A 67,772-nucleotide genomic window follows, 5' to 3' on the forward strand; every position below is an offset into this window, starting at 1 on the left:
GGCTGCCAGCTGGGGCGCTCGCTCCTGCCTCACATAACGAGCGCCCATGAGCTCGACTCAGAACCCCAGAACAGGGAGGGAAGGACTCAGCCACCTGCCCCCCACGACCCCGCCAGCACCGCCCTCAGGTCTCCTTGTGGGCACACGGGTGCCTGCAGGCCGCTCCTTCCGTTCCGCCTGCTTCTCCTGAGCCACGTCCGTGCTCCCTGGGTGCTGCTCGTGCTCCCGCTGCCGGGCCCGCCTCCGCTTCCCCGGTGAGCCGGCTCCTGGGCTGCCCGCCGCTTCTCCCCATTGTGAGCGGTGCTGCCGGGCCGCCGCGGTCAGCTCTCCCAGTGCCCAGCTGGGTGTTGCCAGATGCACCTTTATGACTTCATGCCAGATTGTTCTCCACAGTTGGGCCGCGTCCCTGTGTGTAAAAGAGGTCGTTCTCTCCGAGGTCTTACGGCCAGTCTTCGGTTTTGCCGGCTGGATGGATGTGAACTGTGACCTCACCGGTTTTCCCTTCATTTCCCTGCTTATTTGTGACACCGCGTGTCGTGTCTTTGTGTCTCCTGTGAAATGTCTCCTCCTGTCTGCTTCCTATTTTACACTTGGTTTATGCTTTTTCTTACGCATTGCCTCTCGAACCCTGAAATCATTTCGAGTGGATTTTTGTGTGTGGGGTGAGCTGGGTGTGGTAGGAAGCATAGTAGCCTCAAAGATGCCGGGAACACAGTGTCCTGTGTAGCCAAAGGGACTGTACGATGTGGTTGAGGCTGCAGACCCTGCTCTGGGCTACCCGGGAGGGGCCTCATTGGATCACGTGGGTCCTTAGGCACTGAGGCCCTTTCTCTGCTGACTCCAGACACGTGAGGGGCAGGAGAGGGGCAGGCCTCGCTGCTGGCTGGAAATGGAAGGAGGGCCCTGGGCCAGCGCTGCGGTGCCTCTTGGGAGCCGGGACTGCCCTCGGCTGACAGCCATGGGAAGTGGGGACCCCAGGCCTACCGCCACAAGGGGCGGGGAACGGACCCTCCCTGGCAGGCTGCAGCCTGTTCTCCATTCGAAACATCCACATATCCAGAGATTACCACCCTGCCTTCAGCCCTTTGGCTGTGAACTTTCTTGCTTTTCCGCATATTTGGGCAGCAGAAGTGGAGTGTCCAGCCCTTCCCTCAGGGCCGGTGGAGCTCTGGCCTCTTCGGCGCCCTCTCCTTGACCTCGTGTGTGCGCCTGGCTTTGGAGACCCTGCTCCCCCCGTGAGCTCGAGGGGATGCCTGGCCTTCCCAATATGGACTTGAATTCACGCGAAGCAGGTTTAATGAGCTGTCTCTAGAAGGAAAGTGGACTTAACAAGGATTTTTATTGCTTCTCAGCCTTTTGGCTAAGATCAATTGTAGCATCTGTTCTTATCAGTTTAACATGTGACACGTCCTCTATCGGAGGACAACATATTAAATGGAGTTTTGGAGCCGGAGATATAGAATAGGAACTTGCTCTGTCCACTCCGCACATCGACCTGGGATTGCAGAACCTCGGGCGGATTGGGGGGGGGGGGGCAGACGGCAGCGTGGGAGGTCTCGTGCAGGGGCATAGCATTCCTGGTGTGAGCGCCTAGGGACTACCCTCCACGTGGGACCGCACGTTTCTCCCGTCCTGGGCCCACAGGCCTGTGTGCCTGCACCGTCAGGATCAGCCACACCACACTCCATCCACCACAGGAAAGCCCCCCCTGCCACACCCTCGTACCTCTGTCTTTTCTCTGTGTCATATGCCTGCCCCCCAAAAAAGAAGAGAAATAAATTTTATTACTTAAACAATTTTTTAAATGTTTATTTATTTTTGAGAGAGAGAGAGAGAGAGAGAGAGAGAGAGAGAATGAGCGGGGGAGGGGCAGAGAGAGAGGGAGACACAGAATCGGAAGCAGGCTCCAGGCTCTGAGCTGTCTGCACAGAGCCTGACCCAGGGCTCGAACCCACAAACTGCAAGATCATGACCTAAGCTAAATAAAGCCAGCCGCTCAACCGACTGAGGCACCCAGGCACCCCCTATGTGTCCTTTCAAGAGAGAGGAATCCATTCCTCGAAGCCCCCTGCAGATTCCCCCTCGGGTCTCATTCCTAAGCCAGTCCTGGGAAGGTACAGCCACCCGCACTGGCCCCTTGAACTGAGCACAACTGGGGCCTCTTACTAAGAAGAAATGTGGGATAGGGTCAGGTCCTACTCCTGGTTCAGCCAGGAAAAGACAGAGAGAGGGGCTAAGCAGCCCCCTGGCAGGACCTGGTGGGAGAGCCCCCATGGGGAGGGGCAGACCTGTTGGGAATGGAACGTGGACCCCGAGAATGTGAATGCGGGCGGGCCATTCTCCTGTTGCCCGGTGACCGCGACCACAGACACACTTGGGTGTTGGGGAGCAAGGCTGCAGGACTGGGGAGGACCCAGTACATGGGGGACCGCCGGCGAAGTCTGTCCCACAGCCACCACAGCTCGGAGGCCGAAGGTGGGCCCGACTGGGGACGGGACGATGATGCCCTCGGCGTGCAGGGCACAGTGTTCAGGAGTCCAGGGACCAAGGACACCACGTGCCTGGATGACGAGGAGCTGAGTTTTGAAGACCGAGAAGCGGAGACCCTCCCAGAGGAGGTGACTGGGGGAGAACCGCCTGGCCCCCGGGCCCCCGAGGAGGCCCTCGAGCCGCTGGAGAGGGTTCTGGAGAAAGATGCCGAGGGCATACCTGAGATGAGGTGGGCACCACGGAGTGGGGCTTGTGGCAGGGGCAGGGGCAGTGGGGGGAGGGCAGCAGCCCCAGCGAGGCCCCAGGTGCCCCCGCTGTGGGCGGGAGGACTGGGGGACAGCCGCTCACTGGCCTCTGAGGCAGGAGCCAGCGAACACAGCCCTGTCCAGGTGGAGGGTGGGTTGGGGTTGGAGACCTTCCCCGAGTTGAGGAGTCAGGGGTGGAGACTCCGTCAGAGAGGAAGGCAAGTGGGAGGGTCTCCCCGCGCAGCTCAGAAGCTGAAACCATTCCAAGTCCCCGCCAGCTCCGGTACAGCGGTAACTGGTGGCCTGCGAACCTGCGGGGGCTGCTTTCTGGCAAGTGGTGTGTCCTGGAAAGAAGCGGGTGCTCCCTCGCACGTGCGGGGGGCTCTGCGCTGTGGGCCTCCCGCCTGCCCTCCACCGGCCCTGGCCAGCCTCAGACGGTTCCAGCGGGAGCGCCTGTGGGCCAGCACTGGTGGACTCCATGTGCGCTCCCCGTGGCCCCCCTGGAACCCTGCACAGCCCCCACGCCCCCCATGTAGCTCACACACCCAGACCTGTGGTGTGGCGGGCGGTGGCCGGGGACACCTGCCGTGGGAAAAAAGGCGCAGGCCGGTGGGATGGGCCTCGGTGGGGCTTCCGGCCAGGGGCAGCACCCAGCGAAGGGACAGGCGGGCGTCTGAGCCCCCAACATCCTATTCCTCCCGCTCCCTGGGTTTCCAGGGGTCTGGCACACAGTAGGCACTTAATGCATGCTCACGAGATTTAGGGAGCCGGGAGCAGGTCTCCTGCCGTTTCACAGAGACGGTGACCTGGCCGGGGTTGCACACCTGGCTGGGGGGAGCTAGGACTTCACCCAGGTGTCTGCGATGCCAGACGCGCCCCTAGACAGGCCAGGAGCCTCACTGGGCACAGCCCCCGACCCGCTCACCACGCCCCTCTCCCCAAGCCGGCTGTCCATCAGCCAGAGGCTCCCCAGTGCTGCCTCAGCCAGAGGGATGAGGAGGAGGAGGAAGCGGGTCTTTGAGCTGGCAAAGCCCAAGACCAACTGGCAAGTCCTAAAAGACAGGTGAGGCCTGTGGGAAGCCTCACTGGAGGCAGGGGTGGGGGTCCACGAGGAGGAGGGCAGCTCCTGGCGGCCCCCCCCCCCCCCCACCGCCCCCGTGTTCACCCCCTGGGCTGCCCTTCCCGACTGCTCTCTGTCACTCACATGGTGACCTGGGGGCAGGTGCAGAGGGAGGTGAGAAGTCAGGGTTCCAGAGGGTTAGGACTGGGGTGGCCTCTGGGAACTGCCTGAGGACAGTGAGGCCTTTGAGCGAATGGAGCCGCAGAGCAAAGGCAGGGGCTTGGGCCGTCTCATCACAGGATGGGGTGCTGCTGTAAGGGCTATGCCTGGGTGTCCCCGTGCAAGAGGAACTGACAGTTCTGTGTCTACTGGTGAGTCTCAGGGAGCCTCTCCATCTCCTGCCACGGGGGGATCTGCCCTCCCCTCCAGGGGCAAGAACTGGGGGAGAGGGCCCTCCGATGGGGGGCTTCCTCACCCCAAGGGCCGTTCCCAACCACCCTGGCGCTCTGGACGCCAGCCCACCCAGCCGAGGAGTGGGTCTGCTGCTGTGATAGGGCCCCTGGGCTCCGCCCTTTTCTTTTCCCGCCTCCCCTTTCTCTGAACACCAGCCCTGCTCAAAATAAACCACATTTCCCACGGGCCTCTCTGACCTGCCCCTTTCCACATCCTCTCAACTTGTCCTCCTCCAACTTCCTTCCTCCTCCAACCACCCTGCCTGTGCCCCATTGTCTGTGTCCTGTGCCCTGGCTTGCTTCGCTCTGAGCCACGCCTCGGTGTATTCCAGGCCTTCTGTGTACTGGACAGAGAGGTTTCTTGAAGACACCACCCTCACTGTCACGGTGCCAGGTAGGCTGAGCCCACCCACCACCCCCACTTCTCCATCAGGGGTCACCTAGCTCAGGGGTTGGCCAGAGGTAGCCCTTGTCCCAGCTCTGGTGCTTGGCCACCCTGTCTGACATGCTGCCCCTGGTCTCCTGGGGCTGGGTCACCCCCATTCCACTCCAACCCATGCCTCGTTCCAACTGAGGAGATCTTGGGGCTTCCCTAGCCCTAACCTCAGGACAGAACTCCCTGCTGCTCCTCCCTCGTCGGCCATCCCCCTTCCCCCAGGTGTGTCATCTCTGGCCTCAGTCCCCTGAGGAGCCAGAGCCTCAGGAGGCTGGTCCTGGGGTGAGGGAGTGTGGGGCAGACTCTTTAGGGGGCATCCAAATTTGCACTACAGCCAAAATGGGGATTAATACTAAATTTATTAAAAGACTCTTTGCCTTCCCTTCCGCAATGGTCTCTATAGTTTTTGAGAGAAATGGATTCCTTCAAATAAAATATTTCAAGAAATCTCTTCCTGGAGAGAATAAGGCAAGTTCTCTCTTGGGGGTTTAGAATCTTTCTCGCAGTGAACACGAAGCCCCTGTAAACCCTACGCTTGTACTAAGTGCAGACCAAAATCCACTTTCCCAGCCAGTGGGTTGTTGGAGCCACACTGAGTTCTGTTGAGGAACTGATGATGGGTCTGAGCTCCCATTCCAGCCCTGTGGCTCCCATCCTGTGTGTCCTGAGTTAAGGGGCTTCAGGCCCTGAGACCATTGTCCCCAGGATGGGGGCAGCAAAAGTCACTCCTCTGCAAGGTAACTGGTGCTCAGCTCTCTAGGCGCTCAGTGCCGTACATTGTGCCCTTTGCCGTAGCCAGTGGAACGCTGGATTCAGCAAGAAGGAAACCCCTGAGGGTGGCAGGTTTTTAAGTTGGGGCTGTTTCTCCTATTTTGCATAGCGGTGACGCGCCGAGTGGAGGAGCTAGCTCGACCTAAAAGGTTCTACTCGGAGTATTTCAACAACAACAGGTAAGGGAAGGAAGGCAGAGTGGGGCAGAAAACCTCCCCTTTTCCTCGACAAGCCATAGTATGGGGAGAGTCCAGGTCCTAGGAGTAGCTGACCTGACTTCAAACAGGGCTGGGCTATCCCCAGCTGGAGGCCCATGGCAGGTTCTCGACCCCTGAGGCACAGCTATGCACCTGTGGGATGGGTGGAGGTGGGGAGCATCCACAAAAGGTACTTGGTGCAGTGTCAGACCTAGCAAGTGGTCAGTGAATGTTACTCATCGCCATTATGGATTTTTTTGGCCCCCCAAAGCTAGGAGTCCTAAGACATTATTTTATGTGCAACTTTTAACACAACTCCTTCTTATCACTCAGAACTTTAATTTTGTTCAAAGTGATCTTTAGAGTTATTTAGATACAGATTTTTAATTACCTACTTTTATGCACGTTAAAGGGAAAATAATAATGGAAATAAATTAGCTGAAATGCGTCTGAATGTTTTGAATCACTTTTTGACTCAGATGTTGACAAGTTCCACACACTATTTTTTTTAACATTTATTTATTTTTGAGAGAGAGAGAGAGAGAGAGAGAGAGAGAGAGAGAGAGAAGCAGGGAGACGAAGACACAGAATCTGAAGCAGGCTCCAGGCTCTGAGCTGTTGGCACAGAACCCGACGCGGGGCTCAAACTCATGAACCATGAGATCATGACCTGAGCCGAAGCTGGACGCTTAACCGACTGAGCCACCCAGGCATCCCCCACACACTGTCTTTATGCCTGTCTTTGTGACAGTAACTTTTCACTTTAATGCTGACTCACCGTGTACTCTGAAGATAATGTAAAGTGCGATTAGACTTGATATCTGTACGTGGAGGGATGCTTGTAACTCGGTGGAGGCCATTTCTGTGCCAACAACTATGCAGAGCACATGCGGGCAGGGGCACCCGTGGAGCTTCTGACGTTTGGCTGACAGCATTTATCAGCTGCATTCCAACCTCAGAGATGAGAAAAGATGAAACATGGCCTTATTTCGGGGACACAGGCAGAGCTGACGTCTGAGTTAAGGAGATGCGAGCCCCTCAAGCTCAGTCCAAGTGCACTTTCCCCAGCTTCCTGTGGCAAGAACAGGACACGCCCTTTTATCCCTTCTATCCTGACCCCAGCCCCGATGACAGGTGTGTGCGCAAGAGGCCCCGGGAGGTGCTGTCACCACAGACGGGGACATGGGAGTGCTGAGTGGGGAGGCGGCCATTGCACACAGAGCTGGGATGACCTCGGGAGAGGGTAGCTCTATCCTTTTTTTTTTTTTTTTTTTAATTTTTTTTTAACGTTTATTTATTTTTGAGACGGAGAGAGACAGAGCATGAACAGGGGAGGGGCAGAGAGAGAGGGAGACACAGAATCGGAAGCAGGCTCCAGGCTCTGAGCCATTAGGCCAGAGCCCGACGCGGGGCTCGAACTCACGGACCGCGAGATCGTGACCTGAGCTGAAGTCGGACGCTTAACCGACTGAGCCACCCAGGCGCCCCAGGGTAGCTCTATCCTTGAGAACACTCGGGCCTTCTTTTGGGGATTGTTTAATGAATCCCCTCCTGGAGGTGTTTTCAAAACCCTCCGCGGCCCCCGGGGGCTGTCCCTTATTCCCCAAGTCAGAGATGGGCTGAGAAGAGGTGACAGAAGCACAGACATGCCCCTGGTCGGGCTGCTGTCTCAAACGTGGATGTCCCTTAGGAGCACCTCCGTCTGGCCCGTTCCTCGCCCTACTCTGGAATACCAAGCTTCTAGTCGCCTGAGGGAACTGGCCACCCCGAGGGTCCGGAATAACATTTGGAACATAAACATGTCTGAGGTAGGTGCCTTGCTATCCTCTGGAGCGCCCCCCTCAACCGGGGGCCGGAGGTCCGCGGCAGAAGGGACACACAGACTCCAGAGCGGCCTGCGTGTCACCGCGCTGGTGAACACGCAGGATTCACAGGTGTCTGCTCAGGACAGAGCTTCGTTTCGCTTGAAGCCTGCGCGGGGACACCTTCCCTGCCCACGCGGGCCCGAGGTGGGGCCCAGGCCTCCGGCTCACACGCGGGCATCTCAGAGGGCCTGGAACCGTTCGGTCCATTCCGAACCAGACACTGGTCTGCTGCCCGCTCAGGCCGGACACGTGACCCCCATTCCCCCGCCTCCCCTTCTCCCCGGTGCCGGGAATGGGCCGCAGGCTCGTGGCCGCCCTCGCGGCTCAGCTAACGTCTCCGAGATCCTCGCGCCTGCTAGCAGTTCATGCCTTCTTAGTTGCCGAGTCCTGTTTCGTCCCACGGATGGCCACAACTTTATTCCCTCGCCCACTGAAGAGGTCTGGGCTGTCTCCTGGTTGGGGCTGTCGCCAATAAAGCTGCCTTGGAGCTGGTATCTCACTGTGGTTTTAACGTGCGTCAAAGAACGTGTTGATGGATTTTTTTCCCGTGGTTATTTTCTGGACAGCCCCCCGCCCTTCAAAAATATTTAAAAGTAAATCCAGACGTCATACCATTGTAAGCACTCCAGGATGTACTTCTAACTGACAACCATAATAACAATGATCACACTAAAAAGTTTAACAATAATACTTTAATATCAGAATACTCAGTCTGTGTTCACTTTTTCAGTGGTCCCCCAAAAGGCCTTTTATGGTCAATTTGGTTGAACCAGGATCCGAAGGAGGGCACTGTCCTCTTGACTGGTCCCACCCACCTCCTACCCAGAGACGCATCTGCTGTTTTCTGGGCTCCTGCCCTGACACCTCCTCCCTTCTGTGCACCTGACCCTGGGGCACGGTCCGGTCCCTGGGAGAGTCCACATCCCCGGGCCGAGGAGTGAAGGCTCAACAAGCCTTGGTGCTCCCTGACCTCCCTCCCTCACGCTCCTGCCTTGCCGGGCTCCATTGCAGGGTCCCTCAACAACCCTCTGGGCCTGTACCCACTCGGGTTCCGCTACTTGGAACACCTCTGCCGTCTACGTGTGGCCCCTGTGTACTCAATGAACTCAATGAACTCTCCTCCTCCAACCCTCCCGTTTCCGACCAGTCTGGTGGGAACCCCACCTTCAGCCTGCTTCCCAGCCCCTAGCATAGTCTCTGGATGGACCCTTGATCCTTCCACCAGACTGTGAGCAGCCTGAGGACAGAGACTGCACCTTTCTTGCTTATTGTGGCAGCATTCCTGAGCCTGTCTTACCCTGTGCGGGGCACAGGGTGGTAATCAGTGTTCGCTGAAGGCATGGATAGGTGAAAGTTTACCTGCCTGCCCACCTCTCCAGGCAGGACTGCCATTGGGCCCGTGTCTACTTCAGCAGTCAGGCCTGGGCTATGTCAGTTGTGGGGGAAGAATGGAGGCAGGGAGAGCCAGGGAGTGGGGAGGAGGGAGGCAATAGAGGGTTGAATGGGACATAACATTGTAAACACCAAGATGTCTTTGATAGGAGTAGCATCTGTGATTTTCAAGGAAGACAATTTTAAGAGGAGAGGGACTCAAATTTCAGACTGACCCCTGGAGGTCATTTCAGCCAACCCCTGCTTCCAAGCAGGTTCCTGCTAAAACTGTACTGTGCAGAGAGCTTTCGTATGACACGAGACATTAAAACACAGCGCCACCGATCACAAGCATTCCTGGACCTACTCCAACACTTCGACAGGTTTATTTCAGACCTATGCCTCCTCTATAAGGAGTAAAACATCCCAACAACTACCTTTGCTTCCTCCTCCCTCTCCAGAGGTGGCAGGAGTGGCCAGCTCATCTTCCCCTTTTGTCACAGCCAGACACATTCAGAATGTTATTTTTCCCACCCTTTGATTCATTTGCGGGCAGACTGTTTGCACATGTGCAGGAGCCAGCTGGTGGGCTAGTGGTAAGGAAAGGGGGGGGCGGAGCAGGACATGTACTAAAGAGAGCGCAGCCTGGGAAGAGCGTGTCTTGTATGCACTTTTTTGGGGGTGGGGGCAGACAATGATTAGCCTTGAGATGACAGAGCTCAGTCTAGGCACTGCGTTTGTGTAGGCTGATGCACAGTAGCCAAGCCGACAATTGTGATTGTGTCTGGATTCTCTGGAAAACACTAAGAAGTTATCTATGGAGGAAGTGGGTCAAGTTTCTCAGTGAAACGTCTGCCAGGGTTTCCCCCTCCATCATCCCCACTCTTTCCAGCTCTGCCTCATACCCATAATTTTAAACTTTATTATTATAGACCCATAAACTATAATCGTAGCCATATACATACACAGCATCTTAACTTTCTTGCTTTCCTCTCAATATTTGTTTTCTAGAACACTGCATGTGATTCATATAGAAACACTACTTAACATGCTGGATTGCACACTACCATACGAGTATAGAATAATCGATTTACCCAGTCCCCTACTGGTAGACAACCTGGCTGCTTCCAACTGTTTGCCATGATATTCAAGCTGCGGTGAATATCACTCATTCCCTTGTGCTTCGGTGTAGGGCTTCTCTATGTGGTGGTCTTCAACAGTGCACATGTTCAACCTGAGAAGGACAAATGCTCTCCAAAGTGTTTGTACTAATTTACTGTCCTACCAGCCATGCATGAGGATTTCTCTCCTCCCATATTCTTGCCAGGGCATGATGATTTTTTAGACTTTTTAATTTTTTCCGAGTCTGCTTGCATAAAGTAATATTTTGTGGTTTTAATTAATATTTCCCTGGTCAAGGAGATGATTATTCACCATTTAGGGTTACTCTCCTACATGATTAGCCCAGTCATATAAATCATAAAAACCCATAGTGATTTTTGGGTTATTGATTTGAGGAACTCTTTATATATGATAGCTACTAATCCTTTGCTGAACTTCCCAATCTTTTTTTTTTTTTTTTTTTTTTTAGAACACTAAAGGGGTCTTTCTGATCCAGGGGCCTATGAGGAATCATGGGCTGTTTTACTCTTCCCTTGTAATTGTTTCCAGGTGTCCCAAGTATCCAAGGCAGCCCAGATGGCCATCCCCAGCACAAGGATCCTACGGCTGGCAAAGCCCAGGGCCCCAGCCACCCTGTTGGAAGAGTGGGACCCCATGCCAAAACCCAAGCCGCATGTGTCAGACTACAATCGCCTCCTTCACTTGGCCAGTAAGTAGTTCCGCTGGGGCTTGCCTCCTTGTCAGGCTCTTGTGTCCTTCCCCACTGGCCACAGGCCATGGGGTGGGGGTGGGGGGGGGTCAGTCAGTGGACCTGGGCTACAGGCCTGCTTCTTCTAGATTTGCCCTTCCCCCTTTGCTTCATCTTCTCCCCAGACTGCGCACACCAGTTGTCCAGACACCTGTAGACCATTCACAGTGTGACCCATACAGGCTCCCCTGGGGGCTGGCAGAGGGGACCACTCCCCAGGAGCAGAACTGAGAGGGCTTGTGGCCTGACTGGGTCTCCTGGCAAGGGCAAGTGGGTGCAGGAGAGCAAGGTGGGGTGCAAGGCCAGACGCCAACCCAAGAGCCAGGCTGAGGTCCAAGGGAAGCTTTAAGGTGGCACCTACCCGATTCTTCCCCTTTCCTCTAAAACACACGAGGTACCTGGGCCCCCAACCACACAGGAGCGGTAGAGAACTGGACCCCACACCAAAGATAATCCAGTTTGGTGTGTTTCTGGGTGTGCACACACACATCCGCAAAGTTGTGTGGCCACATGTATGTGCATGCCTGCGTGCACCCTTCCAGATGCTCTCCCTGCCCGGCGTTTCTATGACACCGTCCACGTCCAAGGCAAGGAGGACTCCTGTGGGCTCTGCCTTCTGAGCTATGGAGGCCCCTAGCTGCCTCCACCCCCACAACCCTTGTGGGCCCACCGTGCATCCCTGGACCAGACCAGGACTGCCCTGATCCTGGGCGCCACCCCTGCCTGTTTCAGATTCTGTCCTTCTCTGCTCATGACCCACTCAGGGGACCTTGCGATCTGTGCCCTGGCTTCCTCCACCTGACTCCATTCTGCTTGCGCCTCCCCAGTGGCCCTTCCCACAGCCTGGCAGGCGCTCCCCAGGCTCCCACAGGGCTTGGCGAGGGCCCTCACTGCCCTGTCTCAGTCCACAAGCTAGCCCACCTCTGGGGACCACTTGTTCAGCACCCGTCACCTTCTAACATTTTTTATTTTTATTTTTTTATTTTTGGGACAGAGAGAGACAGAGCATGAACGGGGAGGGGCAGAGAGAGAGGGAGACACAGGATCGGAAGCAGGCTCCGGGCTCCGAGCCGTCGGCCCAGAGCCTGACGCGGGGCTCGAACTCACGGACCGCGAGATCGTGACCTCAGCTGAAGTCGGACGCTCAACCGACTGCGCCACCCAGGCGCCCCTAACGTTTATTTATTTTTGAGACAGAGAGAGACAGAGCATGAACGGGGGAGGGGCAGAGAGAGAGGGAGACACAGAATCGGAAACAGGCTCCGGGCTCCGAGCCGTCAGCCCAGAGCCCGACGCGGGGCTCGAACTCACGGACCGCGACATCGTGACCTGGCTGAAGTCGGCCGCTTAACCGGCTGCGCCACCCAGGCGCCCCTTTTCAACGTTTTTTACTTATTTTTGGGACAGAGAGAGACAGAGCATGAACGGGGAGGGGCAGAGAGAGAGGGAGACACAGAAGCGGAAACAGGCTCCAGGCTCCGAGCCATCGGCCCAGAGCCCGACGCGGGGCTCGAACTCACGGACCGCGAGATCGTGACCCGGCTGAAGTCGGACGCTCAACCGACTGCGCCACCCAGGCGCCCCAGCACCCGTCACCTTCTAACAGACCTTCCAGTATATTTCTGCATCTGTTATGTGCCAGGCCAACAGTGTCAGAGGCACTTAGTCACCAGAGAGCCCGATTGGCCACTTTGGTTCACTCTGTTCTATCATTTTCCTGGTTTTCTAGTTCCCTTTTTTTTGTTATTGATTTAGAGCAGCTCTCTTTATATAAGATAATCACCAACCCTTTGTTGAGTATATGGCAACATAACCTTTTCCTGGTCTCTCTTCTTTTAACTGTGCTTATGGGATCTTTTGTTTGCCCATCCATTTATCCATTCTCTTAATATTCATGAAAAGACCAGTTAAGTGAATGTACACGTGAGAACACGTACCACTGTGTCAGGCCACATTGTCTTTCTGTCCCTGTCACACACCCGCATCTGGGATATAAACATACATGTGTGTGTTGTGTGTTTGCAAGGAGGGTATAAGGCTGAGTTTTTCACGCTGCAGACTCGCGTCCACTAATGGCTGTGACCAGCAGTTGAAGGGGTGCACGTGAAGCTAGACAGGTGTGGGCACAGTCCATGGCCGCTTTGCTTCTCCGTGTGTGTCCGTGGTGTATTGTATGGAAGCACACTCTGTCACCACTGTTAAGTTGTCCCGGGCAGAGTCGGAAAGTCTAGATGTCACGATGGTGGTCGTGCTCCTAGATTCTCAGAGGAGTTCAAAGAAGCCTGGGTCTGGGCATGGTCCTCTTAGCCCTGAGGGGCGCTGAGGCCCTTCTGCTCGGCCCCTTCCCTTTGGACAGGTCGCTTCTTGGGTCACCTGCCCGGCACATCTGTGTCCAACCCTGGTGACCTTGCCCCGCCAGGCCCCCCGTGGACTTGTGCCTGCCTGGTGGGAGGGACCCCACTGAGCTGGGGTTGCTCCGCCGAGAGGGTGGACGGCCCGTTTCCATTCTCACGGAGGCTCTGGGCCAAGCGGGTGTGGAAAGGAGGCAACCCCAGGGTCCTGAAGCTCGCACAGACCGAAGGCTAAGACCACCGGTGACCACTTCTCTTCTAGTCCCCAGACAGCCCACGTGCTGCAGGAAGGGGTGGTGGGGAGGAGGTGAGGAGGGGCAGACCAGCAGGAGGGGTTTCCGCGGCCGCCGGGGGTGAGAAGAAGGAGCCTGGCTGAGCCACAGGCCTCCGCGCGTGAGAGCCGTGAGTCCTCAACTGCAGCCGCTGGCCGTGTGTGGCTACTTCGATGAAATTTAAATCAACCTATCAGTTGATCTAAATTAGTTGATTGACGGGGCGCCTGGGTGGCGCAGTCGGTTAAGCGTCCGACTTCAGCCAGGTCACGATCTCGCGGTCCGTGAGTTCGAGCCCCGCGTCGGGCTCTGGGCCGATGGCTCGGAGCCTGGAGCCTGTTTCCGATTCTGTGTCTCCCTCTCTCTCTGCCCCTCCCCCGTTCATGCTCTGTCTCTCTCTGTCCCAAAAATAAATTAAAAAAAAAAAAAAAAAACGTTGATAAATTAGTTGATTGATTTCATTAAAACTGAATCAACTAAAGCTGCAGCCCAAATCAGGCATTCTGTACTCACACGTGGCTGGTGGGAGCCACGTTGCCCAGTGCAGAAAGCTGTGTTTCTTGAGAGGGCCCGGCAGGAGCCCAGAGGATCAGGGCAGTCTCAGCCAGGAGGCTGGTGCCGAGTCCCCAGGGGGCCCTGTCCTGGGGAGCTGCCCTCCATCCCCCCACCAGGCGTGCAGCACCAGCCAGGGAGAGGAGATGCCTCTCACACCCGTCTGCTTCAGAGGCTGAGGCATCAGAGCAGGGAGGGGAGGAGGTGAAGGGGCCGGCCAGGCACCCCCCTCACCCTCGGCTGCTAGCCTCCCTCCTTTGGCTGGCCCCTCTGTGTGCCCCTGTCTGGGACCTGTGGCCACTTGAAATATTTTTTCTCTTTTCAATTCACCCTTTTGAAGCGTACAATTCAACATACCTCAGTAAAAAAATAAAATAAAGCATACATTTAAATAATTTTTAGTACATTCACAGGGTTGTGCATCAATTACCACAATCTATTTTAGAATTTTCATCTCCCTAAAGAGAAACCCCGTCCCTATGAGAGGTTACACCCCCTCCTCAGCCCCCGGCCCCCACGAGCCCCCTTCCCGTCGGTGGATGAGCCTGTTCTGGATGTTTCACACATGTGGACTCACACCCCGTGTGGCCTCTCGTGTCTGGTTCCCTCCCTGAGTGTCGTGTGTCCAGGGTCTGTCCGCAGGGCGGCGGGGGTGGGCGCCTCGCTCCGCTCTGGCTGAGTGGTGGTCCAGCAGGCGGATGGGCCATGTCGTACGTATCCGTTTTGAACTTGGGAGCTCTGACCTCCACATGTCTGAAGTCTCAGTGCCTGACTCGGTCCCTCTCTCCTGCCCTCTCCAGTGCCCAAGGCCCAGTCGGACCAGTGTGTTCCTGACCGAGATCCACGCTGGGAGGTGTTGGACGTCACCAAGAAGGCAGTGGCCAGTCCTCGGATCATCTCCCTGGCCAAGCCCAAAGTGCGCAAAGACCTCAATGAGGGCTATGACCCCTACCACATTTCCCCCGCGTCTCTGGTGGCTCAGGCATCCCCTCGCTTGTACGAGCTGGCCACCCCCAAGAGCATCACCAAAAGAGTGTGAGCGACCCAGGCCTGGCCTCTGAGATCCCATTCCCAGTAAACACCCAACTGCACCCTAACCTTGTGTGTCGTCGGCTCTGAGTGTTTTGGCCCGAAGGCGGGAGGGCAGGCTGGTGGCCACATCGAGGACAAGGAGGAAAATGATAATGTTCATGCTTACATTCAGCCTGGGATTTGTACGGCCCTGTTATCTTCCAGATCGCGCTCTCCTGCCCTCTGCGCTTCTCAGGTGCCCACTTCCTTCCCTCGTTCCCTCTGAGTCTCCTGGGTGTCCCCATGCACCTCAAACTCAGTGACCCTATAATAAAATCAGCTGAGGCCTATTGCATGACTTACTGATCTTTCCAGTGACCCAGTGAAGGGGGGCTGTACTTGTGCACATTTTACAGAAGTGGACACTGAGGCTCTCAGAAGTTGGGAAAGACTCACAGCCCCTATCCGAGCCTCCAGGGTGGGGGCGCTGCTCTAACAATTCACCACACACACTGGTTCTGACGGCTCTGGCCTCAGAAGTCCTAACACCCAAGCGTGGGCAGGGCCGGTTCCCCCGGGGCCCCAGGGAGCCCTGTGTCCCCCTTTTCCGGCTGCCAGAGACGCCGCATCCTGGGCCCGCGGCCCCTCCTCATCCTCACGGCCAGCAGCATGGGGTCTGCCCGGCTCTCTGCCTCCCTCTTGTGAGGACCTCGTGAGGATGCTGGGCCCCCGGGAACCCAGGGTCACTCTTGCCTCAGGGGTCTTGACAAGGTCCCCCTTTGAGGTGACAAATCCCAGGTCCCGGGACAATGACATTGGCAACTTTGAGAGCTGTTATTCAGCTGACCACAGCCGGAGAGATATCTTTTCTCTTTCTGAAACTCTAAACAAAGGCTCATATTTTGCTGATTCTGGTCAGGCTACTTCTGGGCTATTTGCTGGGTCCTGACAGTGTGCTGTGATGACCCCCTTAGGCCAGCCCTCCACAAGGGTTCTCCTAGCGCCTGCCAAGTGTTGGGTCCTGAGCCATGAGTCTGAGAATACAAAGTTGCTAACAGGCTCTAAGTCACTTAAAGACATTAATTCATTCACTAACAAAGGATATTTGTTGAATACTTGCAGGTGCTCGAGACAGGTGCTCAGAAGTAAAAAGTTAACAGCAAAAATCTACCCTCACCCTCTTGCATGATATGATGACATAAACCAGCAAATAACTGACATTCCAGGAGGCTGGGACCCTAGCTCAGAGCCTGTGGCAATTGTTGCTTAAATATGTACACATTTTAACTTTAATTTAATTTAATTTTAGTAATCTCTACACCCCGCATGGGGCTTGAGCTCACAAACCTGAAATCCTTGGACCCAGCCAGCCAGGCGCCCCTGCTCTAATGGGTGGACCCGCTGACTTTCTATGCTGCTCTGGGGGGCACAGTTGGGACCACTGAAGACCTTCCGAGGACGTATTTGGGAGGAAGAGCACGAGCGAACAAGCAAGACTCAAACCCCTGTGATGTCGTGAGGTCCCATCCTGAATCTGCCACAGTGGTTCCCTGAAGAATGCCCCAAAGATGTCCCGAAACCTGTGAATCTTATTTTATTTGTCAAAAGGGAGTTTGTAGATGAGATTAAAGATTTTGAGGTAAAGAGATTATCCTGTGCGATACAGTCACACATCCTTAGAGAGGCAAAGGGAGATTTGGCCTCAGAAAAAGAAGGTACTTTTTCTGCCACCAAAACAAGATGATGTCAAGCCCCGGCTTTGATGGAGGAACGCAGCTGTGGATGGAAACACATTCTCCCCTTAGGGCTTCAGGTTGGAGCAAGCCCCTGCTGGCCCCTTCATTTCTGTCCCCCGAATCACACGTGCGTGTGGATTTTATTGGCTGATTTTGCAGTAATCTGTTACAGCAGCGAGAGGAAGCTAGTACAGATTAGCGACCCTAAAGACGGACTCCTAACAGGAGGCGGAGGGTGAGGACCGTCCTTGGTTGCTGCGCAGCTGGCGGCCCCGCAGGCAGTTCAGGCACACTTCCACCAAGAAAGGGAAGGCGACCCGGCATTTTCAACCTCAGGGGCCTTCAAAACAAGACAAAACAGAAGCTTTAAACCAACTCAGTGTCCGAAATGGCATGTATGATCTCTGTTCAAAGACCATCTCGTGTTTTAATGTTCTTATACAAGTTGAGAAAAAACAAACTTCACACTGACGTATCTTTATAAAATAAAATTTAACCAGCCGAAGTTTAAATTATTATCTTTTTTAAAATGAGAATTGCTGGTCTTTATTGACTTGTAGAAAGTCTTTAGATACAGAATTATGGAAATTAGCCTTTGTAACATGAGCAGCCAGGTATTTTTCTAGGGTTAGGGTCTATTTATTTATTTTTTAACGTACATCCAAGTTACTTAGCATGTTGTGCAGTAGCGATTTCAGGAGTCGAACCCAGTGATTCATCCCCTACGTATAACACTGAGTGCTCATCCCGACAAGTGTCCTCCTTAATGCCCCTCGCCCACTTAGCGCATCCCCCACCCGCAACCCCCCCAGCAGCCCTCAGTTTGTTTTCTATATTTAAGAGTCTCTTGGGGCGCCTGAGTGGCTCAGTTGGTTAAGCGTCTGACTTCGGCTCAGGTCACGATCTCGCGGTTCTTGAGTTCAAGCCCCACGTCAGGCTCTGTGCACACAGCTCAGAGCCTGGAGCCTGCTTCAGATCCTATGTGTGTCTCTCTCTGCCCCACCCCGCTTCCACTCTGTCTCTGTCTCTCTCAAGAATAAACATTAAAAGGGGCGCCTGGGTGGCGCAGTCGGTTAAGCGTCCGACTTCAGCCAGGTCACGATCTCGCGGTCCGTGAGTTCGAGCCCCGCGTCAGGCTCTGGGCTGATGGCTCGGAGCCTGGAGCCTGTTTCCGATTCTGTGTCTCCCTCTCTCTCTGCCCCTCCCCCGTTCATGCTCTGTCTCTCTCTGTCCCAAAAAATAAATAAAAAACATTAAAAATAAAAAAAAAATTTTAAAAAAGAATAAACATTAAAAAAAGTCTCTTATATTTTGCCCCCCTCCCCGTTTTTATATTATTTTTCCTTCCCTTCCCCTATGTTCATCTGTTAAGTTTTTAAAATTCCACCTATGGGTGAAGTCATAGGATACTTGTCTTTCTCTGACTAATTTCACTTAGCATAATACCCCCCAGTTCCATCCACATAGTTGCAAATGGCAAGATTTCGTTCTTTTTGATGGCCGAGTAATACTCTATTTGTGTGTGTGTGTGTGTGTGTGTGTGTGTGTGTGTGTGTATACCACATCTTCTTTATCCATTCATCAGTCGATGGACATTTGGGCTCCTTCCATACTTTGGCTATTGTGGATAGTGCTGTTTAAATTATTCTCTTGTGGGGCGCCTGGGTGGCTTGGTCGGTTAAGCGTCCGACTTCGGCTCAGGTCATGATCTCACGTTCCGTGAGTTCGAGCCCCGCATCGGGCTCTGTGCTGACCGCTCAGAGCCTGGAGCCTGTTTCGGATTCTGTGTCTCCCTCTCTCTCTGCCCCTCCCCTGTTCATGCTCTGTCTCTCTCTGTCTCAAAAATAAATAAACGTTAAAAAATTAAAAAAAAATAAATAAATTATTCTCTTGTGATTTAAGGCATGAATGAAGAATCATATATGTTGCATGTCACAACTGTGTTTTGTGGTCAGCTTTATCGAGATGTACGGACTGTTGTGGATACAGTTTGATGAGCACTGACTCAGGCAGCTGTATAACTGCCACCACTATTGACAGAGACGGGTTTTGTCCCCCTTTGAACTTCCCTCACGCTGCTCTGCTGTCCTCCGTTCCCTCCGACCCCAGAGCCCTGGCAACCACTCATCTGTTCTCTGTCCCCACGGTTTGGAATTTTCTAGAACATGGTAAACTGGTGGAAGAGTGTGACTAGCTTTGTCTCCATGCAGCTTGTCCTTACTATACAGCATGTAGAGCACGTGGCTGGGATTTGCCCTGTCACCTGTCCTGAGAGTCCTTCTGAGTTTGGCCTATTACATCTCCTGACTGGACATTTGGTCTTAGTTCTTCCTCAGTTTTATGCTACTTTTTAAAATTGTATAACTCCTTTTGTTTGTTCTTTAAATCTTTCAGAATAGGACTCAGAGGTTATGCCCTCGGGAAACAGACTTCGAGACAGGGATCACGGACAGGGGGGTTCCTGGGGACCGCCCTTGTGGTTGGAGCGTGCCAGGCAGTGAAGGAAGCAGGGCTGGACAGAGGGACAGGGGGCTGAGAAGATGGTCTCAGCTGACCCTACGGGGGCCTCTGGAGCTACACAGTTGTCCCCTGGTAGCCACAGGTGCTGGCCTTTATGCGTTTGCATGGAGAAGTCCTGGTGTGGGCAGCCTCTGTGAAGGAGGGGGGACCTGGGAGACACTCAGCTTCGAGCCACCAGCCACTGGCACCCCTAGCAGCTGAGAGAAATGCTGCTTCTGTATGTTTGGGGGGTTTGCATGGTGCACACAGCATCCACTACAGTCCACCCAGAACTGCTCAGCTCGATGTATGTTCTGGAAACACCTCACCCAGGACCTCGTTAGGCTTCTTTTTCTGCAGGGAAACTTGTAAGAAAAAGATTAGTGTGGTGTGCTACAGCCCCCAGCGCCACCCTGGGCTGGACTCATCATCCCCCACCTGCAGCCACACCCTCCTCCCTCTGTCCCTGTCTCCGAGGCTGAGTTGCTGGGGCAGCCCAGCCCAGACCCCAGTCCCTGAGGGGCCCGAGTGCTTTGTCAGCAACCGTCAGACTAAGGGTGCCGTGCACTCCCTGTCTGCACCAGGAGGGCCTGCGCACTTGCGGTGCCCAATCATCAGCTCTCCAGGCCTCTGTCTTCACGGTCCCTACTGGGAGGACACCCTCCCAGCCTCTTCTTCCTCCTTTAAGACTCAGCTAAAGACACCGCTTTTTATTTTCTTAGCTTTATTACTTTTACTTTTATTTGAAAACCATTCAGGTATACAGAACAATTGCAAGAAGAAGCATAGGAAAATATCTTCACATACCCTCTCCCAGGTTCCGCTCTTAGCATTTTGCTCCGTTTGCTTTATCATTTGTTCCGAACCACCTAAGTTGCTGGTGTCATGGCACCTTACTCCTGTCTAGTCCCTTTGGGCTGTTCTAACAGAAACATCATAGACCAGGTGCCTTATAAACAGCAGGAAAGTATTTTCCATAGTTCTAGAGGCTGGAAAGTCCAAGATCAAAGTGCCAGCAGGTTTGGTCACTGGTGAGGACCTGCTTCCTGGTTCAGAGGCTGTCTTTCCACCACCTGCTCATGGGGACAGAAGGGGCAAGGGTGCTCCCTGGTGTCTCTGCCATAAGGGCACTGATCCCAGGGCACCTGGGTGGCTCAGTTGGTTGAGTGTCCATCCAACTCCTGGTTTCGGCTCAGGTCACGATCTCGAGGTTTGTGAGTTCGAGCCCCACATTGGGCTCTGTGCCAATAGCACGGGGCCTGCTTGGGAGGCTCTCTCTCTTTCTTTCTCTGACCCTCCCCTCCCCTCTGTCTCTCTCTGAAAAATAGATAAACAAACATAAAAATTTTTGAGAAAAATAAGGCACGCATCCCATTCACGTAGGTTCCATCCTCATTACGTCCCAAAGTCTCCACCATCAAATACCATCATATCGGGGATTCAGTTTCAACATATGAATTCTGGGGGGACACGGACATTCAGTCTATGTTAACCTCTAAACATTTCAGTGTAAATTTTTTGAGAATAAGAATATTCTCTTACAGAACCACAGGACTGTTATCAATTTCCCCGAACTTAACATTGATGTAACACGTTTATCTAATCCACGTCTGAATTCCAGTTTTGTCATTCTTGTTCCAGTTATGTTTCCAATAATGGTCCTTATAGTCTTTCCATCTGCACTGGCAGATCCAGTAGGATCAGATATTGCATTTAGTTGTCCTGTCGGAAAAAGTGGTCTTTTATGGCAGTAACATTTCTGAAGAATACAGTCCTTCTCTGTTTGTTTAACAGCATGTTCCTCATTCCGGATTTATCTGCAGTTTTCTCAAATATATGCAGGATATGGATTCCTGGCCAGATTAAGTGATGTAGTGTCCTTCTAAGGGCATCACATTGGAAGGTACATGGTGTTCGTCTGCCCCTCACTACCATGTTAATTTTTTATCAGCCGGCCAATGTTGCCTCATTTCTACACTGTAACTGTAATAATCAGCCTGTGGAGAGAGGCTTTCAGACCTTAAAAACTTTCTTCCCTTCATCTGGATCCCCTGCTGCCCCTTCGCATCTCTCTGATGATTCTTGTCCAAGCCGTTTCTAAGAAGTCTTCTCTGGTTTCTCAGCCTGACTCAAACCCTTTGCCTTGGTTTCTGCACGTGTTATAAACACAGACACCCCCCTCTCGTTGTATCTATTGGCCGTCTCCCTGCCTCACTGGATCCCTGCAAGCCCAGCACCTAGTTGAGGGCTGTAGGGGCCATGCGCTTAGTTCATCGATTAACTGAATGAATAAATGGATGAATGAATGGATGATCAACTGCTCTAGGTATCAGTGAGGACTCTCAGACACAAGCGCCTGAACCTCCAATCTGAATGAGGTGTATCTAACACAAGGAGTAGGGAGCCCACTGACTCATATAACTGTGAAGGGCAGGGTAGACTTTTTTTTTTAACGTTTTTATTTATTTTTGAGAGAGCAAGAGAGAGTGGGGTAGGGGCGGGGGGGGGGGGGGACAGAGGATCCGAAGAGGGCTCTGTGCTGACAGTAGAAAGCCCGATGCGGGGCTCAAACTCACCAATGGTGAGGTCACGACCTGAGCTAAAGTCAGCTGCCCAACTAACTGAGGTGCCCCAGGGTACACCTTTCAAAAGTGGTTCTTCTGTCTCCTGGCTGGTAGACTCTCAGAGCGCTGGGGATAATGCTTTTTATCAAGCATCATGCCTGGTGGATCTCAACTTCTCAGTACCCCACTGGCTGATGGCTGGGAAAGGAACTAGGCTTTTGAATTCCCCACCTCCTCAGTCTTGGAATCACCACCCGCTCATTTGTGCCAGCCAGAAATCTGGGAGCCATCGTCACATTCTCGCCACCTTCACTGCATCCGGGGGTCTTGTGGGTCTACTTTTCCAAGCTGTCCACCTCTGTCCCCACCCCTCCATCCTAGTCAGCAGCTGACGTCTCTGCAGGCTGAGGGCCTTGCCACTGGCCTGCCTCCGTCCTCTCTTGCTTTTGATTACAACACTCTTGGTACATCGTGCTCAGAGCCCTCGTCAGTCCGAAATTTAAAATGTTGGGGCTGTCACGTTCAAACTCTGCCCCCGTGCCTAGCAAAGGTTCGGGAAGTGCATTAGGTCCACAGACATTTAATCAGTAAACTAAACACAACAACTACGACTTCGGAGCCAAATGGCCCTGCGTTGGGATCCTCCCCTCTTGCCCACCCCGCCAGGACTGGCTCCCAGCACAGGGAGCCGCCTTCTCAAAGCTCGTCTTCAGGCACATTTTCGCAAGCCCCAGTCGACTCTGCGGCACACGAGGTGCCATCCCCTCGTGTCATCCCCGGGCCAAAAGTGCAGAAAGTTCCAGAGCCACGCTGCCCAGCCTTCCATCCTGGGTCCAACACCGGCGCACGGGCGGCCCGTTTCCTCATCCCTAACTCGGGGCGCGGACAGTACTCGGCCCTGGGATCGGAAGGAGGAAATGGGACAGGGCTCCCTGCGCAGGTGTGGCTCTCAGGGATCAGCCTCCCTCCACCACAGCCCGCCGCCCAGGCGCGGCCCAGGCCGGGGTCCGGCGGCGGCCCCGCGCATCCCCGTCCGCGCGCCCGCTCCGCGCACCCCGCACAGCCAGCTCCGCGCACCTACTACGCGCCCGCCCGCGCCCCGCCCGCGCCCCGCCCCCGGCCCCGCCCCGGCCCCGCCCGGTGCCCCAGCCTTCCCGGGCGCCGCAGCCAATGAGCGCGCGGCCCCGCATCCGGGGATCCCGGCGCGGCCGCCGCCTCCCGCGCACACACGGCCATGGCGGAGGTGAGTGAGCGGGCCGGGGGAGCCGGCCCCCCGCCCCCGCGCGCCCGCACCCCCCGCCCCTGGGCCCGGCCGTGCGGGGGCCCCGGGCGCGGAGACCCCTGCCCCGGGGCGCGGAGGCTGGGCTCGGGGCGCCGCGCCCGTCGGGGCCCGAGGGGCGCGGAGCTCCGTCGGCGGCCGCCCCCGGCTCTGTTCGCACCCCCCCCCCCCCCGGTCGGCTGCCACATCGCGGGGTGCAGTGCGCATGTGCGGGCAGGGGGCGGGGGCGCGGAGTGGGGAGGGGAGGGGCGGGCCTGCGGGGAGAGGGCAGACGCGGGGTGGGGGCACGCGCCCCGCTCTCCGGCCGGGATTCCCCGGCACTTGACCCCCACCCCGCTCCCCACCCCCCCCTCCCCGGTTCCTCGTTCCTAGGCCCTGGACCCCCGGGGGCTCCCGGCGGCGCGCAGCCCTGCCCTCCCGGCGCTGGCCAACTTTGCGGAGTGCGCTCTCCGGGCGCGCGGTCGTGGCGCGCCGCGCTCTCCCGTCGGAACCCCGGGTGAGCCCCGGCACCGCAGCCCGCTCGTGAGCCCCTCCCCCCACCCCTCCGTGCTGGGCACCGCGCATTCGCTCCCACCAGGTCCCGAACGGGACTCGAACTCCGACATAGGGCCCGCCCTGCGTAGCGCCGGCACCGGGGTGCGCTGGGAGGGCCTAGGGCGTCGGGGCTCCCCCCCCCCGCCTCCCCGGCGGGCAGACCAGCCTGGCCCGGCTGCTTCAAGTTACTTCTCCGAGCCTCCTGTCTCGGGCCGTGAAGCAGGCCCACGAACCCTTCCCCGAAGTCCTTGGGGCCAGATGTGTTTTCCGATGCAGAGGTTTTCCGATTTGAGGGTTTGTGGGGTGTGGAGCTGTGAGGGCTGATCTGATAACGCCTCAGATCGTTTGGGAAAACACAGTCAGCAAGTAGTTTCAAGTCCTGTCAAACCAGGGACGGGAAACTTTCACTTTTGGGCCTTTTTTAAACTTTGGAATGTTGGATAAGACTGGGTGCACTGCTCTGCTCTTGGGGCCCTACTGAGGATTAAAGGAGACTGCAGCTGCCAGGGCTCAGTAATGTGACTCTCAGTGCGCGACGTTTTAGTCTGGGGATGCAGCCGGTTGTCAGACTCAGCACGCAACCCTCATCAAATGGGTAGCCCCGCCCCCCCCCCCCCCTCCCCGAGACCCAGAGAGGAGAAGGGGTCCACCCAGTGAGGCGCAGCAGGGTCGTGGGATACTCGGCATGGCTGTGGGGCCAAGGTGAGTTCTCTGTCCTGGCACGACGTGGGTAGGTGTTGTGCAGGGCGGACATGGCCATTTTCTCCCACCAGTGACCTTCTGAGGGGCAGCAACAGGCCCTGGTTTGCGCTAGAGGTGGTGTGGGTGTCTGGGTGCAAGGCGGGGCTTCACCAGCCAGTTGTGTGGGGTGGCTGGACCTGAAGGTTTCTTAGTTCTCCTTGCTTTGCATTTAGGGAAGCTGGTCTTGGGAGTCAAAGGCAGAAAAGCTAGGTGTCTCAGTGGCCTAGCTGGGTGTGGCGGTAGTGTCTTGGTGTCTGTGTGTGCTCCCGGCTGAGGGGCTGGGTCAGCCCCGCATTGGGTCAGCACTCTCGGCCTGGCAGGTGTGCTGTGGATGGACGGGGCAGACTCCCCAGCTGGCCTCCCCTGGGAGCTGTTGGGTTTGGCTGTTGACTCTGCCTTGCCTGGTGCAAAGGCCCTAGACCCTCACAGCAGCCAGCTGCCCAGGGTGTCCCCGTCCCACATGTTGACAGTGTGCAGTGGTGCATTTGAGTGAATTTGAGTTGGTTTCTAGGAGAAGGTCTTTGTGTGAGATCCCCCACGTGCCTGGCTCGGTGCAAGGCCCGAGCATCTGGCCGCAAGCACAACCCTGATGGTGCCTGTCCTAAATGAAGGGCCTTAGAGTCTGGTCAGAGAGAGCCTGGTCAGTAAAGGGCCAAGAAGCAGTGAGCCACAGCCAGTCTCTGCCCAGGGGACCTGTTGCAGCGCTGGAACCTCTTAGTTCTGTGTGACCTTGGGCAGGTGACTGAATGTTTCAGAGCCTTGGTTTCCTCATCTCCGAAATGCGACCCTCCAGCCGAGAGCTCTCCCAAGATCTCAGCTCCGTGGCTTGCACGGGGAAGCTGCTGGCAATCGGCTGTGTCTAACCGGTACAGATGGCAGTTTGTAAGCTACTGGTACGTGCTCGATCGGTATTAGCCGCCTGATTGGTGTAGCTGCTGGAGTAGTTGTCAGCACCAGGAGAAAAGATGGGAGCGTTTCACACTGTCTTCCTCCTGGATAGCGGTCTTTGAAAGACCCAAGTACACTTTGTCTTGTGCTTAAAACCCTCCACGGCTTTCCTTTGTCCTTAGGGTAAAGTGCATCTCCTCCCTGTGATCTCACCCCAGTGATGTGACCCTCACAGACCACCTCCCCCCGCCCCCACTCCTTCCATTCCCTCCTGCAGCGTAATGCCCTTGGGGAGACTCCGCTGCCCTGGTGTTATCCCAGAACCCCATTGTGCCCCCTCAGTCCTGTGGATGTCCACTCCCGCTCGTTTGCTGTCCGTGTCCCCAGCTAGACTGGTGACGTGTGTGGGAGGAGACGGGCAGAACCTGTTTGTTGATGGACTGTGGTGCACCTGGCCCAGAGCACGTGTTCAGTAAGCGTTGGTCAGCTGGAGGAGGGTGGCGCCCCAGCAGTCAGTGGGGAACCAGGCAGTGCAACTGGCTGTGGGTGGAAGGTGTTCTGGGTAGCTGTCACCGTGTAAGGAATCACTTTGAAAGTCAGTTGTTTATTTGTTTATTGAAAAAAATTTTTTAAATCTTTTATTTATTTTTGAGAGAGACAGAGCGTGAGTGGGTGAGGAGCAGAGAGAGAGAGGGAGACCCAGAATCCGAAGCAGCTGCAGGCTCCAAGCTGTCAGCACAGAGCCCAACGCAGGGCTCGAGCCCACAGACCACGAGATTGTGACCTGAGCCGAAGCCAGATGCTTAACCACCTGAGCCACCCAGGCACCCCTGAAATTCAATTTAAAATTACAGTTGTTTCATTGCTGTCTTTTGTGGTGCTGAGGGCTGGCTGGGCTCAGCCAGGCGGTTTTCACTCAGGGTTGCTCTTGGCGGTTGCAATGGTTGGTGGCCGGGGCTGGAGCCGACCCCCATGGAGGCAAGCTTCCTTGCTCACGTGTGGTTGGTGTTGGCTGTTGTCTGGGACACGGACATACGACCTTTGTGTAGCTTGGGCTTCCTCACAGCATGGCAGCTGAATGGCTTTGCCAGAAGGTACCAGATGGAACCTGACTTGCATTTTAAGACCTAGCCTTGGAAGTCACATGGAGTGTGCCCCCGTCCCCCACCCTGCCTGAAGTCCCAGGCCCATCCAGATCCCCAGGGAAGGGGCACAGAATCCCACTTCTGGAGGGGGTGGCGTGTCAGTGTCACAGAAGAGCTTGTGGGACAGGATGTGTGGGTGCAGCTATTTTGCAGAGTGGAATCTGCCACGGCATCATTGTGGGTTCTGCTTGGAAGTTGTGGGAGGAGTCATACGCTGTCCCGGGAGAAGAGCTGCCCTGGCCTCCACATCTGAGCAGTCAGGGTCCCCTGAGTCAGGACTGGTGACCATGCCTGTCCTTCCCGAGGCTGGGGTCGCCCACTCCTCTGTGATCAAGTCTTTAGAATTCCTTTTCTTCCTCCCTCCTTTCCTTGTTTTTTACCCAGAATGTCCTCCACCCACTCCCCATCCTGTTTCTTCTTCCATTTTGGCAGAGTGGAGGGCTTTGACTCTGATGGAGACATCCAGAGTGTTCTGAACAGAGGAAGTAGAACCCCTGGGAACCCCAGGGCTTGCACTGAGAGGTCAGATGTTGGGACGTGGGGAGGGAAGAGAATCCACAAAGTCAGTGTTTCTTGGTGAGTTTTGAGGAACTTGGAGTCCTCTGGAAATGAACTTGGGGATCTGAGGCCACCGAGTCCCCTGTGGGGAGCAGGATGCTCAGAGTCCTGCCCCCTCCCCGGGGGGGGGGGGGTGGTGGGTGGGAAGGAGCCTTCCAGACACTTGTCTTTGCTCCTCTGCCTGAGCTCCTCTGTCAGAGGACAAGTCACATAAGGGCCACATCCTTCTCAGACCCTGCACCTCAAGTCTGGACTGGGAGCAGCGTTCTGTCTTGAAAAGGAGCCGTCCACACGCTGGCCTCTCTCGGCCTGCCCATCAGAGCTCTTGGTAGCAAGAGACAGAAAGGCAGCCTAGTTGCACTGGGAGAGGGAGCCCAGGGAGGCTGGAAACTCATCACTGCGGAGGGTCCTAGAGAGGGTCCGTGTGATTTCAGAGGACACTTAGGGTGCGGGCTGAAGGTGAAGCCATCTGTGGCGGGCCACGCAGGCCACGGTGCTCTGTGCCCCCTGCCTGCTTCCAGCCCCCGCTGCCGCGTCTCAGCTCCACCCCACGGGCTCCTTTCCCCTCTGTGCTGCCTCTGCTGCCCCGACCGGGCTTCCTAACATACTCCCTACTCCAGCCCAGAACCTCCCAGTGCTCCCGGCAGAGGCCGTGTACCATGCTACACTTCCTCCTGGAGAAGCTGGGGCCCCATGCCCACCAGGCCCTGTGCCCCTCATTTCTGCACCACGGTCCTTGTGAGCCCCTGCCTGCTGTGCTCTGGTGCCTGTGGCTTGGCTTTGCCTACCAGCTCTCTCTCCTGGCTGTGCTGTTCCTTCATTTATGCTGCCAGGTTTTTGAAGGGCCTCGGTCGGAGTTTGTGGTCGCTCTCCTTATGTGCTGTATGAGCTAGGGTATGTGGCTCGATCTCTCTGAGCTTCAGTCCCTTTGTTTCTCTTAGCAGGAGGGTTACACAACCTCTTGAGGTTTCCTTGAGGACTCTGAGGAAATTCTTACTAAACTGTTGTTCTACGCTCTAAAAGTTTTATTAAATACTCCAGTCGTGTGTGTGTGTGTGTGCGCGCGCGCACGTACAGATGGCTTTAAGGAGGTATAATTCGTATACAGTTCGCTCATTTTAATGTGTACAATTCAGTGGTTTTAAGTACATTCAGAGTTGTATGACCATCAGCAGTCAATTCTAGAACATTCCATCTCCCCTGAAGCAAACCCTGTCTCTATCAGCCATCACCCCTGATCTTTCCTCACCCCTGGCCCCCACGAGCCCCCTTCCCATCCATGGATGGGCCTATTCTGGACGTTCACACACGTGGACTCACACCCTGTGTGGCCTCTCGTGTCTGGTTCCCTCCCTGAGCGTCGTGTGTTCAGGGTCCGTCCGCGGGGTGGCAGGTGTGGGCGCCTTGCTCCTGCTCGGGGCCAAGGGACGTTCCATTGTTCAGCTTTGGTTTGTCTGTTCATCAGCGGATGGACATTCGTGTGCTTTCCATCTTTGGCTCTTGTGAATGGTTTTGCCACAAATGCTCATGTGCAAGTGTTAGTGTAGATGTGTGGTTTCTTCTCCCTTGGGTGTCTTAGGGGAAGCAGGGCTTAACTCTTTCCCTTCCCCTCTTAGGTTTTCAGGTGGGGACTTAGACTGTCAAGAGACAGATGAACAGAGGAGAAACATACACAGTTTATTAACCCAGTAGCACATGTGCTGGAGAAGTCAGATGAGTAACCCAAGGGGGTGGCTAGGGCTTGGACTTCTGAGAGCGTCTGCACAAAAGAACGATAAACTTGTATGGACTGTTACGACACAGGAGGACTTTGAGTCTGTCCAGGCAACAAGTCGTGGGAAGGTGGATGTGCAGGGAACTAGTAGAAGGTCAGGCTAGTTAGTAAGGTGTGTGTGTTCAGTGAGCTGGGCGTCCGGTCATCTTCAGTGCTAACCTGCTCCCTTCCTGGTTCGGGAGGGGAGGCACCTGCACAGTGATTTACAGAGGTCGTCCTGTGTCTGTTCTTGCTCAGTGTCTTTGTCCCAGAGTAGCCCTCACGCCTGAGTGGCACACGTTGGGGTGACACACTCTGACCCCTAGGTGTCTAGCAAGCAGTGGAACTCCTACGCCAGCTGCTCCCCAAAGTGCTGGCTCTGTTTTGCATTTCCGCCTTTAATTTGCTTTCTTCTGATGAGCATTTCTTCATGTGCTCATTGGCCATCTGTGTATCTCTTTGGAGAAATGTCTGTTCAGATGCTTTGCCCATTTTTAAATTGGGTTATCTTTTCATTAACAAGTTGCAAGAGTTCCTTGTGTGTTCTCGACACAGGTCCTTTCTCAGCTGCACGGTTCGAAGGCCTCTCCCTGCTCTGTGGATTGCCTTCTTCAGTGACGGCCTTCCAAACAGAAAAGTTTTTCTTTAGATGAAATCTGGTTCATGTATTTTAACTCTTGGTGCCTTATCTAAGAAGCCACGGCCTGTGTCCAGGGTAACAAAAGATGTATTCCTGTGTTTTTCTCTAAGACTTCTATAGTTTCATAGTTTTATGTCTTGGGGCACCTGGGTGGCTCAGTCGGTTCAGTGTCCGACTCTGGCTCAGGTCATGATCTCATGGTTCGTGGGTTCGAGCCCTGCGTTGGGCTCTGTGCTGTCAGTTCAGAGCCTGGAGCCTGCTTCAGATTCTGTGTCTCCCTTGCTGTCTGCCCCTCCTCATGTGATTTTTGGACTCTGTCAGTTTCTGCACAGAAGCCAGATGAGATTCCTCCCATATGAGGCCACTTCTGAGGCCACCTGGGGAGTTGGGCTCTGACCTGAACCTGCTCCCAGGCGGGATGCAGAGTTGTGCCCCAGCGGGTCCTGGGCCCACCGGGCTAACCTTGCTTCTCTTTCTCCGCAGGCCTCCTCGCTGGAGAGGCAGAGCCCTCGCGTGGCCTCCTGCCTCACTCACAGCCTGTGCCCCGGGGAGCCCAGCTTGCAGACAACAGCAGGTACATTCCTTGCCCCTTCCTTCCTCTTGCCCAGGGCCACCAGGGCCTTAGTGGTTGTGACAGACAGAGTCCCACCCAGCCTGGCAGAGCCAGACACAGTGTGCTGGCTCCCAGGGTCCAGGGACAGGTATGTAGGCAGAGTGGCCAGGGCTCTCCCCATTTTCTGGTGCGGGCAGGGCTGCCCAGGAGAGGGCCAGAGTGCCTTACTCCTGGCATGTCCCGCTGGCCTGTCAGGCACCTTAGCCAAGGCCTCGGGCTGGAGCCGCTGGCCGCGGGAAAACTGGGGGCTTTGCTGTGGGTGAGCTCCTAGGTGCTGTGCACCCCTCCCAGGCTGGCTGTCGGCCCCCTTCCCGTCCAGCCTCAGCCTTCACCGCTCCCTGGCCTGGGGGGATTGAGCTCTAGCCATTTCCTTTTGTGTTTGTTTTCTTTAAATTTGACTTACTGAAGACCAGAATGGGGAGAGAGAGAGCAATGATCACATCCTGCTTCTTCTGGGAAAACCAGAAATCCGGTGACATGCACCACACATTGGCCTGTGCGGGTGGCAGTGGTGTTGCTCTGCCGAGGCAGCAGAAAGGACTGGCCTCGGACGGGCCTGCTGTGTGTGTCCTGCGGGCGTCCTGCCCGCACCGTGCTGGCCCCGCAGGCCCTCGTGGGTGCGCAGTCACCTGTGCGTTTCCGGAGTTGAGGGCCCCGCCAGGCCTTCCGCTTTTCCTGCCCTCGCTCGCCTGGTGCTCATTTCTTCCCAGTGTGTGGGCTCTTGCCCACACCCTCACCGGTGTCTGCGGTTGGGGGACCAAGCAAGCGCCCAGGAGAACACATCCCCCCAAATGTCCAGAATTCATGTGTCCAGTTAGCCAGGTGTGTTCTTCTCTCAGGGGTCGTTCTGTTGGGAGTTCCCACGTGGTAGACTGACCATGCTGGCCACTGGTGTGCACACGCGTCTGAACATGCATGCACGTGTGCGCACACACACACACAGACACACACACACACACACAGCCTTTTGCACGTGTATGCATGTACCCACACGTGCACATACCTGCAGGCTGTGGGCTTTGTCCCAGGTGACAGTGGGCCACTGTCCTCAGCCTTGCACGATGGCTGGTGTGCGTGGGGTGAGGAGTGGGGCGCTCACGCAGGCGGGTGTCTCCTCCACAGTGGTGTCCATGGGCTCTGCAGACCATCAGTTCAACCTTGTTGAGATCCTGTCACAGAACTACGGCATTCGGCAGGAGTGCGACCAGGCTGCAGGAGACCCAGGGAAGCCGGAGGGAGAGTTGGAGAAGGACTTCATCTCCCAGGTGCTTGGCTGAGCTCGTCCCCTGTGCCCCTATGTAGGGGGAGCCCCCGGGCAAGGTCACGGTTTCTTCATTTGCTGAATTAGTCTCGAAGCTCAGATTTCACAGGGACAAGTGCTGTGTGCACATCTGTTTGCAAAGCGCCAGGCACTGTGCTGGGAGCTGAGATGGTGGGGGCCGGGCCAGACCCGGCGGTGCCTCTGGGGCTTTAGGGTTCTAGGCACAAAACCCACTGTCGTCAGACTTTTTGCCCTCAGAACCCCCTCTGTGGCCTTCAAATGTTGGAGGATCTCAAGGAGTTTTGTGCGGGTTATGCAGTAAATCCATTGTTAATAGAAATAGCATATTTTTGTGAAAATGAAAAGACGGCTTTTCCCCAACTAAAGCAAGTTGGGGAGAAGAGTGGAACCGCTTCGTGTTTTTGTAAATGCAGAAGCGGATCCGAGAGCCCAGCTACTGTCTTGAAGGCAGATGTTGATGAACAGTGATCCGTTCTCTTGGTTGGAGTGTAAACCTAGCTTCATACACGTCTGTTCTTGGAAGAGGAGAGCGCCTTCCCAGGTCGTGGTGGATATTCCTGGATGCGGCCCCCAGAGTCAGTCAGTGGTGGTTCTGTAAAGGGGATTGCAGAGGGGCTTCTGCCACATGCCCTGTGACCTTCTGTGGTTGGTTGTGTCAGGACCTGTTGGTGGTGACCTTGTGGTGGCTCTTTATCCTCCTCGTCGTGAGGTGCTTGCAGCCTGTGCACCGCAGGGTCCGAGACCCCCGGGGGCTTCCGCACAAGAGATTTATTTCTTTCGTAATCGTGGAGGCCAGAAGTCCGCAGCCGGGCTCAGGCATGGTGGCTTCTGCTGAGGGCCCTCATCCTGACTTCCGGTTCATTGCCTTCTCGCCGTGTCCTTGTGCTCGTGTCGGAGCGCGGGCGGGCTGTCTGGGGCCCGTTCCCTTGAGGACCTGACCCTCTTGGATCAGGGCCCCACCCTCACGACTCGTTTCCCTGTAACCCTTGTGTAAAGGCTCATCTCCACGTGCAGAGTCACATTGAGAGTTGGGGCTCTGGTAAGTGCATCCTGACGCGACACGAACATCGGGTTTGTTCAGTATCTACCCTGATCTCATCTAACGTCTTTCAAGTAATGGGGATTTTCCTCTTTTAAAAGCGATAATCGCGGGCACTTTATGCAGTTTGGTGCTATGTATCGCTCGGTACCAATTTGGTCTTAAGACCAAAGGCAAGTCTTCTCTTCGGAAAAGAAAACCCGGAGGTTGCCTGGGTGGCTCAGTCGGTTGAGCGTCCGACTCCGGCTCGGGTCATGATCTCACGGTCCGTGAGTTCGAGCCCCGCGTCGGGCTCTGGGCTGACGGCTCGGAGCCTGGAGCCTGCTTCCGATTCTGTGTCTCCCTCTGTCTCTGTCCCTCCTCTGCTCACACTCGGTCTCTTTCTGAAAAATAAACAAACATAAAAAAGTTAAAAACAAAACAAAAAAGAAAACATGGGTACCTGAGGGGCTCAGTCGGTTAAACATCTGACTGTTGACTTTGGCTCAGGTCATGATCTCAAGATTCCTGGGCTTGATCCCCACATTGGGGCTCTGCACTCACAGCTAGAGCCTGCTTTGGATTCTCTCTCTCTCTCTCTCTCTCTCTCTCTCTCTCTCTCTCTCTCTCTCTCTCTCTCTCTCTCTTCTCTCTCTCTCTCTCTCTCTCTCTCTCTCTGTGTGTGTGTGTGTCCCTCTCCTTTTCATGCTCTGTCTCTCTTAAAAATAAATAAACATTAAAGAAAAAAACAAAAGTTTAACGTGAATTTAAAACTTCTCAAATCTAACCAAAAACTAAAGTCAGCCATTTATTAGTTGAATACCTTATCTAGGTTTTCTTCAGACGTAATTTTTAAAAACTGATTAAGAAAAAATATAACATCCAAGGTAATTGTGGAAACACTGCCGTTCTGTATGACCTTACCTAACAGGATCGTGAATTTGTGAAGCACACGTTGTCAGATCCAGAGTTCCCAAAATTCTAATTTTTTCTTCAGGGACCGGAGTTTCACCCTTGTAGCACATAGTTGTTTGTTTGGACGTAACGGCCAACTTGGCCCGTGTCCGAAGGCGTCTGCGCCGGGCCAGACCACTGTCACCTGCCAGCCGTTCCGTCCGGTACCAGTGCAGTGGCGAGCTCGGGACTGTGTGCGTCCGGCACGGCCGTGACCCTGGTGCTTCTGCACAAACCCTCACTGCAGGGTGTGGCAGCCGCTCCGCGTGCTTCCTGTCTCCTCACGCGGCAAATTGAACCACGGCTGCTCAGAGGGAGAGTTGATGAAATCAGTGATTTTGTACAGGATATTCTGGAGCGAGAATGGCACGTTTACAGCTGAGTGGGTGGTGGGAGGCGCGCACGCCAACCGCTCGCACACCCTGTGCTCCTGCCTCGACCGGAGGGTGCTGTGCCCCACCGTTGGCTCGCTCCCTTGGCACCAGCGCCAGCACAGCGAGAGCCAGAAGCCATGTCCTATTACCATGAAAGTTGCCGTGCCTCTGGGACCCCCCCCCCCCCCCCCCCCCAGAAAGGGTCCCGGGAGCCCAGGGGGTCTTTGAGCCACTGTGTTAATCCCCCAACAAATGCACGGTTGGAAACTGTGGTGGAGGTAACGAATGTCCCTGTCAGTGGGGTCCCGTGAGGGTGGAAGGGGGACCTCGGGGTCAGTTGGGAGGGGGCTGGGTACAAGTTGGGTGTTCTTCCACGTGGACTTGGAGCCCCCCGGGGTGAGGGCAGGGCATGAACTGGGGTACAGGGGAGGCAGGCATCTTGAGAGAATGAGAGGGAGGTCCAGGGAGCTGGAGGCTGGCTGTGACCCGCAGGGTCAGGGCGCAGTGTGGCTGGACAGCACTGGCTTCAGGAGCAGAGAGGTGGGTGACAGTGACCAGCACTAGAGGAAGGCAGTGGTAGTTTTGTCTCTTCCTTCCCAGTCATCGAATGTCTCATTCCCGTTTCTTGTCCTGTTGCATTGCTTGTAGTGTCTTGCGGTGGGCTTGAGCCTCCCTTCTTGTTCAGATGGGATGGGGTTGCTCTGGTGGCTCGTTACCAACTCCTTGAGGGCTCACGGCACCTCTGTTACATCGATGAGGCAGACATCTCTCTACTTAGCATCTTGAGTTTTCGTTGTTGTTGTTGTTGTTGTTGTTGTTGTTTTGGTTTTTTCAATCAGAAGCAGATGTTGGATTTTCCCAGATGTTTCTTTCACATTTATCAAGATGGTCTTGTTTCTCCCCATCTGATTTATTGACATCATAAGTTGTGATGGTAGATTTACAGGTATCGAGCCATCCTTGCATTGCTGGAGTTAAGCCTGGGCAGTACTGTGAGGATGGAGAGGCCAATCCTGGCCCCACCCTTCAAGGCTGGTGACCTTGGGCAAATAGCTGACTTCTCTGGGAACAGGTGTCTTGTCCCTGCATCTATTGGGGGTCATAAGGGAGTCTTTGGTTGAAGGACCGGGCCTGGGGTCTGGCTGGAGTTAGCTGCTGTGAGTGTGACGAGGTGGCTCTGCTTGTGGTGGCCAATGTGGCTCAGAACCCCGAGCAGCCTCCTGACTCAGCCCTGGCCCCTGCAGAGCAGCGACATGCCTCTTGATGAACTGCTTGCCCTCTATGGCTATGAAGCGTCAGACCCCATCTCGGAGCGGGAGAGCGAGGGCAGTGACGCCACAGCCAACCTCCCTGACATGACCCTGGACAAGGTGAGTGGACTGGGAGCAGGGTTCAGGGAGGACAGGCGAGAAGGCCCTGGCGCGCACAGAGGTGCTATCGCGGCATCAGGCCAGGCCTACTGCTTAAAGAGCCCTGTCTGTTCCCCCGCCCCACTCCCCAGAGTCAGAGCTGGTTCAGTGGCTGTGGCTTCCCACCCATGGCTCGGGTGGCCACAGGCAGGGGCTAGAGAAGGGGCCGAGTGGAGACTGGTGTGGAGAAATGCCCTTGGGCCGGGCCCTCTGGGGCAGGTGTCAGGAGGGAGGGGCTCTGCTGACCCTGGGTGTAAGGAGTGGTCCCCTTGCTGGCCTGTCCTTGTGCCTGGCCCCTTCATCTTCAGAGCGGAAGGAACCACCCACGGGCGCTCTCAGGGCGTTTCCAGCGTGAGGCTGCTGCTGGTAGCCGCTGAGTTAGCTCGGTCACTTGTTGTTATGAAGTGTCGTCTCGAGGTTGTTGAAACAAACCACAAAAACGTTCTTTGCTTTCTTGTTAAAAGGAACAAATAGCGAAGGATTTGCTTTCAGGGGAAGAAGAGGAAGAGACACAGTCCTCGGCTGATGACCTTACCCCGTCCGTGACCTCCCATGAGGCCTCCGATCTGTTTCCTAACCGGAGTGGACGTAGGTGTCCCGCCCGCTCCTGCACTGTCCTTGGGGGCGGGCCACGCACAGCTCTGGTGATGCAGGGGAAGGGGCCCCAGGATGCTGGGGATCGAGGACTTGTGCACGGATGTCTGTGGCACCTGGATGTGTCCCGATCTCGGTCTGAGCTCCTCAGGGGCTCCTGTCTCCTTGCCTTGGCATGTGAGCTGACACGAATGGCTTTGGTTTACGTGAGGAAGGAATGTGCGGGTTCTTGTAGCTGACAGCCCATCCCCTCGACTCTGCCCGCCTGTGAGGCCTGGCAGTGTGAGGTGCCTCCTGACTCCCCTGTCCTGTGCCCTGTGCCCATCTCACACCCATCGCCTGTCCAGGGTCAGGCTCCTTTTCTGGAAGGGCAAAGTGTGGGGTCAGGTGGATGGAGAGTCGGGGGGGAAGTGCAGGCAGTGGCTCTCCAGGGCCCACTAGTCAGGCCCCTCAGACTGCTGTGGGCGCGACTCAGCTGTTCCCCTTTCCCCAAAGCCTGCTTCCTGGCTGACGCAGACAAAGAGCCTGGCTCCTCCACCTCGTCCGACACAGAGGAGGACCCTCTTCCTGCCAACAAGTGTAAGAAGGTGAGTGGCTCTGACCCAGCGGTGCCTTGAACCTGGATCTGTGCCCCTTGGGGGCAAGGCTGAGCACGTGGTTTCTGAGAGGGGAGCTGGGCTGCGGCCTGACCGTGCTGTTGGGGACTGAGACTCACACCTGCTGCTCTTGTCCCCATCATGTGGCCTGAGGTCCTGTCCCCGGAGTCCTGTCCCTGTGATGTGGCCCAAGGTCCTGTCCTGGAGGTCCTTCTGGGGCCTTCAGACTGGACCTCAGAACCCTTGGGTCTTTGAGCCTCCCGCCCTGGCCACATGACAGCTATAGCAGACAGATGGATAAGTGGATGTAGACAGAGTCACTCACGCACACACATCCACCTCTGCCTTTTGTGCTCAAGATCACAGGATTTGGTATCTGTGGGCAGATTGCACAGATGAGCCCTGGGCTCTAGGCAGCCACCCAGGGGCCCATGTCATCACCTTGTGGCCTGACCTCCCATCATCCCTGAGTGTCCTGGGCGTTTGCCTTTGCAGGAGATCATGGTTGGGCCTCAGTTCCAAGCTGACCTCAGCAGCCTGCACTTGGACCGCCATGGTGAGAAAAGTAAGTGGGGCCTGGTGAGTGTGGGCTACAGGGAGGAGAAGAGAGGAGAGCCCCAGTCCAGTCAGGAACGAACCTGCTGCATGCCTTCTTGGTGGGGGGATCTGAGGGGCCAGGCTCAGGCCAGGTGCCCCCTGCACCACCCTGAGCTTGCAGGACACTTGGGGCCAAGGCCAGGGCAGGAGGAGGTGGGCCAGTTGACGCCCCATCCCTGCTCACTGTCCTTCCAGCTTAGTGCTGTGTGGTCCTGCCACCCTGTGCAGCTGGTACCCCTCTGCTGCCCTCGGTTCACCCCTTCTGCCCCTTCCCTGCCTGCCCAGGTCACTGTCCTCGTCTCTCTGGGCACTCACACCTTTCCCCGCCTGGCCCTTCATGTGTCTGGACCTTGTCCCAAGTGTCCTCCAGAGACTAGGGTCTCTGTGCCTTGCACTGTTCCCCCTAGAACATGGGGTGAGGCTCAGGATGCTCGCCGTCCCGGACCCGATGTCTGTCTGTCCCCGATCCCCCTAGAACCTGGGGTGAGGCTTGTTGTGTTTCCAGATAGGCGTTGACACCTCCAGCTGTAGGTGAAGAAAATGGGATGTGAAGTCACCTGGCTATTGGCCTGAGTCTTGTTTTCCGGGCCCCAAAGCCCCTGTGAGCCTGGGGCTGGCACTCATGGCCAGGGGTCTTTCCCAGGATGATTCAGCAGCTGAGACTGGTGGAGAGACGGGGCAGGCAGGGGAGATGTCAAGGGCTCTGGCTGGTGGCTGGGATGTGGGCTTGGTGGCACGTGGTTGCTGCACCATAAGCAGTTTGGGTAAAGGAGGGGCCAGGACAGCTCAGGTCGGCTGGGTCACAGGGAGGTCAGGTGGAGGTCAGTCTGTGAGAGAAGCCGAGACTGTCCGCCAGAAAGAGGCACCAGTGCGCACTCCTTAGCTACACCCTTGGAGGGTCTTGAGAACGGGTGGACCCCAGTCTGGAACCGCAGCCTCGGTAGCGTCTGGCCTTCGGGCCTTTTCCTCTTCTGCAAACCGGCCCTTGACCCCGAGGGGCTGGGAGCTGGCATCTCCCTTTGTGCTGCACCCGAGAAGAACCTCGATTGCTCTGTGCCCTGTTTCCTTGTGTGGATGGACCGCATTGGCCCATCTCTTCTATTGTCGGTCGATAACTGCGGCTTGCACGTGTGGCCGCGAACGTGTACGTGTGTGTCTCTCTCTTCCGGACAGATGGCTGGGAGCTGCACTGTCGGCTCATGTTTTGGTCAGGAGAGACTTGTCAGGGGCCCCTCCGGCGACGTTCCGCGTCCCCGTGCACACGTGACAATGTGATGTTGACTGGAGCCCTCCTAGCGGGTGTGGAGGGGCGTCTCTTTGTGGCTGTAATTGGCGTTTCTCTGAGGGCGAACACGTTTACTGGCCGTTGCGTCTGTTGTGAGGCACCTGCTCAAGGCTTTTCCCCACTTTCAAACCGGTGTGCCTCTCTCTCTCTCATTTGTGGCAGTCCCTCCTGCGCTCCGGGTACGAGTCTGTCCTCTGCCGCGTGTGCCGCCACGGTCCCTCCCGGGAGGCAGCGGCCAAGCTTTCACTCTGCCCACAGTGTGTGTGCCGGTGAGAAGTTTCTGTGCAAGACGTTCTGCTTTGTTTCCCTGCTGCACCGAAAGCCGAGGTTGGGCTTCATGGCCAGGGTGTGGTTGGAGGTGTGGGTCAGGACTGCTTTAACCCATGTGGTGTGCTGCCGCTCCAGCACCGCTTCTGGAATGGTCCGCCGCTGCCCTGCCGGTCTCTCTAGCGGGACCCTGGCCATCGGCACGCTGTCTTACTGTTGCCGCTCAGAGGAAGTGGGAGACGACGCCAGGCCTCCACCCTCCGTAGCCTTGTTGTCCACACAAGTTGTGCGCAGCTTGTCAGCTGCCTCAAGATGCCTGCCAGGATTGTGATCGGAGGTGCCCTGGACCCTGAAATGAATCTGTGCAGAATTGATCTTTGTGGTATTGACACTTGCCGTCCACACGTGTGGTTCCCTCTCGAACCCCAGCGGGGCCAGCCGTGGTTTTGCAGCAGTCCTGTGCATACTTTGTGCTCCTATTTGTGCTGCTTTACGAGAGGTTTTCAGAAGTTTCATCTGTACTTGATTTCTGTTAGTAGAAATGCAGTTTGTTTTAGTTGATCTTGTACGGGGTGACTTTGCTAAACTCATTTACCAACTTTAACGTTTTGTAGGTTCTTTTGTATTTTCTTAGGTATTCAGTGGCATAACTTGTGATGGCTTGCTTTCTTCGCGATCTTTGTATTTTTATTTTTTTTCCTTGCTTTGTTGTACTGGTTTTTCCTCTGGGATCTAGAGGTGATAGAGGACGTTTTTCTCTTGTTCCCAGAGTTGGGGGAAGTGTTCAGTAACCCCTTTAGTATGCTGTTGGCTCTAAGCTTCTGTAGGTGGCTCTGTATTGGATAAGGCGCCTGTGGGGCCCAGTCGGTTACACGTCCAGCTCTTGGTTTCAGCTCAGGTCGTGATCTCATGGTTCATGAGTCCGAGCCCTGTGTTGCGCTCTGTGCTGACAGTGTAGAGCCTGGAGCCTGCTTGGGATTCTCTCCCTCCTCTCTCTCTGCCCTTCCTCACTTGCGCTCATGCTCTCTGAAAAAATAAATAAATAAACAAACATAATTTTATCTGTAGAGGAGAAAGTTCCCTCCTGTTAGTAGCTGACAGTTTTTACCATGAACGAGTTGGACTTGTGTCACGTATTTTTTTTGAGTCTCTTGAGATGGTTGTTTTTTTTTTTTTCCATCCTGTTCATGTAATGCTTTGTATTGATAGATTTTCAAACATTAAACCAACCTCGCGTTCTGGAGTAAACGCTAGTTGGTTGTGAAATAGTATCTTTTGATATCTGTGTGTATGGTCTTCGTTGTGGAAGAACCAGGGGAGTCCCCTGGAAGGAGCTGAGATGGCCTGCCCTGACAGGTGCTTCGGACGGGGCCGCTGGAAGAGGGGCGCGTGAGCTCCGGAGGTGGGTGCAGGCCGCGTGCCTGTGACGTGACCCTGGCTCTCCTTCTCCACAGTCTATGAGAATGACGACCAGCTGCTTTGGGACCCCAACGTCCTCCCTGAGAGGGAGGTGGAGGAGTTCCTGTACCGGGCAGTGAAGCGCAGGTGGCACGAGATGGCTGGGTCTCAGCTCCCGGAGGGAGAAACGGTGAAAGACAGCGAGCAGGTGGGGCTGCCACAGGGGCGCAGAGGGCGGTGGCGCTGTAGCACCCTGAGTCAGAGGGCAGGGCCCATGCAAGGGCGGGAGGGGGTTTGGGAGGTGCGCCAGTGTGGTCGTGTGATGGTGGCGAATTGAAATGAAAAACAACTTGTCAAGGGGGAAATGATGGGATGAACACCCCGATATCCCTACCCCGGTGGCGGTGTGAACGTCCCTGACATTCCCCACCCCAGTGGCGGTGTGAGCGCTCCCGGTATCCCCACCCCGATGGTGGTCTGAATGCCCCCTGATGTCGTCCCCTCCCCCCTGCCCCCGTGGTGGTGTGAACATCCCTGACATTCCCCACCCCGGTGGGGGTGTGAGTGCTCCCGGTATCCCCACCCTGATGGGGGTGTGAGTGCTCCCGATATCCCCACCCTGGTGGCCGTGTGAACGTCCCTGACATTCCCCACCCCGGTGGTGGTGTGAGTGCTCCCGGTATCCCCATCCCGATGGGGGTGTGAGTGCTCCTGATATCCCCATCCTGTTGGCAGTGTGAACGTCCCTGACATTCCCCATCCCGGTGGCGGTGTGAACGTCCCTGGCTGTTACTCCGGGGTCGGTTGGGTGGGATGAAGCGGGCAGGTTGGAAGAGTGAGCGTGGCTTCCCCCCAGGCACTTTATGAGCTGGTGAAATGCAATTTCAACGCAGAGGAGGCTCTGCGGAGGCTGCGATTCAACGTGAAGGTGATCCGAGGTGAGTGTGCGCGCCAGCTCTTCCCGCTCTCTCTCTTGTCACGTCCTGGGCACTGCTGATGCCGTTGTGCCCTCCCTCCTGCTTGCAGATGGGTTCTGTGCTTGGAGCGAGGAGGAGTGCAGGAACTTTGAGCATGGCTTCCGAGTGCATGGGAAGAACTTCCACCTGATCCAGGCCAACAAGGTGAGGGTGTGGCCTGCCCTGCTCCCGCCGGGGCTCCACCAGCTCCGCCTTGGGGCTGCGAGCGGCTTGGGAGCCCAGGCACGTCGCCTTCACCCCCCAGCAAGCTTGAGACTCACCAGGCCCAGGGTGGGCCCCTCTGAGCCATGGCTGAAGCCCTGTCGCCTGCCTCTGGCTTGCCACACGTCCCTTGATGTCTTGCTCTGGTTCTTCTGCTGACGTTTGCTGGGCCACCTTCCGGTCCCCAAGAGAAGGCTCCAGTTTGGGGAGAGACATTGCCTCGAGGTGGACTCTAGCAGTCTTGTCTGCTCGCGATTCCTCGGTACTGGCCTGCTGTTCCTTGAAGTAAAGCCTGTTGGTTGGTGTGGTGCCCACCCCCAGCCTGGACTCCACCCTCCGCCGCTTGCCTTGCGGTCTGAGGGTCTCTGCTTTCCTCAGAGGACCCACCCACGGCAAACAGTCATGACCAGGGGCACAGCTGAGTGCCAGGTTCCCCTGCCTCCCCCCCCCCCCGCCCAGGCCTGGGTCTCTGCTGGTCCCTGCATAGCCCTCGGTGATGCCATCTGTCCGTCGCTTCGTGCATCATGACTCCCAGATTGACCTCTTGGCAGAGCCTTGGCCCCTCTGGTGTGCAGCCTGGGACATCTACCTGGGCACACGCCTGTGGCTCCGTCTCACCGTGGCTCCCCTACCTCACCCGTCATCCAGTCTGCTGTCCTCTGTCTAGGGCTACTAGTGTGGCTCCTTCCTGCCGCTCATGGGGACGTATGTAGTAGAGAAGGGCCTGGCTGAGGCCAGGCTCGCATTCAGGCCTCGGCGTCTTCTCCCGGGAGGTTGGAGTGAATGAGGTGCCTGCTGGGGGCCAGGGGCCTGTGGAGAGTCAGGGGGCTGATGGTGCTCAGCTGACCATGCCCAGCGCTGTGACAGGCAGTGCTTGATTCTCTTGTCACATCTGTGCCCTGTGGCCTGATGCGGCTCCCTGCTCACTGCGTTTTCACCACAGCCCAGGCCGCTCTCATAAGCACGGCAGTCGGCACAGTGCCGTTGTTTCCTTTGCGTGCCGTCAGCCACGTGCCTGCCCACCCTGGTTCCGGCTGTGGCGTCCTTCTCCGGGCACTTCCGGTTTTTGCTGGATCTGGCCCCAGGGAGATTGCATAGGACTTCATCCCCTGGCAAGATGGGTGTGCGAAGGGGTCTCACTGAGAAGATGAGACCATCTACGTGCGCCCCTGTCCCTGCTGGTTTCCAGACTCATCCTGGGCACCAGTGTCTGGTCCCTCATCTCGGCCAATAGTGGTGTGGACTCTGGTGCCATTACCCTCTGCAGGCACAGCCCTGGGCTTGCCGTGGGCTGGTCCTCCAAAGCGGGAAGATGCCCTGTGTTGTCAAGAGAGGGTTTTTAAACATTTGTTTCTAACGCAAGTATAGTTGGCACGTGATATCCTATTGGTTTTGGGTTGGACAGTTCTGTGCATCAGTCAGCACTCACGCCAGTAACATAGTCACTTTCTGTTGCTCTGTAACCTTGTTACACTTCGTTGACCATGTTCCCTGGGTTGTACATTTCATTCCTGTGACTTTTCTTCCCCACGAGAGGTTTTGTAAGTGGAGGGTCCAGCTCCCTGCCAGACGTATTTGTGTGCTTCCCTTCCCGGGATACCATACACACAAAGTTATTTTCGCTTTTCCCTGTTGTGTTGTTGAGCTGGGTTCACGAACCCGTGGCGTGTGCCTTAGTGGTGTCTGGTTTGCACTCGTGGGCAGCTCTCCCCTGCTGTTCGTGACCCTTTGCACTTGGTGGGAAAAGCAGGCTTCCGTCCCTGTGTCTGCACCAGCACCTTTGCTCCCCTCTCTGCTGGGCGACAAGGTGGATGCCGCTGCCTTTGGGAGCTAGTGGTCTGGAGCGAGGGAGGTGGGCACTGGATGTGTGGATCTGGGGTGAGTAATGGGGTTCTGGCTCCACACCAGTTAGGTGGTGGGATGGGGCGCCGTCCTGCTTCAGGAGAGGGGATGCCCCCCGGGGGCGGGTTGGAAGCAGGCGATGGGGGCTGCAGGCAGAGTCTTGCTTTGTCCAGGAGCGGCAGGGGCCAGGACCTGTCCCTGCTGTTCTGGAGGCAGAAGGGGCTGGCAGGTGCGGACAGTGGGGTCTGGGGGCCACGGTGACCGCTGGGCTCGCTCGCAGGTACGCACGCGGTCCGTGGGCGAATGTGTGGAGTACTACTACCTGTGGAAGAAGTCCGAGCGCTACGACTACTTCTCCCAGCAGACGAGGCTGGGCCGGAGGAAATACGGCCCGTCCGGAGCCACGTGCGTGCCGGGGGTGGGCATCCCAGGCGGACACCTCCCACCTGAGGCTGTGTCTCCCACAGCCCCTCACCGTATGCTTCCCCCCACAGGGATGTAGACCAGGACCTGGACAGCAGTGACCCTGATGGCCGCCCCCACTCCTCACCGCCTCTGCCCCCTACTGCCGACAGCCTGGGCTCTGAGCAGGACCCCCTGGCACGGATGCACACAGGTGAGAATACGGGGTGGGTCCCTGTTCTTGGGGGAGCCCCCTCCTCACTGGTGCCCTGACATGGGCCCCAGGAGCTCTCAGGGCTGGGCTCGGGGAGCCAGCAGGTGCCCATCTACCCCAGTACGTTACCATACGTGGGCAGCCACATGCACGAGTGGCCGTGGGGACTTGTTACGTGGAGGGGAACTTTGTGCCCCATGGCCTGAAGTGGGGGCCCCCTGCAGGCCCCAGGTGCCATGTGGGAGGTCAGATGGGTGTCCAAGCCTCTCTGGCATCCTGGGCTTAGGGCCACACGAGAGCAAGACAGGGTCTGGCTCAGGACTGAGTTTCTGACAGAGGCCACAGAGATAACGGTGGGGACCTTGGTTCTGGGAGCCTGTGGTCCTGTGGGCTTTAGATCGTCCCTCGTTGCTGAATCTGGCAGGTTTCATGGTTTGTCTGAAAGGGGGACCACATCTACCTACCCCCCGGGACTGCTCGTCATGAACCTGTGCACAAAGGTTTCTCAAATTCCATGTTTAGCTGTGCTTTGCATCCAGGCGTTCTCCTTTGAACCTGTTTCGTTCTGATCTGGTTTAAAAAATGGGGGTCAGTACTTCCCAGGGCAGGGCTGTTAGCCCAGGCACACAGTTTCAGTACGACCGGTTTCCTTTGTGTCTGTATGTATTTTCTGTCTTTGCATGAAAACGCCTTTTTGCAGAGGGGTCCACAGGCTTTGCTGGGCCCCGCAAAGATTGGGCAGGAGCCCTGCACAGGTTGTAGGAGGCATAAGTGTGATTTTAACTGAGTGCACCTGAGCCAGGATGGCTCTGGGTCCCAGGAGGGCTGGTGTGGGGTGCCGTTGGGGGCCCGGCCTCAGCTGTGTTCTCCCCCGCAGAGCCGCTGAGCGTAGACAGCGCGGCCGGCAGTCTTGGTGAGCCTGGGGAGAGCTCCGACAGCCTCCCGTCCTCGGAGCCAGGGCCTTGTCCGTTTCAGCAGCTGGACACGCCCCCAGCTGTGCCCCTGCCCAGGCGGCCCCCAGCCCTGGCCGAACCAGCCTTCTACCCCCCGGCCACAGCCACTCCGGAGCCCAGCACCAGCCCGAGATTGGCTGTGGACTTGGCCCTGCCGGGGGCCCTCCCCGAGGAGCTGCCCCTCATCTCTAGCCACGTGGATATGAATGGAGAGTCTGAGGAGGCTGTGGCCCCAGCACAGGTGTCCTTGTCGGTCACTGAGTTTGGACTCATCGGCATTGGGGACGTGAATCCCTTCCTGGCCGCCCACCCAGCGTGCCCAGCCCCCGGGCTGCACTCGGAGCCCCTGTCACAGTGAGTGCGGCCCCTGCCCCGGGTCCCCATGCCCAGCTGGAGTGTCCCCCAGCCTTAGGCTGAGCTTTGGAGAGGGGAGGGATGTGCCCCGAGGGCCCGAGGATGGCATGGCCATGTGGAGCAGGCTCTGTTGGTTTCTTTACTTTTATTCTCTACTTTTAATTTGGCTTATTTATTTTTTTGACTAGGTAATACACTCATATGGTTCAAAACCCAAAAAGGTACAAACGGGGCCAGTGCCAGGCTCCTCCCACCCCTGCCCCGGCCACCAGCCCTCCCCAGGCGCCAAGGACAGTGCTGCCTTGGGGAGCCTGTCAGCCAGCACGAGTGAAAACACGGTCTGCTGGGGGCGGCAAGGTCGGGAGCCACGGTTTCAGCCCACGGCGCCGAGGCCGTGCCTTCGGTGGGACTGGACTGACCCTCACCCTCTCTCGGTCTCTCCCCTGCAGCTGTAACGTGATGACGTGTTGAGCTCTGGCCGTGGGCGGCACGTGTGGCCCGGACAGGACGCGGGGCCACCGCGGGGCCTGCCTCTGCCAGTCTTCCCGACCCCTCCCCTCCTCGTGGGTCCCGGGTCACGCCGCCTCTGCTTCAGAACGCGTCAAGGACGGGGGTGAGCGGTGGCTGGGACGCGGCCCTGCCCTCCTCACACACAGACTGGCGCTCTCAGGGCCCAGCACCACTGTTCGTGCTGTCCAGGCCGCTGCCCCCACCGCAGGACCCGCCAGGCAGCTGGATGCAGAGGGCCCAGCCCCATCTAGCCAGCAGAGGAAGGTGTCCCTGCCCCATCGGGGAGGTGGGAGATGGGGCGGGATGCTGCCCCACCAGCAGCCTCCGCCCGGGGCGCCCTCGGCCCTCCGCTTGGCTCTGTCTCCCTGCACCTGGCAGGGCCTCAGGCTGCCCCAGCTCGGGGGTCGTGGGCAGCTGCTACTCGGTGCCAAACCCCTTGGGGCACAGAGCCATATACCTCGATGTCGGCCCCGCCCACCCTCGACCTCCACCCTGCTCTCCTTGTCAGGAAAAGCCGCACTTTACCCCACACCTGCCTACCCCCTCTCTCCAGCCAGGAGTAGCCTCGGGGGTGGGGTCGAGGGGACAGGTGACCCCCCCCGCCCCCCCCGCCCCCTTGGTACCAAGGCACCGAGGGGGCTGGCTCCAGTCCATTCCCCTGACCCCGTGGGTCATATTTCTGTTGAAGCTCCCCAGCAAGATGGTTTGGGGGCCCGGTCCTTCTCTTTCCCAGCTTTCCTCATTTTATTTATGTTTCTGTTTACAAATTGGAGTGGGGTCCTCCATGGGGCCAGGGCAGTGCTCCCCAACCCCCGGGTGTCACCAGGAGAGGGTTTTGGCTCGAGCCCGTCTGCAGAGTTGGCCTCGACCTTCCCTCACCCCACCAAGGACCACACTGTGAAGTGATAACTGCCTTGAATCCCTTGCTGTTTTATTTATTAAACTTGATTTGAAGCCCATGGGTGCCTTGTGCTGTTGGGAGGAGGTGCTGGGGACCGTGGGTCGTTTGGTGGGCCCTGTGCTGGCAGCAGTCAGGCTGTGGGGGGCTGGTCCACCATGAGGGCCAAGGCCACAGAAAAGCCCCGGGTCCCCGGGGAAGAGGCCCAGGGTGAGAGCTGGAGGGTAGTGGGAGAGGCTGGGCAGGTCAGGGATGGCTGGCTTCATTCTGGGTCTGGAGTCCCTGGGGGAGTAAGCAGGGGCTTAAGACCACTTTCCATAGTTGCCTGTGGTGACTGCAGAGGGGAGGGGGCTGGAGGCAGAGTCAGGTGGGGCGCCTTACTGGGAGGGGGGGCGGGAGACAGCGGGGAGGGGGGCAGCCTGGCTGGGACGGGGGTGGAGTCCAAGAGAGGATGAATCAGGTGCCAGGTATGTTGGGAGGGTCGGGGGAGTCAGGGTCTCGGCATCTGGGGTTTATTCCTGCAGGGTTGGTTGTCCAGTGTTGGAAGCCAGGGCACAGGGGCCAGGGCACTAGAGGGACTTTAGAATGATTTTGATTGAGGCGTTTTCGTGTAGTTACATGTTCCTGAGTGCTTTAGAGGAGTTGTTCTGCTGTCTTCTGGTTGGCTCTGTTTACAACAAGAACTCTGCTTATCTTAGTTTTTTTATCCAGCTTTTAAGATTTTTATCTTTTTATTTATTTATTTTTTGCTTCCCGGTATTCAATAACATGCCTTTTGTTTCTTTGTTTCTCCTTTCTGGAGAAGTTAGACGTTAGAAGTATCTTTAAAAAAAAAAAAAAAAATTTTTTTTAATGTTTGTTTATTTTTGAGAGAGAGACCGTGAGAGCCAGGGAGGGGCAGAGGGAGAGAGAGAGGGAGACACAGAATCCGAAGCAGGCTCAGGCTCTGAGCTGTCAGCACAGAGCCTGGCACAGAGCCCAAACCCACGAACCGTGAGATCGTGACCTGAGCCGGAGTCGGACACCCAACCAACTGAGAGCCGCCCAGGCCCTGGGGTGTCTTATTAATGTCACTCACCTGTTTGTTCTTTTGGTCATTCCTGTATGGTCAGCGCTAAATTATATTTTGGGTAAAGAAATGAGTAAGATGTTTCTTATCTCGGGGTGCTTCTGTCTACACAAGGGAAGAGACCTGCAGATACGCCTGTAACCGCAGCCTTCTGACACGGCTCTCTAATCCTGATGCAGTGGATCCTAAAATGTTTGGCTTTTCTGGGGAGATTAGTGAAGGCTTCACAGATAAGTGTGTGATTGTACTGAAACCTAAAACTGGACTTTCGTGCTGGTTCTGAGCAGCTTGATTAGGGTGTCCCTTGGTGTGTGTGTGCAGTGTGGCCTTCCCGGCTTCCTTCCCTCTGTGCATGGAAGGCGCCTCCAAGTCTGTGGTTTGATGGCTCGTTTCTGTTAGTGCTGAGTAGTATTCCAGCCTCTGCGTGGACCACGTCTGGCATCCCCTCCTGCTGAAGGCTGTCTTGGTCGCATCCAGTTTGGGCACTTCTGGATGCAGCTGCTGCAAAATCCGTGTGCACGTTTGTTTTCAAGCACACGTTTTCAACTCGTTTGGGTAAGTCAGATGGCAAGAGCGTGTCCAGTTTTGTGAGAAATCCCCAGCTGTGCCACACCGTCCCCAGCCCTCGGCGTCTGCATTCCAGGCTTTGGAGGCGGGTGTCATGGGAGCTCGTTGTTCTGCGTGGCCTTTGAAGGTGGGTGTCTGTCCCTGTGCTCACTCCTCACTGGACTCTGGGTTTCCGGGCGGGCTCCTTGTCTGTCACTGTGAGGCGCTGCGCTCAGTGTCTGTGGGTGGCAGCTTTGCTGGCCTGACCAGGCCCTGATTTCTCCGTGTTTGAAGTACTTGCTGTTTTATTTTTGCTGGATATGGGATTCTGGGTTGATTTATTGTCTTTCAGCATTTTAAATATGTTCCATTTACCCCTGGTTTCTGTTGCTTCAGATGAAAATCTCCAGTGTTTCCCCAGGTAGAGCCTGTCTCTTTCCTCTGACGGTGATTTTTGTTTTTTATATGGCACCCCGGTCTGATTGGGGTGCATGGAGGTGTGGCGTTTAGGCGGAGCTGCTTGGGCACGCTGGTTAGTGCCTTTCCTAAGTTTGGGGACGTCTTGGCCATTGTCTCTCCTGACATCTCTGCTGCCCCTGAGTGTCCGGCCACACACGAGACTGCTGGGTGCTCCCTGCCCCGCAGGCCTCCGCACGGGTCTCCTTCCCTCCTGCGGACCTCCAGCTGCTACACGCACTGCGTGTGGCCCGTCCCCCGGCGTTCTCTCGCTCGCACCTCGTATGTTTTGGTTCCGGTACGTGTGCTTGCGTTTTTCCATTTCTCTGCTGAAATTCCCCGTTTTCTACCTTCTCCTGTCGAAACTTTAACTTTTCTACGATAGTCACCTGGAATCTCTGCTGTTTCAGCCTCTGGGTCGTTTCTGGATGCACTTTCCTCTGGGTTGGGGTCCCCCTTTCTCCAGCCCTGCCTGTTGTTTGTAAATGAGTCATATTCCTAGTGTTGATCTGGACACACAGAGGCCCCTGCCAGGCTTCCCTGTGACCGTGGCACTGCTCAGCATGCCCTGTTTGTGGTGGCAGCTGTCCTCCTCCTGCCTTCCTCAGCTTTGAGACGGTAGCACCTCTCAGGGCCGGAAGTTGTGCTCTTGGGACAGTCTAGCGGTGTGGGCAGCGCTCAGGCCGGGCATCGCCGGTGCGGTGTTCTGCTTCCTGTACGCTCACCCTTAGGTGGGCTTTCCTCCCTGGTGCCTGCGATGGCACCAGAAGCTGCAGGGAACCGGGCCTTGTGTCCGTGCTCCCTCCCCCAGTAGCTCCAGCAGAAGCCCTTGAACAGTATGTCCTCTAGTGTCTTGTAACTGAACTAGTGGCTGGCCAGGCCTGTGTCAGCTGCTCACCCGCGGAGGCAGAAGCGGCCTCCCAGGCAGGGTCTGGCGGTCGGTCTGGGTGGAGGGGTGACAGCAGCAGGGGAGCACGTGGGGGCGGGAGCGGCAGCTCAGTCCGGAGGGGTGCTAAGGCTGAAGGGCCCTGCAGTGGGAGTCACCCTGAGAACCCCAGGCTGTGGGCCCTCAGTCATTCGTTATTGGGTAAGCACTGACTGGGGGCCTGCTGTGTGCCCGCCCGTGCCCCTGGTGCTCAGGGCTGGGGAGGAGAGGATGGTAAACAGACACAGATAGTGCCAGAGCTCAAGGGGCTGCTGGACACGGAGGTGTGTGTGTGTGTGTGTCGGGGGGGTGGGGGGGGGTTGACTGTGCAGTCAGGGTGGTCTGCCTGAGGTGGCAGCTTAACCTGGGATTCAGAATTCACCGCTGCTAGATTCTAACTTGAAGGGGACTCCAAGTACCTGCCTCCCCATTCCTGTTTGATTAACCCTCCGGGGTGGTTCCTAATGCGTCAGGTGTTCCTGGTGAAGTACTTCGGTGCTACCTCAGGGCTTAGGTGTGCAGACATGCTCGCGGACCGGCCCGTCACAGCTCCCCAGGTGTACGGCTCCGGGACCCTTAGCAGGGGGTAAGCCCCAGTTCTGGAAGAACTCCCAGTACGGCCTGAGCCTCTGAGAGAAGTATAGAAAGACCTGGGAGCGATGGCGGCACTCAGGTGGCACCCACTGTGTGGGTGGCACCTTTCTGCCCACCCTCCAGGCATCGTGCCCTCAACTTCCATCACCTGGAGCCCATGAGGTTGATGACAACTGACCGCCTTCTGAGCACCACTCCTTGGTAGACCATAAGGGACCAAGGGGTTGGTGTGGTCTCTAGGGGACATAGGCAAGTCCCTGGCACCTGCAGGTGGGGAGAAGCCTTCCAGGGCTGGCTCCCAGCCCAGGTTCTGTCCCCAGAGCAGGCCTCACTAGCCTCGGATTCTCTCCGAGAAGGATGTAAGACGGATTCCAAGTGCAAAGCCTCCTTGAAGTGTGAAGGAACCCAGCTAGCAGACCCCATTCCTAACCTTAATCCTAATCCTTACTGCCCACATTAGCTTTTAATCCTGACCCTATCCAGGTGTTTTAAGGACAGGGTGGGATTGAGGTCAGCGGGGAGGGCCGATGGCTCATCAGAGAACAGGCCATACTTCTTCCTACCCCTGGCCTCTGCCCGCAGGAGCCTCCCCTAGAGACTGCTTGGGTCCCACTCGCAGCCCCTGCCCGGGTCACCCCCAGGACCACGCTCCCATTGGCACGCTCCCCCCAGCGAGTAGTAGGCGCTCAGCAAGAACCCCGCATTTCCCGGACTCTGGTATAGTATTGCCCTTCGTCTACCTTAACTGAACATGTCTGGACAGTCACCCTGAGGTTAAAGTGAGTCAAATACAGCAATGAGGAGGCTAGCTAGCATTTATGGAACATTTTGCTGGGCATCGCGGATGCTGATCGCATGTAAGTCGTCAGGTAATTTGCACAAAAACCGCGATTCATTAGGCATTGCCTGAAGGAGTGAACGAATGAAAGACGGGAGCTGGAGCCCAGGACCTGCGTTACCCTGGGGCGCCCCCCCCCCCCCCCCCCCAAGGGCAGCAGGAAAAGCCAGTGAGCAGGGCCGGAGCCTACCTGGGGGGGGGGGGGGGGCGGCGGCGCGCACCTGCTCGAGGAGCGCTGGATCCAGCCGAGCCTGAAACAGGACCCTTGGGACAGCCCCACCCTGGCCCAGACACTGGAAAATCCCTCTGGGCAAGTAAATATGATCTACGCCCCCCCCCCCCCCCCCCCCCCGCCACCGGAAGAAGTCTAGGGGCGAGGGAGGAAGCTGGATTTTTTTTTCTTTTTTTTAGGATGTGCCCATCACTCCCGCCCCCAACAGCGAATGCGGTTGGAAAGAGGGGAAGCCATACTGGGGACGTGCCTATCACACTATCTTTCCGGCACACCACAGACGGAAAATCCGGGTCCAGAAGTTTCCATGCTAGCCTTTGCCAGGTCCTGGGAGTGGGCTGAGTTATTTTGAGTGAGTGTGTGGGGGAGTGTCTCTGCCGGCCCCTCAGAAGAGGGAAGTTGTCCCAGGGCGCAGAGGAGCTGGCGCTCAGACACCCGCCCCCAACCCTAATAGCAAAGGAGCTCCAGGTCTGCTGCACACTGCCCCTCTTCCCCAAGGTCCCCGGCTCCCTCCTGGGTCCCCCGCACCCTGTAAGTGCTTGTGCCTGGTCACCCTCCCAGGGAGCAGGATCAGTGGGACTGAGTTTAAGCCCCAGCCGCCTTTGGATCAGGGGCTCCCTGTCTTTCTTTGGGTCTGGCTCCCTTCATCTCTAAAAAGGGTTGAGACTCCCTCGCTAATGCTCTGTCTCTCGAAAATGAATAAATGTTAATTTTTTTTTAAAGAGTTGGGAAACATCCTGTTTTAGGGTTGTTGGAGGGGCTTGGAGGGTGAATGTGTTTGAGAAGTCAAGGGAGCAGACCCTGGGGCCAGGCCCCCTGGGTTTGACTCTCCCCCACCTCCCCCTTTACACTGTGTGACCCTGAGTGACAGAACCTCGTGTTTATGTCATGTTTCCTGCCAGGTCAAAGCAGGGCTCTCACCAAGGCTTCTCAGATGGTTTCAGCCCAAAGGATCTAGTGATGGCCCCTTGGGCCTCAGTTTCCCTAGCTTAGATGCTCTTGACTCCTGGGCGCCTCCCAGCTCAGGGCTCCCTGGGACCTAGTGGGGGCACGGGGCACAGAACCTAACCAGCTTGTGAGCGAGTTCCTACGTCTACCTCCTGCCACCTCCGTTTCCTCCTCTGTAAAGTGGGGACAGCGCCAACAGCCTCCACGGTGGGTGTTGAGGGGCCTGACCTTCTGAAACGCCACGCATCACCGGAATGCCAGGGCTTCCAGCATTAGGAGGAGAGAAAAAAACCCCGCGATTAAGCCATGACACCCCATCGGTTTTCATACTTTCTAGGCACTTCCTGACTCAGACGTACTAAGATGTGCGCAGCGCGAGCACCGCCCCCCCAGTGAAACCGAGGCTCAGAGAGGGGCCTGGCCCCTCGCCCGCTCCCTCCCTCGCTGGTTCGCTGGTTCCTTCCTTCCTTCTCGCCACCCGGCCCTTCCCCGACTCAGTCGGCCCAGTCTGAGGGTGACTCTGGGCCTCGGTCCCTCAGCCTCCCGGCCAGGGCGCGGACGACCCCTCCCCGCCCTCCAGACCCGGGCTGGGGTCTCCCGCCCCCACGCGCAGGAACTCTCCAGCCGGCCCCTCCCTGCCCGCCGCAGCCGGACTCTGCCCCCGCCCCGCCCCGCCCCGCCCTCCCGCCGCTCCCCTGCCCTCCGCTGCCCTCCCCTGCACGCCCCGCCCCTGCTGGGCCCAGCTCGGCGCCCATGTGACCCCGCTGCCAGGTCGGGGCGCGACGGGACGCGCTGGGACCGGCGTCGGGGGGCGCGGGCGCGGCCCGGGGCGGGGGCGGCATGGAGCGGAGGTGGGTCTTCGTGCTGCTCGACGTGCTGTGCGTGCTGGTCGGTAAGAGCCGCGGGGCCCCGCGCGTGGCGGGGCGGACCCCTTCCCCGGCGGTGCGCGCCCAGGCGCCCCGAGGGCTGGTTTGTAGCGGGGGTGGGGTGGGGGCCGCAGGCGGGGGAGCTCTGGAGTGACCTCGGCGCCCACATCGGCCTGCGTGTCCCCCCACCCCCTCGGCCGTCCCGGGTCGCGGAGGGTTTGCGGCCCCCGGCCGGGGCGGTGACTCACGCGGGCGGCGGTCCAGGTTCTGGGCGGCCAGGGGCGCGGCCGGGGGCGGGGCACCGCCGGGAGGACCTCCACCCCCACTCCCGGGATCGGCGTTCCCAACGGGGACACTCAGCCGCTCGGTGGGATTCGAACCCCCTTCCCAGGCGGGGTGGGGGTGGGGGGGTGCACAGGTGGAGAGAAAGGCTGGGCCCCGGGCTACGGGTGGACCCGTCGCCTCCGGCGGCGCAGACCAAACCTGTCGGGCGGGTTTGCGGGCCAGGCTGGGGGAGGGGGTGGCCCGAGGCCGCCCCCCTCCCCGCCCCTCCCCCAGGGTCCCGGGAACAAAGGCTGAGTGTTTGCTCCGGGGCGGTGCGGACAATGGCCCCGGAATTCTACCCCCCGGCGCGGGGAGGGGCCCCCTCGGGCCTAAGTCGCACCCCCCACCCCCTCCTCGTGGGGTTCCTGCACCTCCGCCGGGTCGGAGGTCGCTGAAGGGCGGAGGGGTAATGCCCTGAAGGATCGCGCGCCAGCCCCAACCGTAACCCTAACCCTAAGCTCTTTGGAGTGGGCCAGGTGGTAACGGGAAGAGGTCCACAGGGGGGGACTAGCCATCTGCTAGCCCTAGCCATCATTTATTGAGCACCTGTTATTTACATTTAAACATCTGTGTGGCACTTATGTATCCCAGACCCTAAGTGACATGCAAATAATTAAGTCTTTTCCACGGAACAGTCTAAGGGAGGTGCTGTTTCAGCCCGGAGAGGTTCAGGCACCTGTTGCAGGCAGTGTTGCTTCTTTGCGCCAGGCGCTCGAGGCCCAGGCAGACCCCGCTACCATTCTCGAAGCTTCACGATATAAGAAGTTGAGTTTCATTGGGTGACAAGGACCCTGATGAAAAAATGGGGGGCGGGGATGATGTAAAGGCAGGGAGGTTCTGGAAGTGTCTGCCATGAGGGTGTGAACCAGAGTTTCCCAGGCAGGGAAAGGCCCCCAGTTCAGTGCTTTGAGCCCTGCTTCCTGAACCCACAGCTCTCGTTCCAGCTGAGGGTGATGAGCCTCCAGTGGAAGGGGCTGGGGCTGGGGCTGGGGGACAGGAGGCGGAGGCTAACCCTGCGCCGAGGCCCCTTGCGCCAGCCCCTGCCATGGTTGGGTTGCGGGGATGGGGCTTGACTTGCTGGCTCAGCACATTCTAGGCCCCGCCTCCCCGCTCCCCCCCCCCCCCCAACTTTGGGGGTCCCCTGCCTGGCTTCTCTGCCTCTGCCCTTGCCCTACCTCACAGCAGCCTGAGGGAACCCGTTGAACACATGCTCTGCTCCTTTGCTCCAAGCTCTCTGGAGTCTCCCACCTCACTCACAGCAAGATTCCCGTTCTTACAATACCCTCCAGTCCCAGTGTTCCAGCCGTCCAGGCAGGTTCCTTTGCTGTTCTCTGGGACTGCTTTTCCCTCTGCCTGGAGCTCTTCCCCACATCTGCCCTGAACTTCCTCAGCTCCCTTGATCCACCTTCTTTTCTGTGTGGCCTCCCCGATTCCAGTCACGTTGACCCATGATTCTTTATCCCTAACACTCGGCTCCGTGGGCAGACCTCTGTGTTTCCCCCGACTCAGCACTAAATTCGGTGTCTTAGGAGGAGGAGTTGGCCCTGCCTCCCGCGGTATTCATGCCAAAGAAGAGTCACACCCTTTTACACTTGTCACCTGTCCTGCTGGGGGGCAAAGGGCACCCTGCCTTTGTTTGTCACCCTTGGCTCAGCGGGGTCCTGGGACCCCAGTACTACAGCAATGCCTTTCATTATTCTGCCAGAACTTGTGGCTCCTGAATATGTCTTTGGACTGAGGCGTCGAGGCCCTTGGCCGGCTCAGGGTTAAAGGCAGGAATGTAGGTGTCTCAGCTCTGCCCCTTTCTGTGGTGCGTTCCTGGTCTCTCTGGCTTGCCTTACAGTGAAGGGCAGGGAGGGCCTCTCTTCTTTTAAAAGATGCTTATTAAAACACCTGCCTAGGCCAAGCCCTGGGCAGGCTCCAGGGACAGCCTTGAACATGGTGGGCCCCCCTCAGGTGTCCGTCAAGCCCCTTGGGCGGTGCTGAAAATCAAGTATCACACTATGTTGCAGAAGTGCATACAGGCCCAGAGACGTGGAGAACAGACATTCTGTGAAAGGGGCGCCAGCGTGGGCAGTCAGGAAGGGTGGACAGAGCTCAGGGAAGGTAGCTTGGTTGCATGGGAAGGTAGCTCAGGGACGGAGCTCGGTTGCATGCTTATGGAGTTTGCTCAGGGAGGAGAAAGGAGGCTGGATGGGAGTGAGTGAGGGGGGAGGTGGGGTGGGGGCTGTACAGTGGGCCCGGGGAGGATTTTGGTGTTTATCTGAGGATGATGGGGAACCGTGAGGGGGTTTTAATGAGGGAGCAGACTCCCATTCGCCATGGGGAAAGCTCCTTCTCGCCGTCAGGTTGACGCGGAGGTGAGGAAACCAGGGAGGGAAGGCCGAGGCAGGTGGCCAAGTGCCCGACAAAGGCTGGCATTTGTGGCCCCCGGGCTTGGCTGGTGGGACCACACAGCATGGGGAGAACCGTGTGGCCACTGGCTTCTCTCCCCTGCCCCCAGCCTCTCTGCCTTTTGCCATCCTGACGCTTGTGAACGCACCATATAAGCGAGGGTTCTACTGTGGAGATGACTCCATCCGGTACCCCTACCGTCCAGACACCATCACCCACGGGCTCATGGCTGGGGTCACCATCACAGCCACCATCATCCTTGTAAGGCAGGAGAGGTTGGAGGGTGGTAGGTTGGGTGCTGGGGGTGGGGCCAAGTTTTGCCCTGAATGGTATGTGGGGAAGAGGGCCCCCCCTTTGGAGTTCCCAGAATCCCAGCAGACTCAGGGAGGCCAGGCACCCTGAAGCCCTTTCTGTGGGGAGTCCGAGGCCCAGCGAGCCAGGGCTTGGTGGAGACCCTCACAGTTGCCTCCCCAGCCCAGCCATGAGTGCCCTCAGCGGCTCCCTGTGCAGGTCTCTGCCGGGGAGGCCTACCTGGTGTACACAGACCGCCTCTATTCCCGCTCCGACTTCAACAACTACGTGGCGGCCGTCTACAAGGTGTTGGGGACGTTCCTGTTTGGGGCTGCGGTGAGTCAGTCGCTCACCGACCTGGCCAAGTACATGATCGGCCGTCTGCGGCCCAACTTCCTGGCGGTGTGTGACCCTGACTGGAGCCGCGTCAACTGCTCCGTGTACGTGCAGGTGGAGAAGGTGTGCAGGGGAAGCCCTGCCAACGTCACCGAGTCCAGGTGGGTGCTGGACCGGCCGCCTTCACTCGGGGCGACGCTGGGGACCCTAAGCCACGGCTGTTCCCACCCCTGGGGGAGGAGTCGGGGCTAGAGCAGGACCCCCAGGAGCTGGATGTGGAAGGGTGAGCTTCCTGGAGGGTAAGGTGGGGTGAGGCCGGGTGGGGCCCGTGGGCCTGGGTTGGGGAGGTGTGGGGATGTGAGGTGGGGCCGGGATGCGGGGTCCTGAGCAGAACAGCCCCCCAAACCTCAGGCCCCACTGTCCAGCTTCTGCTCTGTGCTCTCACATTCTCTGATAAACTTATCAATTAATTGCCATCTATTTTCCTGTTTCAAATTTTGAAATAAAATTCACATCACTAAAAATCACGAATTATACTATTTTAATATGTACAATTCATTGATCCTTAGTACATTCACAGTGTCGTGTAGCCATCCCCACTCTCTTATTCCAGAATCTTTTTATCATCCCAAGAAAGAAGCTCCGTGTCTATTAGTTATGAGGCCCCCGGCACTGCCTCCTCCCTGAGCCCCTGGCACCCATGAACCCCCTTCCTGTGGGTGGGTGTGCCTCTTCTGACGCTTCACGCACGTGGGGTCACACACCGTGCAGCCTTTTGTCTGGCCTCTCCAGTGTCTGTGCTCACATGTGAGGTGTGTGCGTTTCTGCCTCACTTCTTTCGGGGTTCTTGTTCTGTGCGTGTGTCTTTGTGATTGTGATGTGTTCTTGATACGTGTGCCTTGATCACTGTGTAACGTCCTTTGTCTCTGCGAATGGTTTTTTTCTTTTCTTTTCATCGTCTGTTTTGTCCCATAACAGCATGGCCACTCTGGCTGTCTTTTGGTTGCTGTCTGAATGGAATGCTTTTCCCACTTTTGTACTTTCAGCCTGTTTGTGCGTTTGAAGGTATACAGCATATGCAAAGTTACGTTACTTTGTAAGTTTGTTTTGCAACCTCTGCCTTTTAATTGGAGAGGTTAATACATTTATATTTAATGTAATCCCCCATAAGAAAGAGCTTCTGGTGTTTTGTTATTTGTTTTCTACATATTCTTTTATCCTGGCTTTAAAATTTCTTCATTACTGCCTTTTACGTTAGTTACTGACTGTGCAGAAAGTTTGTGGCTATATAGCTCTGCCCCCCTTATGAGATTATTTTCACAGATTATATTTTATACATTGTGTGTTCATCAACTCAGATTTATAATTACTGTTTTACTCAGGTTTTTGAAAAATGAGGTATAATTGACATAATTAATATGATGTGATGTTTGTTTTAGGTGTGCAACATGGTTCAACATTTGTATTTACCTTGAAATGATCACCACAATAAATCTAGCTAACACCCATCTGTATGTGCAGTTAAAAAATTATTTTTTTTAATTTTTGTTTATTCAAAAAAAATTTTTTTTTAACGTCTACTGATTTTTTTTTTTAATTTTTTTTTTCAACATTTTTAAATTTATTTTTGGGACAGAGAGAGACAGAGCATGAACGGGGGAGGGGCAGAGAGAGGGAGACACAGAATCGGAAACAGGCTCCAGGCTCTGAGCCATCAGCCCAGAGCCTGACGCGGGGCTCGAACTCACAGACCGCGAGATCGTGACCTGGCTGAAGTCGGACGCTTAACCGACTGCGCCACCCAGGCGCCCCACGTTTACTGATTTTTTTGAGACAGAGACAGAGCATGAACAAGAGAGGGTCAGAGAGAGAGGGAGACACGGAATCTGAAACAGGCTTCAGACTCTGAGCTGTCAGCACAGAGCCCGATGTGCTCGAACCCATGAACCGTGATATCATGACCTGAGCCGAAGTCGGACGCTTAACCGACTGAGCCACCCAGGCGCCCCAATTTATTTATTTTTGAGAGAGAGAGCACACAAGTGGCGGGAGGGGTAGAGACCGAGGGAGACACAAACTCTGAAGCAGGTTCCAGTCTCTGAGCTGTCAGCACGGAGCCCAGCGCTGGGCTTGAACTCACACTGCGAGATCATGACCTGAACCAAAGTCAGATGCTTAACCAAGTGAGCCACGCAGGCGCCCCATAAAATTGTTAGAAAACAATCAGGAATTACGAGCTCAAGTACATGAATACTGATGGTTGTATTGTGTAACTACCTTGACTCGTGTATCTCAGATCTTTGTGTGAGCCTGAGCTAACTGTCTAGCACCCTTCATTTCTCCTGGAAAGACTCCCTTTTGGAATTTCTTATAGGGCGGGTGTTTGAGTAATGAATTCTCTCAGTTTTTCTTTATCTGGGAATGTCTGAATTTCTCCTTCATTTTTAGGGGGTGATTTTGCCAGACCTAGAATTCTTGGTTATTTTGAAAGTATCACCCCACTGCCTCTGGCTTCCATGGCTTCTGACAAGAAACCGGCTGCTAATCGTACTGAGGACCCTCGTACCACAGGAGTCTCTTCTCTTGCGGTGTGCACGGTTCTTGCTGACTGTCCTTGGCAGTTTGATTACGCGTGTCTCTGAGCTTCTCCCATTCGAGTTCTCAAGCTTCTTAGATGTGTACGTTCGTGTCTTTGATCCGGCTTGGGCAGTGTTCAGCCATTGTGTCTTCAAATACTCTTTCTGCCCCTGTCTGTCTCCTCCCCTCGTTGCGCTCCCCCGTGTGTGTGGGCATCCCTGGTGCCTACCTCTTTTTCTCCCTTCTTACTCTGTGTCCCTCCAGTTGAATCGTCTCCGTTGACCTGTGTCTGTGCTCACGGTTCTTTCTGCCCATTCAGACCTGCTAGCGATTTTTCATTTCAGATACTACTTACTGTTTTCAGCTCCAGAATTTCTGTTTGGTTCCTTTGGATAACTTCTGTCTCTTTGTTGGTATTCTCTGTTTAGTGAGACATTGTTTCCCTCTTTGAACAGATTTTAAATGGCCAGAGAAAAGTCTTTGTCCAGTAAGTCTAGCACCTGGGCATCCTGGGGACAGCTTCTATTAACAGGTTTCTTTTCACCCTGTGTATCGGCCACACTTTCCCCCCTGTATGCTTTGTGACTATTTGGTTGAGAGCTGGGCATCTTTAATGTTGTCATGTAGCAACTCTGGAAATATCCTGTGCTCTCCCACCCGGCGATTATTGTTGCTGTTTGTTGCAGTTGTCGGTCGGTTGGTTAGCGACCTTTTGAACTAATTTTGTAAATTCTGTATTCTTTGTCACGTGTGGCCCTGAAGTTCTTTCTGTTAGCTGCACAATCAGCTAGTACTTGGACAGAGATTTCCTTAAACATCTGGCACTGGGAGAAAGACCTCTCTCTGAGTTTGCCGATGGGCTGTGTGTGCTGTGTCGGGGCCTGCCTTCCGAGCTCAGCCAGGCTTCCTGTTTGCGCAGCACCTGAAGGTCAGCCAGAGGTGAGAGCCAAGGGCTCCTTTCCTGAGCTTCCTGGTGGGTCCCTGTGCCTCAGCTGCCATGCATTGCCCTGGGCAGCAGTGACAGACGTTTGCTGTAAAGGCTTCAGAGCAATTCCCCAGGTAGCTGAGTCGGCCACAGGAGAGTGGGGTAGCTCTGCAGATCCACCAGATGGGTCCAGACAATCACAAATCCGTGCAAAGAGGTCTGTTTTGCTAGTCCTGGTGCTGGCCACTGCCAGTGTGATTCTGTTCGTATGAGTGTTTCCATTATGTTTATGGAGGGCTGGACCTTTGGAGTTCCTTAATCTGCCATTCTCTTGTCCACTGATGTCCTTTTTGCCAAACCTTGAGCTTAATTCCTGCATCAAGAACCACAGATGGGAAATAATCCCCAAACTGTGGTGTTATCTGTTTGTCTGCCCTACACAGTTGTCTGCCCTGGTTCTGAGTTTGTGACCTACGGTATCCTTGTCAAAGACTGTGAGCCCCAGTTGGAGACTTTGTTTTGTGTGGTCAGGGAAATGAAAAGGGGCCACGTTTCCCCATAAAACCCTCCCTATGCTGGGTCCCAGACTGTGGGATACACAGGGGGCTGGGGGCCAGGGGGCCGGGGACTTCGAAGGCAGAGATGTCAGTGAGCTTCTCGGTCTCTGAGCCTGGGCCCCGGGCTTTGTTCCCCGTGCAGCCCCTCCTGACACCTGTGCTCTCCTTTCTTAGACTGTCTTTCTATTCTGGACACTCCTCCTTTGGGATGTACTGCATGATGTTCTTGGCGGTGAGTCTGTTTCCCAGGATCGGCTTGTGGGACTGGGCCTCAGTTTCTCCTTCTGCAAAAGGGGGAAGGGGAGGTAGTGATGGGTCGAGGTGACTGGTTTGTTCTTAGAAACTGGAGGCTCCCGGCCTGCTGGCTTTGTGTTCCTGGCCTCCACTCCCGTCTGCGCCCTGGGCGTGGGGTGAGCCCAGCGGGCTCCTGGGCTGATGGCTGCCCTCCGGCCCCCAGCTCTACGTGCAGGCACGGCTTTGCTGGAAGTGGGCGCGGCTTCTGCGGCCCACAGTGCAGTTTTTCCTGCTGGCCTTTGCTCTCTACGTCGGCTACACCCGCGTGTCTGACCACAAGCACCACTGGAGTGATGTCCTTGTTGGCCTCCTGCAGGGGGCACTGGTGGCCGGCCTCACGGTGAGCTCCTGGGTCAGGAGACCCACCCTGGGTGGGGGGATCCTCTTTCCCTCCCCACTCCACTCTTCCCCCTCAGAGCCCATCCCCCACCCCCACCACCTTCCCGTTCCCCTGCCCCCATCAGCCCTTGTCTTGTCTCCTAGGTTCGCTATGTCTCGGATTTCTTTAAGTCCCGGCCCCCACAGCGCTGCCTGGAGGAGGAGGAGCTGGGACGGAAGCCCAGCCTGTCACTGACTCTGACCCTGGGTGAAGCTGACCGCAACCACTATGGGTACCCGGTCTCCTCCTCTTGAGGCGGGGTCCTTCTGTGCATCTGCGTGTTCATGGTCCTGGCAGGGACCTCTGCTAGCCTGGTGGTGAGGGCTCCAGGTGCCCTGTGCTGGCCGCTGGTGGGCGTTCCACTAACTCTGCCTGCTGTGCACTGGACCAGGGGTCTGGGGGTGCACAGGGCAGCCCCAGCATTCAAAAGAGGGACTTTGTCCTCTTTTCTCCCTTTTGGTGGATTAGAGGGGGACCAAGAGACCCAGCTAGATGCTGTTTTTGTAAAGTGTAATGTATATGTGGACTTTGAGTAAAATAGAGTGTTTGCTTGACAACTGATGATAGCCTCTGTTCCTTATGGCCATTCTGAGCGCTGTTCGTACAGCAGAGGGGGAGACACTTCCTTGCTTGGGGCTCAGCTGAGCTCAGGAGTCAAAGTGGCTGGTGGCAATGTTGCCCTTTGGAGATGAGGGGAGAGTGGTACACTCTTTTCCTGGCCTCACCCTGTGTATCTCTTCATCTGGCTGTCGATTCATAATTATCACACCCTTTAATAAACTGGTAAACCTAAGTGTTCCCTGATTTCTGTGAGCCACTCCAGCAAATAGAGACCCTAAGGAGGAGGTCATTGGGACCTTCCGGTCTAGTCAGTGGGTTAGAAGCACAGGTAACAGCCTGGGGCTTGTGACTGGCATCTGAAGTGGGGGGTGGGACCGAGTCCTTAACCTGTAGAACCTGATGCTGTCTTGAGGTAGACAGTGTCAGAATTGAGTTCTTGGATACCCCTGTGGTGTCCAAGAATTGCTTTGTGGTGGGTTTTTGTTTGTTTTTTTTTTTTTTTTTTTTTTTTTTTTTTTTTTTGAGGAGGGGCACTTCCTGGATGTTGAAATTGGGTCCAGAAACTGAAAGAATTGTCTATGAATCCATTTAGTCAAGAAGACAAATGAAAGTAACAGCCAGGCCTTTACTGGCTTCCTCTGGTCCTATCAGCAAGGGGAAAGCTGGAGAATGCACCAGCTGCCCGGTGCACTTTCCCCATGGCACGGTGCTTGGGTCAGGGGTCGGGTGCAGCAGCACGAGGCTCCTGCAGGTGTCTGGGCCCAGGCGGAGGGCTAGGATTGGGGAAACCCCAAGTGCCGAGTCAGTGGAGAAAGGCTCTCCCCTCACAATAGGGAGGCCTCTACTGAAAGCGCCCCTCCCCCATCCTGCTCCCCCAATAGAGGTCCTCAAATGGAAACTCCTGGGAAGAAATTCACATATGGCTAAGGTATAGTCAGAGGGGCCGGAATCTGCAGAGCTGTACCCCAAGCCTCCTATGGTGGAGCCTGAAAGGTCACACATGGGGCATGGGCCTGGCACTGGGCTCCTTATCCCCCTTTCTGCTTGGTGATCCCCTCCAACTGACTGGGACCCTGCCCTCAAATCTTCCCATCTCGGAAGTCCCCACCTTTAACCGACATACCTCGGTTTCCTGGGGCTCCGAGTCCACATCCTGCATTCCTGGAGGGCTCACAAAGCTGCAGCTCCCTTGTCCCGACTCTTCCCCTGTGGTCACTCACCTGGGGCTTCAGAACCAGCTCCTACTCAGTCCGGGAATGGCGACTCCCCACCATTCACCAAAGTGAAATAGATGTAAAATAGATGGAGACTAACCGTGAGAAGTACATGCTTTTAAAAAGGAGACATGATCAAATTCTTAGTGTAGGGAAGGCTTTTGCAATTGGGGAAAACAGAAAATGAAGTTGAGGCAAACCTGGGGCCTAGGACAGAGCAGTGGCTCAAGAAGGGGCACGCACCGCGAGTGGTGGATCCTGCATGCGTCCAAGAGGCTGGTGCCTTCAAATGATGCAGAGCATCCAGAGCTCACCTTTTCAATGACATTGTAAGCAGTGAGTTTGACTGTTTTGTTTTTTTTTTTAATTTTTTTATTTTTGACAGAGAGGGAGAGAGAGAGAGAGAGAGAGAGAGAGAGAGAGAGAGAGAGAATGAGCGTGGGAGGGGCAGAGAGAGAGGGAGACACAGAATCCGAAGCAGGCTCCAGGCTCCCAGCTGTCAGCACAGAGCCCGATGCGGGGCTTGAACTCACAGACCGTGAGATCATGACCTGAGCCAAAGTCGGACGCTCAACCAACTGAGCCACCCAGGTGACCCGTGAGTTTGACTTTTGTACTGAACAAGTGCAGGGGCGCTGGGGGGGCTCAGTCAGTTAAGCGTCTGACTTTGGTTCAGGTCATGGTCTCAGGGTTCGTGGGTTGGAGCCTTGCGTTAGGCTCTGTGCTGACAGTTTGGAGCCTGGAGCCTGCTTCAGATTCTGTGTCTCCCTCTCTCTCTGCCCCTGCCTCCCTCTCTCTCTCTCTCTCTTTCTCTCAAAAATGAGAAGAAACATTAAAAAAAATTAAATATTTGCAAAATGGGTGACTTACTGTTAACTGTTAATGTTTTATTTGCCCATAGAAGCTGTCTTTATGCCACACCCCTCTTGGGGTGTTCTGGCCAGGCCTCAGGGGGATAATGTAGCACCTGGGGGCACAGATGCAGCCTTGAAGCCCCGGATGGAGACCATCTCTCTGGCCTCCGTGACCTTGCCCTTGGTGCTATGGGAGACAGGCAGGAGGGGGGCCTGGATGCCACAGAACGCCAGCGTGCTGGATGTCATGAACTTGCTGGAGGCGTCAGGAAAGCCACCATGAAACTGCCCCGGGGCGCGGGAGCTGAGGCATCACAGGACACAGTAGGAGGGCAGTGATGGAGCCCCGGGCCCAGAGCCGAGGCATCCCAGCACACAGCAGAGGGCAGTGATGGAGCCCTTGCTGCACAGGAGGAGGACATACCCAGGCTCAGACTGTGTCTGTGTCAGGGAACGGGGCGAGGTTCCCAGCCGGAGCCCACAGGGAGCTGGGGCTCAGGGAGAGGCCCTCTCTTCCCTGGTGCAGTGACCCTGAAGACCAAGGCCACAGTGATGGTTTGGGCTGTAACAGTGCAAACAGCCACGATAGAAACCACTCCAAATGCGGTTTGCTGGAGCACGAGGGTGGCTGTGTCGGGACGGCCGATGAACTGTAAGGTGGGGGAGTTGAGCAGGATGTAGCTGAGGGCCCTGTTGCTGGCTTTGAGTGGGAGAGTGCCTCAGTGCTTCCTGAAGACCCCAGGACCACAGCCGTGAAAATAGAGTGCTATATTGCCCAGACCTGTGTCCAGAGTCCTCAAAAGGCATAAAAGTCACAGTCTGCTTATTGTTTGAGTAACCACCACCCGGACACTTGGCATGCTGATATGCATCAATGAGAAAGCAGAGATACAGTTTCTTGGGCCCAGTGGTTCTTACAGGTTAGGAAAATTAGGACATATTGGTGCACCAGGCAGAGACACAGGCAAGCTCTCACACACATAATTGTAGGGTTATCCTTATAGTTTCATGGAAAAACAGTAGTTTCTCTTTTCTTTTTACAAAGGGGATTTTTTCTGTTGATTCTTTGAAACTCCTAAATTCTTAGCCATGAAAGTATCATTTCTCATGGCCTGTTCTCAATGCTCGATATTTCCCCCACTTTCTGATGTTAATTGTCTTTTGAAAAACCCCTCCTAACTGACTATTAGAAGATATGCAGGAATTTTTTTTTTTAAAGTTTTTTATGCGCAAATGCTAGTGTGGTTTTGTAGGAGATCATGTCTCCTTTGGTATAGGTGCATACTGAATTAATTAGGAGTGAAATCTTGTGATGTCTATAACCTACAGTCTTTCACAATAGAAGATGTCAAGCAAACATGGCAAATTTATAAAATTGCAGTCTGTGTTTGTGTGTAGGTATTCATTATGTCACTCTCTGTAGTATATTTGGAGAATTTTCATATTCAAAAAAGGAAAATTCTGCTCAAGTGAATTTTCCTAAGTCAACAGTATCCATTCATTTCCCAAATGAGTCCCTTTTTAAGCTGCAACAACATAAAATCCTAATTGAAAAACAAGATTATTATAATTCTTAGTGTTGGTTACCACCCTGATATAAGAGGGCAGTTTTTCCCCACTCATTAGTAGCAGTGGTGACACATCTATGCCCTTATCACTCTGAACACTTGGATTTAGACGGAGAGGGCAGGAGATACGGAGCTGTGACCAAAAAAACTATAATCCTCTTGCAACACATTTTCAGCACCTGGACAGCTCCTAGGGCTTCTCTACCAGCCCATGGACTGCTTCTGTGTCAGAGACATAAACACGCTCCCCAGTTTTTCTGTTAGCCTTATTTTTTAACAGTTGAGACTTGTAGAATGAAGTGGCCCAGTTTATATACTTAATAGCCCAATTTTGGGTGAATCCAGGACTTTGGATGGGAATCTCCAATTGGTAAAAGGCCAGAATTGCTGACAACAGGCAGCTGCTCTGTACAGGCACACAGCTCTTTCCTCTCATGTCTCACTCCTAGCGGCCAGAGGAACTTCTCCCTCTCACAGCGTCAGAGACAAATAGCCATGCCACATTCAGCTGCGATGTCGCAGCAACAGCGGCAACTCCAAGGCCAGAGCCGCATCCCTGAGGCCACCTGGTTCAGACCTGGCAACTGACCCTTGACCCTCTGCAGAAGACTAGGGTTAGGGTTAAGGTTAGGGTTAGGGTTAGGGTTAAGTCCCAGGAGACTCCAGGTGCTGAACCCACAGCAGTGCAGTTGTCTCCCCTAAGGGCTGAGTGGAGTGCACAAGGGAGGGTGCCGGTCAGGATTAGTCTTTGGGTTCCAAGGCCAGACAACTGTATGGGCCACTGGTTGGGTAGGCCTCAGGAATCTTCTCGGGCAGCTGTAGCCGGGCCTTGGAAACCACATGGTGTTCCGGGTTCTATGTGGAGGGATCCTGCACCGCTTCTGGACCCAGGCGTGTGGTGTTGTCAGACTTTGGTATTGGGTCCCCATGGGGAGAGAGCCTTAGCTAAGGTTAGGGTTCCGTCCAGGGATGTCGCCAGGGCTGAAGCGACACCAGTGTTGTGAATTCTATGGAGGGCTGAAGTGAGGGCACATACTTGGCTGTTGGTGTGGTGCAGACGTAGTGAGATAGATAGGGTTAGGTTTATGGTGAGGGTTATGGTTAGGGTTACGGTTCGGGTTAGGGTTACATCCCAGGAGGCTCCAGGTACTGACCCCACAGCAGAGCCGTTGTCTCCAGATGGGCTGATTGGAGTACACAAGGGAGGGTGCCGGTCAGGATTAGTCTTTGGGTTCCAAGGCCAGACAATAATATGGCCCACCCTTTGGGTAGGCCTCACAAATCCTCTCGTGCAGCTGCAGTCGCGCTTTGGAAATGACATGGTGATGTTCATGTTCCATGCCGAGTATTTCTACAGTGATTCTTGAACGCGTGTAGGTACTGTTGTCAGACTTTGGAATTGGGTCCCCATGGGTAGAAAGCCTTAGCTAGGGTTCACATTCGGTTCAGGGATGTCACCAGGGCCGAAGTGACTCCAGTTTTGTGATCTCCCTCGAGGGGTGAACTGAGGCCCCATGTGAGGGTGCGGGTCAAGTGTAGGGTTAGGGTTAGAGATAGGGGTAGGTGTAGGGTGAGGGTTATGGTTAAGGTTAGGGTTAGGGTTAGGGTTAGGTCCCAGGAGGCTCCAAGCTTTGACCCCACAACAGAGCAGTTGTCTCCCTGAAGGTCTGAGAGGAAGACACAAGGGAGGGTGCCGGTCAGGATTAGTCTTTGTGTTTGAAGGCCAGACAAATGTATGGGCCACCTTTCAGCTAGGCCTCAGGAATCCTCTCGTGCAGCTGCAGTCACGCTTTGCAAATGACGTGCTTATGTTGCACGTTTCATGCCGAGTATTTTTGCAGCGATTCTTGAACCCATGTGCGTACTGTTGTCAGACTTTGGAATTGGGTCCCCATGGTGAGTTAACCTTAGCTAGGGTTAGGGTTTGGTCCAGGGAATTCTCCAGGGATGAAGCTACTCCAGTTTCCTGATCTCCCTCGAGGGGTGAATTGAGGGCCCCTGCAAGGGTGCGGGTCAAGTGTTCAGTTAGGGTTACAGATAAGGTTAGGTGTTAGGGTGAGGGTTATGGTTAGGGTTAAGGTTAGGGTTAGGATTAGGTCCCAGGAGGCTCCAGCTACTGACCTCACAGCAGAGCAGTTTTCTCCCCAAATGACTGAGTGGAGTACACAAGGGAAGGTGCCAATCAGGATTAGTCTTTAGGGTCCAAGGCCAGACATATGTATGAGCCACCTTTTGGGTAGGCCTTAGGGGTCCTCTCGTGCAGCTGCAGGCGTGCTTTGCAAATGACCTGGTGATGTTCTATGTTCCATGCCGAGTATTTGGCACCGATTCACGAACCCGTATGCGTGCTTTGTCAGACTTTGGAATTGGGTCCCCATGGGGACAGAGTCTTAGCTAGGGTTAGCGTTCAGTCCAGGGACATCGCCAGGGCCGAAGTGACACCAGTGTTGTGAATTCCATGGAGGGCTGTAGTGAGGGCACATCCGTGGCTTTGCATCTGGTGTAGATGTAGTGAGATAGTTAGGGTTAAAGTTTAGGGTGAGGGTTATGTTTAGGGTTATGTTTAGGGTTAGGATTAGGTCCCAGGAGGCTCTAGGCACTGACCCCACAGCAGAGAAGTTGTCTCCCCGAAGGGCTAGTTGAATACACAAGGGAAGTTTCCAGTAAGGATTTGTCTTTGGGTTCAAAGTCCAGACAAGTGTATGGAATGCTCTTCGGGTAGGACTCAGAAATCCTCTGTTGTAGCTGCAGTCGCACTTTGGAAATGACATGGTGATGTTCCACGTTCCATGCCGAGTATTTCTTCACTGATTCTCTAATCCGTGTGTGTGCTGTTGTCAGACTTTGGAATTGGGTGCCCATGGGGAGAGTGCCTTAGCTAGGGTTAGGGTTTGGTCCAGGGATGTCGCCAGGACCGAAGTGACACCAGTGTTGTGAATCCATGGAGGACTGAAGTGAGGGCACATGTGTGGCTGTGGGTCTGGTTTAGAGTTAGTGTGATAGATA

General features: G+C 55.8%; 3 protein-coding genes and 1 non-coding gene across 11 annotated transcripts; all 4 read left to right on the forward strand.

Annotated features, from left to right (window-relative positions):
- Positions 1–1,340: 1,340 nt before the first annotated feature.
- On the forward strand, positions 1,341–1,534 carry LOC131511268 (U2 spliceosomal RNA). The gene has a single exon (XR_009261461.1). It is a non-coding gene; the product is annotated as a U2 spliceosomal RNA (small nuclear RNA).
- Positions 1,535–2,361: 827 nt separating this feature from the next.
- On the forward strand, positions 2,362–15,293 carry SPMAP2 (sperm microtubule associated protein 2). Its single transcript, XM_058728666.1, has 7 exons — positions 2,362–2,719; positions 3,679–3,798; positions 4,580–4,641; positions 5,564–5,633; positions 7,342–7,459; positions 10,559–10,718; positions 14,733–15,293. Exons 1-7 carry the CDS (start codon positions 2,421–2,423, stop codon positions 14,969–14,971), a joined length of 1,068 nt encoding a protein of 355 aa, XP_058584649.1. The 5' UTR covers positions 2,362–2,420; the 3' UTR covers positions 14,972–15,293.
- Positions 15,294–22,890: 7,597 nt separating this feature from the next.
- On the forward strand, positions 22,891–46,079 carry MIER2 (MIER family member 2). Of its 5 annotated transcripts, none has more exons than XM_058728668.1 (14): positions 22,891–22,985; positions 29,764–29,854; positions 31,016–31,158; positions 34,766–34,891; positions 35,395–35,518; positions 36,020–36,111; positions 36,616–36,685; positions 39,724–39,875; positions 40,524–40,605; positions 40,694–40,788; positions 42,968–43,092; positions 43,182–43,303; positions 44,181–44,610; positions 44,799–46,079. In XM_058728668.1, the coding sequence occupies exons 1-14, from the start codon at positions 22,977–22,979 to the stop codon at positions 44,800–44,802; spliced, it is 1,665 nt and encodes a 554-aa protein (XP_058584651.1). In that variant the 5' UTR covers positions 22,891–22,976; the 3' UTR covers positions 44,803–46,079. The 5 variants fall into 5 exon arrangements, with proteins under 5 accessions (XP_058584651.1, XP_058584650.1, XP_058584653.1 ...); XM_058728667.1 differs by having other exon boundaries at positions 45,060–46,079; XM_058728670.1 differs by having other exon boundaries at positions 44,361–44,610; positions 45,060–46,079.
- Positions 46,080–52,350: 6,271 nt separating this feature from the next.
- PLPP2 (phospholipid phosphatase 2) lies at positions 52,351–61,362 on the forward strand. Of its 4 annotated transcripts, none has more exons than XM_058728672.1 (6): positions 52,351–52,518; positions 55,320–55,471; positions 55,685–55,998; positions 60,071–60,128; positions 60,354–60,530; positions 60,674–61,362. In XM_058728672.1, exons 1-6 carry the CDS (start codon positions 52,467–52,469, stop codon positions 60,821–60,823), a joined length of 903 nt encoding a protein of 300 aa, XP_058584655.1. In that variant the 5' UTR covers positions 52,351–52,466; the 3' UTR covers positions 60,824–61,362. The 4 variants fall into 4 exon arrangements, with proteins under 4 accessions (XP_058584655.1, XP_058584657.1, XP_058584656.1 ...); XM_058728674.1 differs by having other exon boundaries at positions 55,808–55,998; XM_058728673.1 differs by having other exon boundaries at positions 52,352–52,518; positions 55,721–55,998.
- Positions 61,363–67,772: the final 6,410 nt, after the last annotated feature.

This window comes from Neofelis nebulosa, chromosome 4, assembly GCF_028018385.1.
Source record: "Neofelis nebulosa isolate mNeoNeb1 chromosome 4, mNeoNeb1.pri, whole genome shotgun sequence".
Taxonomy (NCBI): Eukaryota; Metazoa; Chordata; class Mammalia; order Carnivora; family Felidae; genus Neofelis; species Neofelis nebulosa.

Excerpts from the sequence above, each read along its gene's own strand:
- PLPP2 (XM_058728672.1), top strand. The coding sequence starts at position 52,467 with ATGGAGCGGAGGTGGGTCTTCGTGCTGCTCGACGTGCTGTGCGTGCTG. Across the intron at positions 55,472-55,684 it reads TCACAGCCACCATCATCCTT|CCCAGCCATGAGTGCCCTCA; the intron begins GTAAGGCAGGAG and ends TTGCCTCCCCAG. Across the intron at positions 60,531-60,673 it reads CACTGGTGGCCGGCCTCACG|GTTCGCTATGTCTCGGATTT; the intron begins GTGAGCTCCTGG and ends CTTGTCTCCTAG.
- SPMAP2 (XM_058728666.1), top strand. The coding sequence starts at position 2,421 with ATGGGGGACCGCCGGCGAAGTCTGTCCCACAGCCACCACAGCTCGGAG. Across the intron at positions 3,799-4,579 it reads TGGCAAGTCCTAAAAGACAG|GCCTTCTGTGTACTGGACAG; the intron begins GTGAGGCCTGTG and ends GGTGTATTCCAG. Across the intron at positions 10,719-14,732 it reads TCGCCTCCTTCACTTGGCCA|TGCCCAAGGCCCAGTCGGAC; the intron begins GTAAGTAGTTCC and ends TGCCCTCTCCAG.
- MIER2 (XM_058728667.1), top strand. Across the intron at positions 35,519-36,019 it reads GTTTCCTAACCGGAGTGGAC|CCTGCTTCCTGGCTGACGCA; the intron begins GTAGGTGTCCCG and ends CTTTCCCCAAAG. Across the intron at positions 44,611-45,059 it reads CACTCGGAGCCCCTGTCACA|CTGTAACGTGATGACGTGTT; the intron begins GTGAGTGCGGCC and ends TCTCCCCTGCAG.